This window comes from Martes martes, assembly GCF_963455335.1.
Source record: "Martes martes genome assembly, chromosome: 3".
NCBI classification, from domain to species: Eukaryota; Metazoa; Chordata; class Mammalia; order Carnivora; family Mustelidae; genus Martes; species Martes martes.
Window position 1 is genome coordinate 175195307 of NC_137890.1, and position 72089 is coordinate 175267395.

Genomic DNA, 72089 nt, shown 5'->3' on the forward strand with positions numbered 1-72089 from the left:
TTGCAAAGGGCTCTGGAGACAGAGACACACACAGTTTTTAAAAATTCCTCAAATAGCCAAATGTGTAATGGGAAATCTGGACATTTTCTCCTGTAAATCATAGTGCCTGAGGGAGCAGCAAATACATGGACACTTCTGGTGCATTGGAGGTAACCTGCTGGGTGGAACATTCTGGTAAAAAACCTATAAAAGACACATTCTGGGGCACCTGGGTGGCTCAGTGGGTTAAGCCTCTGCCTTCGGCTCAGGTCATGATCCCAGGGTCCTGGGATCGAGCCCCACATCGGCTCTCTGCTCAGCAGGGAGCCTGCTTCCCTTCCTCTCTCTCCACCTGCCTATTTGCCTGCTTGTGATCTCTGTCTGTCAAATAAACAAATAAAATCTTTAAAAAAAAAAAAAAGACACATTCTAAGAAATACTTGGTGGCAGGGACAAGATATTTTGGTGACAAGGATCTGAATTTTTGAGAAATAATAAGAATGTTTTGGGTTCCCTACCAATTTGTCTTTAGAAGAAAGGAAAGAAAGGGAGGGATGGAGGGAGAGGAAGAAAGAAGGGAACAAGGGAGAGAGAGAAAACCTATGGTACTTTAGTCCTCCATGCAGGGGGGTGTGCCCGCGCGTGTACACACGTGCGTGCGTGCACAAACACACATACACACACACACACACCCCTCAAGTAGTGAATTCTGTGCTCAGTGACAAAAAAAGAGAGATGTGGTAAATCGGGGGCGGGGGGGAGGGGGAATGGAAGTTGCTTGCTAAATACTTTTCTTCATATCTTTTGCTTCCAAAAGTCTAAGGCCATTTTCAGGACAGGGATAAGAGAAAATACTCCTAAGAGATCAAATATGCAAGGCAAATATGAAAACATGAAAGCAAAAGGATTTTTCTTGGATTAAATGAGATTTTCCTCAGCTGGAAGGGACAGGCAGGAAGAAAGTTCACTGTTGCCGTAAGAGACTATTTCCCACAAGGAAAGAGGCTGATGATGGAAGGCAAATTTCTTTAAAATTTTTGCTGTATTCTTCATCATGGATTTTTTTTTGCATTAATTCATATTGTTTAAAATTTCTCATTGGAATATGATTCATGTAATACTGAGTTTTGTGGCTCCCCTTAGTCGTCCTCATCCTGCTATCTGGATGCAGGACACCACAGAGAGATGCCAGTGTCTCAAGCGTGCCACACTGCTAGACCCCTAGTGTCATGCCAGTGTGATGATGGGCACCCAGTGGCAACCTCAGTGGACAGATGACCTACAAATAGAGGCTCCTCTGTTCCCCCCAATTTTGCACTATGTAAGAACTTAAGGTTTCCTTAAGTAAACCTTAAGGAAAAAATGAGGTTAATAACAAAATTGAGATTAGGAGTAAAAAATAATTTAAGTTCTGTTTCTTGCCCATAGAGCTCACAGACTGATGTTCCCAACCATTCTACCAATAATTCTCAACACTGGCTGCACAGGAGAATCACCTAGAGGGTTTATTATACATACCAAAGACACAGCCCACCCGAGGCTCCGATTTAACTGGTATGTTTTAAAAGCTCCCCCAGTTATTCTAACGTGTGGCAGGGGCTGAAAGCCACTGCCTTGTGCTAACAACCATTGATGGTGCACACCATGTGCGCTCTGACAGCTGGGCCTAGCAAAGGTCCAGCAAAATGGCAGCCTCCTGTCCCTGTCTTCCCTTCTGATGTGGCTTCAAAACAAATCTCAGTGCATACTGCGATGAAGCATAACACAAAACCTAACTCATGACAAAAAGTGAGAAAGCTTGAAACCACAATTCAAAAAACAAATTTGAAAAAATCCCTTCACCTAAAGCTCACAGAGTATCAGCTCTTTAAAAAGTATATTTGCAGGGCACCTGGTGGCTCAATTGGTTAAGCGTCCCCTTGATTTCTGCTCAGGTCCTAACCTCAGGGTCTTGATGTTGAGACCCATGCCATAGGGCTCTGCACTCAGTGCAGAGTCTGCTTGAGATTCTCTCTCCCCCTGTCCCTCTGCCCCTCCCCTCTGTGCTCTCTCTCTAAAATAAATAAATAAATCTTTTTATAAAAAATCAAGATAAAAAAATTAGAAGTGTGGACCTTTTTAAAGATCTCATTTATTTATTTATTTGACAGAGAGCGAGAGAGAGAGAGAGAGAGAGAGAGACAGCAAGAAAGGGAATACAAGCAGGGGGAACAGGAGAGGGAGAAGCAGGCCTCCCGCTGAGCGGGGAGCCCAATGTGGGGCTCCATCCCAGAACCCTGAGCTGAAGGCAGACGCTGAACAACTGAGCCACCCAGGCGCCCCTAAAAAGTGTATTTTAATTTACAGGATCATTTCTTTCAAGGTGACAAAGCCATTTTATAGTTAGATAAGTTACGTAATAAAGAAAACACATTTCGAATAAAATAGGAGAACACTGATTTTAGTTCTTTTTTATGAAATCAATTTATTGTCCTAGCTTAAATATTTCCTCTATGCCCCATGCCAGCAACATACACTGCACCACCTTTAATTCTTAAAGCCTAGAGGTAAAGCATATCTCTACTTTGTGTTAATACGAACTTGGTTCAGATGAGGTTTAACCCTGGTTTTCAAGGTGCTTATAATCTAATGGACTATTGGTAGTTCAGCACCCACCATCGTGACATCATGATGGATATCCCCAAAATAGCTTGCGAACCAGGTTACAACTTCAGACAGCTTTATTAACCCATCTGTTCACTCATATGAATGAAATCATTCCTCTACAAACTACAAATGACTATCACTTCAAATGACAGCACTGCAAATGAGATGTTCAACTTGAAAGAGTATTTGCCTGCCCCTAGGGAAATGTTACTGCCAGGATAAGTAGAACCAAGAGCAAACTGAAAAAGAACTACTTCCCCTGTTTGCCAAATAAAACCTACAACTGGCTTATGAGTAGGAGAGAGAAAATAGTCAACCATAAGGTGAATGAAAGGTATCGGTAAATAACAAAAATATCCCTTTAGCCATCTATCCAAGTGCCGAAAAAGAACCCTCAAATTCATGACTGGCAATGGATTCCTTTGGATTTCATAGCACCATCTCCCTGTAGACTCTATGTAAATATACACACTTAGTATCCATGTAAAGTCCAAAGCATTGTCACTAACAATTAAATCTAATTAAACTGTTCATATCACTCAAAAGCACTGAGCCCCGGACTTGGAGGAAGATTATGCAGAAAAAATGGTAAAGGAGAACAAAACAAATAAAATCTTCACTTTATAACTGGATGTAGGATTCACCCTGCCTGTGTTCTTACTACAATCTTCTGGACTCCTCCAATGAAGCCACCAGTTTGGCCACTATTTGAAAACCTATTTGAACACCATTTCAGAGAAGCAAGTGATGGAAGACGACTTGGAAACCCATCAGAGAAGTTCTTCATCTTGAACCCACAGACAGGGGTCTGTGAATAGAATTCAAAGGAATTTACTGATATTTTTAATTTCTTATTGAAGTTTTTACAGATATAGTGAAATAGTGTATATATCATTACCTTCGATTTATGATGATTTTTTTTAAGATTTTATTTATTTATTTATTTATTTGACAGACAGAGATCACAAGTAGGCAGAGAGGCAGGCAGAGAGAGAGGAGGAAGCAGGCTCCCTGCTGAGCAGAGAGCCCCATGCAGGGCTCGATCCCAGGACCCTGGGATCATGACCTGAGCCGAAGGCAGAGGCTTTAACCCACTGAGCCACCCACGTGCCCCTGATTTATGATGATTGTTAAGCCAGCTGCTAGATTCTGTTATTTAATGTGTTAATAAGAAGAATGTATATTACTACATCACAATTTTTTAATTATTTTGATAACTATATCTCAATGTGATTTGTTTTCTTTGAATCCTTTGTATTTTATTTAAAAATATTATTCTGAGAAGGAGTGACAACCAAAGCAGTCAAAACACAAAAAAACTTAGGAACCCCTAAACAGAGAAACTTCTCCTTTCATTATACATATTGGTTATCAGGTTTCCATATTCTCTCACTACTTATCCTGAGCATATAATCCTAAAGTGTGTATCAAGGAAGGCAAGACACAAAATATCCTCTACTAGATTCTTTGCTACCAGTGGCCCTCTGGGCTTTACCTTGGGGTGAAGAAGGCAGACATCCTCTACTCTTCATCCAAATAACACATTAAAAGTTATTTTCTGCAGATGATCAAACTTCAGTATTAGGAAAAACTTTCACTTGCCTTTCTCAAAAAAGAAAAGAAATTTACCTTCACCCATTCATGATAGCTATACTATTTCTGACTTCTATAGTGACTTGCTAGAGGATTATGACAATTAACTTAGCCTTTTGGAACTTCTACTCTACATGTAAGAAAGCATAAAGCTATGGGTCATTAAACTGTACAACCACATCTAAGGGTTCTCTAGTGATCAAATGCTGCTATTGCTTAGAATATATTTTGAGACTTCCAAATGGTGAATGTTATATGATCATAAAATGGTGTAGCACAGAAGGAGAATTCTGGAAGAAAAGTGAAGCCTAACTCTCATCAGTTGGTATATCGGGCTGACCTCAAATTCATCACAGTCAACCGTGTTGGCTTCGGATCTGCCACCAGGTTTTTGATTACCAGCCACTCCCGACCCACAGGGTTGGCTACTGCCAGGGGCTCAGTTTCACTCTTCCCAGCTTTATCACCACCATGCTTAAATCTCCACTGAAGCCCCTGCCAAATTAAGGAGGTAGAACTGAGAGAGTGGAATGGTGGGACTTTTCTTCTGGCTAATGGGCTGTGGGTAAGCTCTGGTCCTCCAACTGGAATATGGCCCCAGAAAAAGGGGAGGCATCCTCAATCCCCAGCGCTGACAGATGTGCTGAAGGTGATCCTCCATTTGTTTTATGGGGGAAATGGTGGAGACTCAGTTCTTTAATGGTGATGGCAGGATGCTAACTGCCCATTGTTGTAGGACACTCAGAACACCAGGAAGAAATGAACAAGTCCACAGACATCAACTGCATACGAGGACAACCAATGCGATTCAGATACATCATCCAACATTTAAATCCTTCCTGCAGGAACTAAACGCAAGCAGTAATTACATCATCTAAAGAAACAAAGCCTTCCCTTAGAACCAATTAAACTCATTCAAGTCAATTATTCAAACAATTCCTGCCAATACACAATTCAAACCTTCAAGTCAAAAGATTTTGTTTATAAACTGACTAATGGCTTCCAGAAATGAGCTCCCTGGAAACATTGTAAAGTCCCAATCCAGAGCATCACAGGCCTCAAGGGGATTTTCCAGCTTTGTCCCCGCAACAGTCTGCATCTTATAGATGGGGAATCCAGAGATCATGGAGTTTTAAGGGACTTCTGAGGTAGAAATAGAATTAGACTCGCAAGCTAGGGCTGTATAGACAATATTCATATTTCAAATATGAAAAGTATAAACTAAGCTTTGTAGGAATTACATTAACAGGCCAACAAATTCATTGTGTACATGTGTACTGTGTAGCTCAAACTGTAGATGATGTTTTGATGGTACAAAAATCCAACAACCCCACTTTCAATTTTCCCAGGAATCCAGCTTTGGGTAATTATGGTCATGGCTCACCACTGAAAGAAGAGAGGCTCTCTTCTAACATTTGATATACCTGTAACCATTAATGAGGACAATAAATGCCCTTCCCAATGTCCCCCTTCCCTCCTGTAAGCATCCTGGAATGATATATTTATCTTTCTCTTTCTCCCTCCTTCCTTCTTTCATTTCCTCCTCCCTTCACCCTTCCTTTCCTTCCTACCTTCCTTCTTTTCATTTTTATGACAGCATGGGGAAAGGCAAGTATAACCAAGGTGGTCCTGTGACTGCTTTATGCCTCTGCCTCCCTATTTTATGATTTTTGGCTAAACCTAGATTTCCCTACTTTTGATTGCTCCCTAACTTATATTTATTTACATGCTCCTATGACCTCCCAAATGGAAAGATCAAAGTGCTAGCAGATAAATATATCAGGGAAGGCTGTTTTGCTCTCATGGACACATGAAAATGGAGCAGCCCTGTTTCTGGGTCTCTCCACTGGTGTGAAGCCAACACGCAATGAGGAAAGCATTCATTCCTGAGACACATCAGGGAGCAAACCAGTGCCAACACACCGCCACCTACACGGTCCCCAAGAGATTCGATCTGTGCTCTTCAAAGTTCACTAGCCAGAAATGCAAAGCAAACTCAGCAGCAGTTAAGCACCTCACTCCTCAAGTCAAACTGACTCTAGGTGCTGGGAGGGAAAAGGGGAAACCCCTTTCCTTTTTAATCCTGGGATATATATTCTTCCGTCCTAAACGGTAATCAAACTAAAGATTTTCCCTCTTTGAGGCTGTTTGCCTTGATCCAGGCCTTAGAGATAAGCTTTCCCATCATCTATAAATTTGCAGTATAGACCAAATAATTTTTCAAATGTTAAAATAGTAATTTTCTTACTAAGCTCTCCAGTGAACAAATTGCAATAATCCCTAATAATCTATTGCAACTTTAATTTCCCAAATGTGCACAAAAGTATACATGAAAAGTATGACTCTTCAGTCCACTAATCTCTTAGATATCCTAGAAAAATCTCAGTAACCTTACTTGGAAAGAAAAGAATTTTACTTTTTTTCTACAGATATAAAAATAAACCTTTCTACCATTTTTTCTGGCTGTGAGATGCAACCATAAATAAAAAGGTAAAAGGGATAGGGGAGTGGGAAAGGTGATACAGGTGCAGTGGTGAACACAAGTTTTTAACCCAGAATTCCCAAAGAGAAACATCACTTTCCCAAGAGAGAATGCTTCAGTTATCGTTTAAAAACTGGGTGGAATTTGTACACGGATACCTCCATTGGTTTAGTTCTGCTCACAAGGCACCCTTAATCTCTCAAGGCAATGGTACCCATACACACAAAACCACTGTGACCACAGCAGGTGCTGCAGGAGTAGATGGAGAGAACAGGCAGCATGTTAATAAGGAGATGGTTAGAAAACCACAATCTGTCGGGCCTTGGAAAAGAAATGTGGTCATGAGCAAACTCAGCCTGCAATCAGAGACCGAGTTCTCATGGTATAGATCTGAATGATAACGATGAGCCCAGACACATGTTGCCATCCTTCCTCACTTTTCAAATAGAAAGGATGTTTTTGCTCTAACTATGGCACTTGAAACATTATAATAATACTTTACACTGACAACTGGCTCACTTCCCCCACTAAATCAGAGGAGGTGTGTCCTTTCCTCTAGCACAAAGGGGAAAGTTATACTCATGATCTAACAAACAGTATAATTCAGTCCTGATCTCTTCTTTTCTTTTTCTTTCTTCTCTTTCAAACTTGGAGAATAGCCAATTTGTGCAACTAAAAACGAATAATGCAAGCAAGCCAAAGAAAAAGGTTGTAGAGCAAATCAGATATTTAATAAAGAAAGGAAAAGGCCATTTCAATGCAGATTCAATTAGTTTCAAGTCCAAAGGTTTCCCACAGGTCCCCAGCAAAGACCTGTGAGTTATACAGAGTGAGGTTCAGATGCCCTTTTTTTAAAAAGAACTGGGACATATCCCTATGGTCCCTGACATAGGCAGGAAAACTGATTTAGTGGCCTAATTCCATTCTCAAAATTTGAAACTCCAGTATTGCATTGGTGCCTTCTGGGCATTTTCCTGACATTTCACTGATGCTAAACTGTTCTCCATTTGGCTTTTTACAAATTGATACATATAGCTGGGAGCACAAACACATGTAAAAGTAAATTTACTATCCAAACTCTTGAATGAAGAAAGACAAACTGTGGAGGAAAGAAAACTGCAAAAGAGAAATCAGACTTAGCTTTAAAGGGGGCAGGGGGGCGTCACAATGTACTAAACAACAGCTAAGACTATCTTAAACACAAAGACAGCGAGTCATTCAAAGAACGCCAGTGCCAAGAGGTGGCTTGGAGGAACAGAGTGTAATTTCCACCAGCTTCCTCAGACCACATAACTCAACATGCACAATTGCCTTTTGTGTTATGTGAAGTGTTTTGCAAATGCAGGTTGAGACAATGCCATTCTGTGTCCCACCCCATGAGACAGCTGCCTGAGCCACTCCCAAGTACAAATCATGGAGCTACCACAAAATGCAGATGACTCAGTTTGAATCTGTTACATAACAGGATCCACCTATCCTTTGTACCAGCTGCTTGTAAGGCACCAGAGCGCAAATCCTCCTGCTGAATATCTAAATGGCTAAGGGCAGAAGGCAAGAAAGAGGTGACCATGAGCTAGCCTGGAAGAAGTGGGGGATGGGCGGGGGTGTCACTACAGCTAGAGCCACATGAAAGACAAGGAGAGTGGCATATTACTTAACAGATCCTTCTGAGAAAGCAATGTATCCATACTTTAAGGAAATGAGAGGGTAGAAGGTGAAGAATATACTTGAAATAGACTTCTTTTCCAGAAATGGTAAATAACTACTTACAGTTACACAAGAGGTGCTTCCAGGTGCTTTTCATGTGTGTGCTTGTATAGCGTAGGATTCCTTTGCCAAGTAAGGATTAAAAGCCTGCAAAGACAGCCATAGGTCCTGCTTTAAGTTTGGTTCCTTGAAACAGACCCTGAGAGAGAGGCTGTGGGTAGGAGGTGATTGCAGGGCCACCCTCTGGAATAAGGCCGGTGGAGGAGAAGGGGAAGACAGAGCACTTGGAGCTGCTGATCACAATGCAGTTGCAACAGAGGACCCCCCCCCCGCCACTGCCTACCCCCTACCCCAAACCCCCACCCCCCAACTCCCCACCTCTCGATGCTCTGCATCTAAGAGACCCCTTCGGAGCGCTCCATGATGGAAGCAAAGGGTCAGGGCACTTGTACTCCTCAAAATGACCAGTCATCGGATGCTCTTCCAAGACACTGTTAAGAAAACGAAAAGGCCACCCTCAGCACTACCCTGGCGCGACGGTCGAGGCTTTACGAAAGAGCTCTCAGTGAGGCCCCTTGATGAGAAGGTGTAAAGTGGAATTATTCTGCCTGAAGAAAATCAAATTAAAGTTTTAAAACATAAAAAGACTTGTCGTGACTAGTTGTTCTCCACTTTACTCAAAACGTGTTTAAACTTCTGGTTGAGAGATATTTAGGTTCAATCCAAGAAAGAACTCCTAGAAGTAGGAGGATATTTAAAAAAAAAAAAAAAAAAAAATCCTAACTGACTGCCAAAAGAAGTAGGAAAGCTCCTTTCCTGGCGGGATCTCAGGTGGAACAGCTACCCATCAGTAGAGATTGTGATAGGTCAGAGCACACAGACATTTCTCTTTCCTTCCTTTTTTTTTTTCCCTCTTGTTTTGTTTTTTGTAGCCCAGGAAATACATTAGGGGCTGTGATGTGTCAAATATAAACTGGAGGCTCTGATAATTCACAGAATTTACTTGTTACCATTTAGCACCATAGTTTTTTATATTCAAGATTCCCTCTCTCTCCACGCCCCACCCCCCCCACCGCCCCCATCTCACCAGTTATTTTTCAAACTTTAGTCAGAAAGACAATCATATTGGAGAAGTTGTTTTCTTTCTTTTTTTTTTTAAGATTTTATTTATTCATTTGACAGAGAGCACAAGTAGGCAGAGAGGCAGGCAGAGAGAGAGAGGAGGAAGCAGGCTCCCCGCTGAGCAGAGAGCCCAATGTGGGGCTCGATCCCAGGACCCTGGGATCATGACCTGAGCCGAAGGCAGAGGCTTTAATTAACACACTGAGCCACCCAGGCGCCCCTGTTTTCTTTTTTTTTGTTTTAATGCAGATTCAACCCAAACCCCCTGACTCAAAATCTCTAGCAGTGAAGTCTGAAAATCTGTATTTTTAATAAGCTCCCAAGATGGCATATAATATATCAGAATGACTACTCTAGAACTTGAAGTCACTTGGGGAAAAAGTTTTATATAGCTCCTTGGACTCCAAGTCCTGTCCCTTGGGGGACAGAAAATTCAGGCTGAGAATTTGAGCTCTGCTTTCTCAGCCTACCCTGAGAGCTGCTCTGGCCCTCAGCTCTGAGGCTCAACCCAGGGTTGGGACCTTGGCAAAGGAGCCAACTCCTCCCTGCAGCTAGAGCCCTTGATCTTGTGGGCCCTTCCGTCAGCACCGGAGCCACCGGCTGACCTGCAGTGTGATGGGTTATAAATGATTCTACGCGGCCGTGACTGAATTCTTGAAGTTATACTGCTAAATTCATACTGCTCTATAGGAACAGCTTCTCCCCTTTCTTATTATAAACTAAACTTCTCACGTAGTTACTCACCTGTGCATTTGAATTCTTGCCTCTCGTGGCAAATAAAGAGAAAAAAAGAAGTACGAAAAACGTGGCTACCAGGCAAGTTAGAAAATTTTGAAGTTTTTCTTTTAAATAATTGAAAAGTACCTGCTGTGAGGCAATTCTGAAGCTTAAAAGAGAGACTATATGGGCCACAGTGTCTCTCTGTTGGTGACTTTCCCCTGCCAGGAGGCAGGACTGCCAGATATGCCAAAAGAAAAAAAAGAAAGAAAAAAAAAAACTCAAAATGGGACGATATTTTATAGGGCTTTGGTAACACATCATCTCCCTTCCATAGGTGAGTTTTATATGGTTGACTGGAGATAGAAGAAAATGTAGTCCTCCTGATTAATGATTCCCGGCTGCAAGAAGTCTATTCTTGTAAGGGACACTTTCCATTTCTACCTTCATTATGCATTTTAAGAATACAGAGAAACGGGGATCTGCATAATTTTAACAATGCGATGTAGGTACATACTTTCGACAATAAAGGGGAGAGCCTCTTTTTCATTTTACTTGTAAAGACACAGGCTACCATGATTGACCAAGATCCCCTCTCAAATATTAAGTGCTGAGAGGAAAAGACAGTTTAAATGTTTGTACATTTTTTACCAACTTTCTGTACTCACCATCTTCAATCTCCAAAGAAAACCCCAGCACATCTGTGTTTCACATGATAGCGGGCTCTCACCCAGCAGGTACACTTACAGAAAAGAATCTGTCAGCACACTAGTAACAGTCCTGACAAGGGAGGGAGGAAATGCTGCCAGCACCATAGGAAATAGTATCTCTGGGAAATTAAAAGTGTACTGTAGTGAGTTAGGGTGTATGTGTGTTTCTGTTCTTGTTTCCTTCACTGGCAGTTGCTCCTGTCAATCCGTGAATTCTCCACTATGAATGAAATAGAAAATTGCTTCAGTATTAAAACGTCCCAGCTGGGGGCACCTGGGTGGCTCAGTGGGTTAAAGCCTCTGCCTTCAGCCCAGGTCCTGATCTCAGGGTCCTGGGATCGAACCATGCATCGGGCTCTCTGCTCAGCAGGGAGCCTGCTTCCCTCTCTCTCTCTGCCTGCCTCTCTGCCTACTAGTGATCTCTCTCTGTCAAATAAATAAATAAAATCTTTAAAAAAAATTAAAAAATAAAATAAAATAAAATGTCCCAGCTGGATGTTAAACCAACAACATGGTGATTTTAAACTCAAGCTTAGATAACTCTTGCTTTATGCTTCTTTGGGTTGGAAAGGAAATGGGGCACTCTCTGCAACAGACATAATACTTAGGAGAAAACTGAAAAAAGTAAGAGCAGTTTGCTTAAGTTCATGTGTGTGTGTTTCGTTTTGTGAAGGCGGACAATTTTCTAGGAAAAAAAAAAGAGAGAGAAAGAGACTATGGAGTCTTCTGATCTACCTTCTACCAAAGGTCAATGACCTAGTTGCCAAGAAAGCTCTGTGGAATTTGTGGGAAGAAAGCGAGAAGGCTTGGTTGCTAGAAGGGCAGAGGCAAAGGGAACACCAAGAACCAAAAGTATGTTGCTCCATTAACAGCGGACACTAGTAGCAGTTACTAGAGCTGCCATTATGAATTGGAGTCATTAACTGGCCACCAAAATTAGTCCTCACTCTTTCATTGTGGCTGGACACTCAGTAACTCAGCAGAAGACTTTCTCGCAGGCTTCTGGACAGCTAGAGGTGGCAATGTGACCGAATCCTCACCAGTGGCATAATGTGGAAGGGATGGTTTCCACTCCATGGTCTAGGGACAAAGGCATGTGCCCCCCTGTGTTTTCCTGACCTTCCCACAAGCTGGAATACAGCTATGCCATGACCAGTTTTGATCTTATAGACAAAGATGCTGAGGGAAGAACAAACAATAGGATGAAATGAAGAGAAAAATAAATGTATTTATTTCACTGATTATGTTTTTGAACTTCTTTGTAACTTAGCTTTCATCCTAACTAGTACACATTATAATATTCTGAAAGTAAGGTCTTAGAATAGAACTAAAGAGCCCTCAGACCATACCCATTTTCTCAGTCTAACAAAGACCTTGCCAGAGTTCTAGAAGTATTCTGTTTCAAAGGCAATAATACAATGATTATTTCCTGAGAGCTTACACAAGGTACTTAAGAAAAGGAACACCATAATATTTTTTCTAAAAAAAATTACTCTAAATTTATAAGAAATGGAATGGGCCTTGAAAAATCAACAATCAAAAGTATATTAACCACAAATGTATTCAACCACTATAGCCACAGATGAACATAGTACTCTTAGGGGCTGAATTGTGCCCCTTCCCCCCACCCCAAATTCATATGTTGGAGTCCTAACTGCCAGTACCTCAGCATGTGGCCATACTTGGAGATATAGTTTCTTTAAGGATGTAATTAAGGTGATATGAGGTCATTAGAGTGGGTACTTATCTACTATGACTGGTGTCCTTCTAAGAACTGATTAGGAAACAGAAACACAGAGTGACCATGTGAAGACACAGGGGGAAGACAGCCACGTGCAAGCTAAAGAGAGAGGCTTCAGAAGAAATCCACCCCACAAGCACTTTTATCTTGGCTATCCAACCTCCAGAACTGTGAGACAATAAACTTCTGTCATTTAAGCCACACAATCTGGTGGTCTTTTGTTATGACAGCCATAGAAAACTAACACACATGTGTCAAGGTCAAGCATTTTTCTTTTGAGCCAGAGCTAAGGAGAAATTCTTTGGGTTGCTTCTCTAACAAAAGAAACAAAACAAACCAAAGAAATGAGTTCTGCGTGATTTCTACTAATTCAAATCGATGGGTTCTTCTGGCTAACAAAGAGAGAACTTGTTCATACTTTGACTATATCTGCACTTTCAAAACAGTTCTATACACTCTCCAAAATAAGTCTGGATCCATGCCTCATGCTATGTTCAAACGTGAACTCCAGATAGACTAAAGACCTAAATGTAAAAAGTAAAAAGATAGGGGTGCCTGGGTGGCTTGGTCGTGATCAGGTCATGATCCTAGTCCCACAGTGGGCTTCCTGCTCAGCAGGAAGCCTGCTTCTCCCTCTCTCTCTCCCCCTGCTTGTGCTCCCTCTCTCGCTCTGTCTCTCTCTCTGTCAAATAAATAAATAAAATCTTTTTAAAAAGTAAAAAGATAATAAAATAAAATGCAGAAAGCCATATTCGCCACTTAGGAGTGGATAAGACTTTTTGGACATGAAGCTAAGTCCTCAAATCACAAGTTGGATGGGTTTAACTTCATTAAAATGAAGAATTCCAGTACAATGAAGGATGCCCTCGAAAAAGCTAACAGACCAACAGAGATTCTGCAACATCTAGAGCCAAAGAAGATTACTATCTATAATAACCTACCTGTCCCCACAAAAAAACAAAAATAAAACAAAAACAACTCCTGCCAATCAACAAGAAAATAATGCAATACCCAATAGAAAAATGAACAAACTATATGAACAGATAAATCTCAGAGAAAGGCCAGACGTCTAATTAGTATGAAACAAAGCTCAACATCCTTAGCAAGAAAAATACTGAAAGCTTAACCATCAATGATCTTTCCACATTGTCCATTAGAATTGCAAAAACTACAACTCTAGATAATAACTAGTGTTGGAGAGGACATGGAAATGACAGAAACTATTAGATACTATTGGAGGGAATACAAACTAGTCCGGTAGTTCTGCAAAGCATTCTAAAGGGACTAGGGAAACCAAGTACAAGATGTCCTTTGATCCAGCAATCTGCTTCTGGGTAGAGTAGTCCCCCGTTATCTGTGGAAGATATGTTCGAAGATCTTTGGTGGACGCCTGAAACCACAGAGAGCACCGAATCCTACGTATACAATGTTTTCTATCCCCTTAGCACACATGCCTATGATAAAGTTTCATTTATAACTTAAGCACAGTAAGAGATTAACAACAATAATAATAGAAAAATTACAAAAATACAATAAAAGTTATGTGAATGTGGTTTCTCTCCATCAAAATATCGTACCGTACTGTACTCACCCCTCCTCTTCTTCTTGTGATGCTGTGAGATGACAAAATGCCAACGTGCTGAGATGAGGTGAGGAGTATGACGTAGGCATCGTAGGTGTTAGGCGTAGCGTTAGGCTTCTGTTGACCTTCTGACGATTCGCCACAAGAAGGATCATCTGTTTCCAGAGCAAGGCTGACCGGGGGGTACGGAAAGTGCGGAAAGCGAAACCGTGGATGAGGGCAGGTGCAGTTTGGGACTCAGGAATACTCACCTCCAGATCCTTCTGAGAACATGTGCCTGGATACACCTGGCTGAATTATTGGTGACGTGGAAGGTAGAAACAGTGCCCATCCCTGGGGGAAAGGATAAGTAAAACAGGGTGGAGACATACTGTGAAAATAGTTCACATTATCTGGAACAACGAGTTATATGTGGAGCGACACAGAGATATAAATCACAAGTTGTTGAGTATGTACAGCACTACTTTACTTATTGAAAGTACATGCTTACAAACCCATGATATATTTTCCAAAAGATATATAAATTAAACATTTTGTGGTGATTGCCTTTTGGGGGAGAAGAATGGATGAGAACCGGGAACTAAGAGAAAAATTACAATAGAATATGGTCTTACATGCATTGATAATGTTATACTAAAAATCAAGGAGTGTAATTAGCTCATTTCTGCACCTGAGATTTAAACACAAGCACACATACAACAAAACCTCCCACCCCAAGTTCCTCCTGAATTTCTTTTCAGCGCATTATCCTCGCAAAGCAAATCTTCCATGAGGACACTGGAATTAACAGTTGCCTAATCTTATTAAACATTTTTGTTTACAATATCTCAGTGTTCACACACCACGGGCAATTTGTTGTCCTACCCCTCCCAGGGATATCTGGCCTTTGGCAATGTCTGCAAACATGTTTGGTTGTCAGCACTTGGGGAGTGCATGCTACTGGCTCCTGGATGGACAGAGGCCAGGGTTGCTGCTAAACAAACTGCAATGAATGGGACAGGGTCCCGCAACAAAGAAGCATCCCTTTCCAAATATCAACAGTGCTGAGATTGAGAACCCCTACACTATCTCACTACATTTTCCTTTTACTTCTTTGGTTTCGGGGAGGCTGTCCTTCAAGCTGACCAAGATGCTCCTTTCCTCCTTCCCTTCTTACTCTTCCATTACTCTCCTTCCAACTTCTCCTCTCCACTCTTACTTCTGCTCAAGTACAATCCACTGTCTTAGGCTGCTCTCTCCCTCTAGTAGTCATTAATCTACTTAAATACCACCCTGATAGTAATTGCTCATAAAGACTGTGAACGAGATAAACTGATGGTAAGCCATTAATCATTTAAGAAAATTAATTGATAAAATAGCCTCTCTTTCCTTTTTCTCTTCTTTCTTATGAGTTGCACTACCACACACCCATCTATTAAAATAGGAAGGGCACAAATTTGAGATTTACCGAGGGCCTCTACTAAATCTTCATGAATTGGGCGAAGGAACTAATGAATGCCTTAGAAGACAACAGTTAAAAAAACAATCTGGGCAGGAGGGGGCCAGAAGGAGACTTGGAGATGGCAGCCACAAAGCAACAATTTTGGGCCAAGGTGGCGGTGAAGTAGGAATTGAGCTTCACCAACTGGATGTTATATGCTCAAGGACTTCACTGAAACAAGAGGAAAGAGCAGAGAGAGTGACTCTGACTTTTTCACTGAATTCCAGAATCCTCTGAGCAACAGAATGGGACTAATGTGTACCAGGTGGGCTTTAAGCGTACATGAAAGGACTGATTTTCAGATAATGGAGACTGTTAAACATGGAATTTCAGTGCTGTGGATATCCTGCTCTGCTGGACTTAGCTGTTTTTTTAAAGGACTGAAGTATACAGTGTTACAGTCCAATTTAGACTAATGAGCAGATCAAAATTCTTAAGAGCTGTGATTTGTGTTTTCATGCATTTTCTCTGAAGTTTCAGTTGCCATTTGATACTCTGAAGTTTCAGTTGCCATTTGATAGTCTGTCCCTTGGGCATTCATATCTCTTCTTTAATGCCATGGAGATTAAATTATCATAAATTATCGCCAAAGGACCCATTATGCATTTCTTCAATATACCCTGTTGTTGTTGGTGGTGGTTTTTTTCCCTTGATGCTGCTAGTGGTGGCTGCGGTGTTTTATTTTCTTTCTTTTTGTTTTTTAAGAAACAAAAGAAAAAGTCTGGAAGGTCTCTGTAGAGACATTATCTTATCCCATTTCATTCAGTCTGAGCAGTAGAAATATGAATATTTCTCAAAGCAGTCTTTTTTCTTCTCCAGATAAATTCCTAACTCTTATGAGTTATCTGGACTTGAATTAATTTTTTTTTAATATTAAAAGAGAAGAAAGGCACGACATACTGGGCACATTTGCACGTTACTCTAAGCTCTGTCCCTACTCCAGCTACCCAGGAATTAAAGCACCCGGTACCATCCTTTAGAAATCACACTCCTGTCTCTTTAACAAACTGTAAATGAGAAGAGGGCGGACCTCCAGAGTGTCGAAGGTTCTGATTGGTCCGGCAGGCAGGAAGTGGGCGGTGAAAGCGTCGCATCTGTTGGTGTCCGAGGCTGCGGGGTGAGAGGCCGAGGCCTGGCCGGGCTTCAGGACCGTGAACCCGCTGCAGCTAAAAATCCTGGGAGTGGGAACGAAGGGTGCAAAACGGGGTCACTTACTCGCGGTGGGCACGGGGCCTTGACAGCCTTTTCGCGGAGGTGCAGCGCCCTAGTAGCTGTGCCGCGGTGGGCCTTGGGTCCACTCAGACCACCAAGACTGCGCAGTGGCCCAGGAGCTGGAAGGAAGGTGTTGCGCGGGCTCTGGCCGCCGACCTCGCAACTCGGCCGAGACCCCTGTCTCAGCCTAGTTTCCTCTTTTCCCGTCTTCTGCAGGCTCGCTTCCGGCGTCATGGCTCAAAGGGCCTTCCCGAATCCTTATGCCGATTTTAACAAATCCCTGGCCGAAGGCTACTTTGATTCTGCCGGGAGGGTGAGTTTGGGATACATCTGCCTGCATCCCTACCTTCAGCCCCTAGTGTTGAGAAGGGAGCTCAGTTTCCCCCTGAAAGAAAGGGATGAGCATCCCCTTTTAAAAATATACGTAATTTCAGGGTAAATATGTAAAATACATGTCAAAATATACCATTTGAGTTCTGATATCTCTATTAAGAAGTCACTGTTGTTAATATTCATAATTGAAATAGCCTCGATCACTGATAATTTAAATTACAAAAATTGACGAATATGTCGTTTTCCTATGTAATTTTGCATTTTTGATCAGTTTTGGTTTGCTTTTTAAAGAGAGGGAAGGAGTCCTAGGGGTATGTCACATGTTCCGTGTTATTGCTTTATATTTGTAAGCAACTACGGGCAAGGTAAATGATGAGCGTAAATGGGGATGTGTGGTAAAGACATCTTTAAACTGAAAGTGCTGAGAAAAATTAAGGACATAGGCCTGAAATTCTTCCTACTATTGCCTCTTTTTTGCAGAACATCCCTATAGCTGGAGGAAATAAACAGTAACTTAATGTTACTCATAAACCCAGAACAAAAGAGAAGTTTGATATAGGATACTTCAGGCCTGTGTTTTTTCATGCCTCTTTGAATGAACATTAGAGGGAATACAGTTCTTAAGAGTGTCTAGCTGAGAAATTCTAAGAGCTTGTTAGGTTGGGAGAATGATTTCTTTAAAGTGGGCACATATATATATTTTTTAATTCTTCTAGTTTATTTCTTCTAAACTCACCATAGGAAAAGCACTTCCCATGAGATATAATGACCTTAGAGATTTCCTATCTGCCAAGTGAACTTTATGTGGCTCTTTTTGGTTCTTCCCTGGAAACATTTGTCACAGTGGATTACTTCAACATCTTTAATGCAAGTAGGAGGAATGAAAGAACTGGAGAAGAGTTGCAGGATAGAAGGGTACCAAAATATATAGGAATCTAGAGTCAATCTGATTTTTTTAAAAGATTTTATTTATTTGTTATTTGAGAGTGGGGGGAAGCGAGAAGGAGAGAGAATCTGTAGCAGACTCTGCACTGAGCACAGAGCCTAACTCTTGGCTCAATCCCACAACCAGGAGAGCATGACCTGAGCTGCAACCAAGAGTTAGATGCTTTACTGACTGAGCCACCCAGGCACCCCTGATTTTTTTTTTTTTTTTTTTTTTTAAAGAACTAAATTGAACCACGCAAGCAAAGCTTCTTATAATGATCGTGACATCATATGGCTTCCCTTTGGCCATTTGGACCTGTGTTCTGTCTACCTCTGCAGATCCTGAAGTTGAAGTATTTTGTCCTATCTTGTTGGAGGAAGACCTGCTGTTTCATGCAGACTTGGCAAAGAGAACACTTAAGGATTTAATAACAGAAGCCTTCAATAAAATACAGCTCACTGTTCAGGCTGTTTATAAATTAAATGTTTTTACAAATTTAACCATTTTAAGAGTGACAAAAAGATATTCATAAATTCAAACTCTGGTCCCAAAATAATAAAGTAATTTATCACCTAACACATGGTTTTGAACAGATTCCAGAAACTAGCATACCAGTTCTAAAATTGTTTAATATTGAGCATCAAGATTCAGACCCTCGAGATCTGTCCTCCTTAATTTGTTAACACAGACGTTTCAATAAGGAATTGGTCTGTTTTCTGGAATCAGAAAAAAGAGGGCTTTTGGAGACTGCAGATTGTTGCTGGAGTTTGAATAATTTTGTGGTCTGCCACAAGCAATTCATATTCTCTGGCAGGTGACCTTTATTAAATGCAGTTATGTGACAAATAGAAAGTCACTTCCCTTCCTGAGACTGAGGTGTTCTTATTCTTGGTCTCAAAGTAAGGCCCGGCAAGATGATGAATTAGCCATGATCTATGAACAGAGGACGACATGTTCTCATATAGATCACTCTTCTGTCTAGTTGAGATTTATAGACCTTTTATATTAATATTGAAGTATATTTTATCTTACTAAATGTATTTTCAAGACCTGTTGAAATCTTAACCTCTTGGCAAAAATTGTTAAATAATGGGAGTGTGTCCGTCAGACAGTGTGGTTTCTTCTTCAGAATGTGAAATAAAGGATTGTGGTGCTTCAGAAAAATTATTCAGATCCGGTTGATAGTTTGATTTGCCTTATCAGAAGTAAAACTTAATATCTTTTATAATAATTCCGATACTGCCTTCTATCTTGTTTCAATGTTAAATCTCATTTTAAAAAATGAGATGATGATGTTAGCAGGTAGTAGGTTTGTTTTTATAATCCTTACATGGGGAAATGAAATGTTTGTGCCCATGTAATATTCCCCAGCATTGTTTTAAAATTTTACTGCTCTGAAAAATCCAAGTCTGGGAATCACAGCGGGTTTCTAAAACTCTGGAGGGGTACATTAAAGTGACCTTTTAAGACCCTTCATGATTCAGTGTATACAGAACTTGCAAAATATTTTTCAGTTGCCTTTAGGATAAATAACAGTGTTTTTGTGGACCTCACAATTTACCCAGCATCTGTGGGGCTTCATGTGGATATCATTACCCCACAGCCACCTCTTTCATGTGCTTTTTAATCCGTACCCCAAGTATTACTTGTTATAGACCCTTGGACTGCTTAAAATTGTAAAAAAATAGCAACAGTTCCATCCTTGAATGCGAGAATTTTGAAATTGGTGGGGCAGGTATTATTATCCTGACTTTATACAGGTAATTGAAGCTTAAAGAAGTTATGAGTAGAGCACAATTACTCAATTAATGTGGATAAAGATGTCGCCAGCCTCATTCATTGGGCAGTATTTATGAAGCCCCTCCTGTGCTAGGCACTGTGCCAGCCATGAGTTTTTTGATGCTAGGTCTGATGTCCTCTCCACTCTGCCTGAGGCTCCTGATTTCTCTGAATTTATTTTGACTTTCTTACACAACTTCTACAGTTTTTAAAAATTGTTTATCCAGTGGGGAAATGGACATTGGGGAGGGTATGTGCTATGATGAGTGCTGTGAAATGTGTAAACCTGGCGATTCACAGACCTGTACCCCTGGGGATAAAAATACATTATATGTTTATTAAAATAAAAAAAATTGTTTATCCATTTTTTACAAGTGGATTTTATAAATGTTTATCCTCATCTTTTAATAACAAAAGTAACGAGAGTGTTTCCTTAGGGAATTAACATTGTTGCTGCTCAAATAGCTGGAAGACAGCAAACATCTTCTGATTTGTGCTTAATTTATTAAGATGACTTTTCTATAATAAAAAATACTGGCTTAAATAACATGTTCCCTATTAGGTGGAAATTACTGCGTGTCAGTTTTTCATCAGCAGTCTACTTTAGTACTTTATTATAAATTTGATATAAGACATTTAAGTTACAAAATATTTGCTGCCTTGAGTAGGAAAATGTCATAGCTCTTTTAAGTTTTATTAATTGGGGTTATTAAGGATAAAACAATTGTCCAGTTCTCCCAGGCAGAAGAAGTGGCCCAAGTGGAAACCAAATACCCTCCTATTTTTGATAGTCTCTAGTCCAGGAAGTTGAGCGGTCCATATTTTTTGATACTTGTTTTCCCTTTAATATCTACAGCTGACTCCTGAGTTCTCACAACGCTTAAACAATAAGATTCGAGAGCTGCTTCAGCAGATGGAGCGGGGCCTAAAGTCGGCAGACCCTCGGGATAGCACTGTTTACACTGGCTGGGCAGGTAAGAGGTGCTGCCGGTGAGCTGGCCTAAGCATTGTAGAGGAGAGCCAAAGCATCACCTTTTGAGTGTGTCTGACCGGACGCCCTCACTTGCTTCCCCGCGTCTGTGGCTGAGTAATTGCTTCCGGGAGAATGCGGTGCTCTCAGCCTAGCCTTGGGATTTGGATCTCGAACAGCGCTCTGAATTTAGGGCAAGGGAAGCACAGTCATGGCATTCATACCTGCCACAAATTTGGATGGCTGCTTGTGGAAAGAAAAATTGATGTTTAGCATTCCATAGTTAATTTGGAAATGGAGTCTCCGTGGGAAGAGTTGGGAATCGTCCCAGAGGACAGTGTATGAAACAGAAGTAAAGAGAATTAATCCACAGAAAATAAAACGTGCCCAGATGTGTCATTTTTTTAAGTTACCACGTAACAGGGATCCAAATGTGAACACAGAGTAAATCAGAGATTCCATGAACTAATCTTCCTGAACAGTCACTGCTGTTGCTTTGCCTTCACTGTTTTGCTGGTCACTGAGAGGTCAACTGAGAGGTTGGAGAAAGATTGGGGAGAGATAGTATATAGGTGTCCAAGAAGTGAGAGAGAGACAAATGAAGGAAGGAACGTTGAAGAACTTCAGTTAGTTTACTAATGTAGAGAGACAGAAAGATAGCTTTATAATCTCAAAGAAGCACAGTTTAGAGACTCAGTGTTTGCCAGTTACTCTGAAAAAGAGATAAGGAGGAACAGATTTTCAGCTTGAGGAATTTAAATTTGATTTTAAGGCAGTGGTGCTTGTCATGAGCATGCAGTTTCCTTGGCCTCACAGTGAAGATAATCAGCGTAATAGGTCTCGAGCGGGGCCCAGGAATATGCATTTTGCAAGCCTCAGTGGGCCTGATGTAGGTAGTCCTCTATGGACTGCACTTTGAGAGGTTTCTCTGGCAGGAATTTACTAAAAGCAAACCTTTTGGTAATGGCAAGTGATTCTCTCTGTCCATACGAAGTCAGGAAAGCAGATAAAAATCAGAATAAAATTATACTCTCGGGGCGCCTGCGTGGCTCAGGGGGTTAAAGCTTCTGCCTTCAGCTCAGGTCATGATCCCAGGGTCCTGGGATCGAGTCCCGCATCGGGCTCTCTGCTCAAGAGGGAGCCTGCTTCCCCCTCTCTCTGCCTGCCTCTCTGCCTACTTGTGATCTCTCCCTCTGTCAAATAAAGAAATAAAATTTAAAAAAAAATTATACTCTCAAGGATGTTTAAGGTCCGTGTTTTATAAAATAAGAGGAATGGACTAGTTAATGGCCCTCCCTCTTAGTTTTAAGGCCCTTAGTTAAAGGCCCACCCTCTTAGTTTTATGATTTGGGGTGATTTTAGAAGCTCAACATAAGATATGTTAAAGATGATGGGGGGCCTGGGTGTCTCAGTGGGTTAAGCCTCTGCCTTCGGCTCCAGTCGTGATCTCAGAATTCTGGGATCAAGCCCCACATTGGGTTCTCTGCTTGGCGGGGAGCCTGCTTCCCCCCTCTCTCTGCCTGCCTCTCTGCCTTCTTGTGATCTCTCTGTCAAATAAATAAATAAAATCTTAAAAAAAAAAAAAGATATGTTAAAGCTGAGAATAAATGTGAAAGTATTTTGCTTCAAGAAGAAAGTTATAACAACAGTTGTCATTTAAATGAACATTGCTATTCTCTACTTAAAATCATGAGAATTTGAACAAAATAGCACAAGCACAATCCATAGTTATTTAGCTTTCCTCTTGATTTCCACATTGTTTAAAGACCAAACTTACAGATCTTTTCCTAATACAATTGGCGTTTCTATTATTTTGTTATTCCTGGCAAAAAAAAAAAAAAAAAATGATACTGAGACAGATGGCTAAATTCAATTCCCTGTCTATAAAAAGAGTGAATTAAACCTCTATCCTATTTACTCATTCAGATGAGTTTATATTATTACATATTATAAGATTATAAGGTACCTTGCTTTAGGGGGAAAGAAGTGGAGATTGACTTCAGTTTTAAATTAATAGTTTGACAATGTTCGGAAAAACCATCAATCAGGCCTCTACTGCCAGGACTATTTGAGAAACTAAAGGTTAAATAGAAATGGAAATAGAAAAGAAATTTGACTCCAGAACAAAATGCAAGTGTGTTTAAATTTTTTGGCAGTGAGTTAACAGTGTCATCTCCTTTGAATGCCAATATCCTTCAACTTTTTATCTTTAAGTATTTATGATACTTATTGCTGGCTCCCAAAAGCAACTTATATGGCAGGCATCTTAGGCCAATTGGCATACTAAGCAGTTTAGATTGTTTTATGATGCAGCATAAAATCTGCCAGATAAATTTGCTAATGGCTTTTGAGGCAGGGGTCCTGATGTCTCTTAATTGAGTACTGTTAAAAAGCCATTATTTCCACATAAAATGGACTGTCTCCTCCAGTGTTTTCACAAGTAAAATGCTTTTCTTCCCCTGCCAGTGTTTAGACAGTCTAAATAGCATGAAACTGAGTTGCATAAGAAACTAAAGCTCATTTGACACATAAAATCATGTCGATACCGTCTCTTCCCATTATTATATCTTACCAAGTATGGTGTCTTTATTATTGCAATTTTATTGCCAGAATATACATTCATAAACATTTTAACACAGTAAAAATACTTGCTGTTGTGTGTCAAGGCAGTGTTTACATAATTATGTGTAGATTTTTATCTTACTGTGTGTGTGTTCCCCATATTATCTTCAAAGAGTGATACCTTTTAGAAAATAAGGATTCCATTTCTTTAACTTTGTTCACCAAAGTTAGCATCATATTTTTATAAATATTAATTTGTTTGCTCTTGTTGCTAGTTTGTCCAAAATTATATTATTTTGGGAAACATTTATTGTAGAAAACCTTTAGAACTTGATCACCTTCTTCAACATGGGTAGTTCTTGGGGCGCCTGGGTGGCTCAGTGGGTTAAACCTCTGCCTTTGGCTCAGGTCATGATCTCAGGGTCCTGGGATCAAGTCCCACATGGGGCTCTCTGCTCAGCAGGGAGCCTGCTTCCTTCTCTCTCTCTCTGCCTGCCTCTCTGCCTGCTTGTGATCTCTCTATGTCACGTGAATAAATAAAATCTTTAAAACAACAACAACAACAACAAAATTTGGTAGTTCTTGAGCATTTATTGTCAGTCTACAATGAAAGCTTTTGCAAGTTATCACTATGTAGTTTGTATAAGAAAACTAAATGATTATTATTAATTAGAACTTTAAATTACCATCCTCTTTTGTTAAGTTTCATTCCCCAATTGAAGTATGATCTGATAGTTAATGCTCATTCAGATATAATTAGAATTTAGGGTAGGGTTAGGTTCTGCTGCATATACCCCAAAAAATCAAAATTACAGTGACATTTAAATAAGATAGAAGTTTATTTTTCTTTTATGTAGAAGAAGGCCGGTGTAGTTCAGGGTTGACACGGTGCCCTCTGGATGTCAGTAGGAACCCAGGTTCCTGTCTTTCTGCTCCATTATCCCTCAGCCACTGACGTCTACCTCCTGGCCAAATAGCTGCTGAAGATTCATACATTACATCAGCTTTTCAGGCTGCAGAAAGGAAAAAGAGGCAAAAAAGAATGCATTCCTCCCCTTTTAAAAGACTTCCTGGAAGGCCCAGTCAACATTTCAATTCTACTTACGTCTCATTGGCTAGAACGTAGTCACATGGTCACACCTGTTAGCAAGGAAGGATAGTAAATGTAGTCTGTTCGCTGGGATTAAGTGGATTTGGGGATAAGACCTGGCAACCTCTGCTGTAAGTCCTGTATAACAGGAGAAGTGATACTTTTTTTTGTTCCTGTGTTTGCACAAGGCATTTGGACAATGAGCCTTAATTCTTCCATCCTTAAATTTTTCCATCTAAATGTCTGTCCATTTGGGGGAACTTTTGTCTATACAATATTTTGAAATTTCCTAAGCAATATTTTGCCTGTTCTGTGTTTCTAGGGAGACTCATGTTACTTAAAACTGAAAAATTGGACTCCCATCATTTTTCCCATTTTCTGTCTTTTCAGGAAAAATTGAAACTAATAGTGACGAGATTTACTAGAATTTCTGTACCTATGATATGTATACCATAATACCATATACCTATGTTATATATACCATAGAAAGTACTGTGTACGTGATGTTTTATTGGTAAGGGGAATGTATATAGGTTTAAATAAAAATTTAGAAGAAGCAACTCACTGCTTTAGAAAGTATTTCACTTTACAAACTATTTTACAGCTGAAATTATCTTGGTTTTTATTGTCAAATGGAAACAGAGGATATAACGGTGATGAGAACAGTTAACACAGGCTTGTAATAGGGTTCAGATGTCATTTTCACTAAAGCCTACATATTCACTCCTGTGGGTTGTCAGTGCAGTTTTACAGCTTCTACCTTTTTTTATTCACAACGGAGAGAGAAAATGCCTTGACCCTAGGAAAGGAAGGAGGGGAGAATTTTTCAAACCTCATAGCCATCTCATATTGGCCAATGAGGCAGTTATGGTAATAAATCGCGCTGGGGTCTCATGCTTATCCAGGAATGAAGTATTGTGAATAATCAATTTTGCAGACAGTAATTGAGAATTAACAAATTATTACTGATGGTCAGAAACAAGAATTCAGTAATTTAATAGTAAAATATATTGAGTAAATTTTGGTTCCCAAGGGAATGAGGATCATCAATATGCAGTTCTTGATCATTTTACTGTTAAAGGACAGGCGTAAAGATTAAAAGTGATCGCTATTAATAAAATGTTGGTAGGATCAGCATTTGAATGACAGGAGCCAGAGTGTATGTGCACGTGCCTCAGTAACTAATGTCATATGCCAGACACCATTCTAAGTGCTTTGCACTTTAATTAACTAACCTAAATCTCAGAACCACTCTATGGCATGGATACTATTTGTATCCCCATTTCACAGATGAGAAAACTGAAGCAAAACAAGGCTGAGTATGTATGGAAGGTTACAGAGCCAGTAAGTGAGAAAGTTAGGAATCAGTGCTACAAGTCTTATCTTTAGAAGCCTGGTCTTTCCCCCATGAGAATGTGTGCCCTCATGTGTATATCTACTCTCCACGTCTACATCTGGGTTCACTCCATACGTTTGATAAGTGAAGAAGGTCTACACATAAGTGTAAGATGGAGTGAGTTGAGCAGTGATAACGTGATGATACTCATGCTGTACATACATTTTAGAAGTGGCTAATGACTAGTCAGTTTTAAGTGTTTCAGGAAAAAATTGGAATAGATGAATTATGAAAGGAATTTGGAAAGAAAGTGGGAAACATGAGTTAGGTAAGAGTAATTACTATTTAAAAGTCTATAGGAAGAAGTTATTTGGGATTGGACATAAAGTAAACCCTGGAAAGATTTATGGGCGTTTGCAGCCAGAAGAATGAAATCTCTAGCATTCTGCTACAGAAGTTGCTTCCGTGCTTCCTAATCCTGAATTAATATATTCAGCATGGTTTCAAGATAGAAAATTAACTGGGCCAAAACAGAAGCTTTTCCTCATAATTGCTTGTATTTGAAAAGGCTTGTTGAGGATCTTCGCGTATGAAGTATCACCCATAGTCTGAAAATAATCAGTAGCTCTTACAGCTGTTAATAAACGATATTGGAAATGAACAGGCCCAGTTCTTTTCACTGAAATCCTCTTTTATAAAATTTAATACATTGAAGTGTAATGCATCACGATACTGATGTATAACATATGACAACAATAAGTACTGAATTATTCATTCTTAGCCATAATCCTTTCCTGGTAGATTTACCAGTTCTTTATAGGATGCACTCCCAGCTTGGAAAGCAAGGCAAACATTTTGGTTCTTCAGATGCTCCATCAAGAAGTGTTCTTTATGTCATGCACATAGCAGCAGACAGTGCAAAAAAAAGAACAGGAGGGGAGGTCTCTTAAGATCAAACCCAATGGCCAGCTACCGAGTAGTCCTAATTGGTGTTTGGGAATCTGTCGGGACTCACCAGAGAGCCTCACAGCCCCTGCCTTTGGGCTGCTCTGGGTTTTGTTCCAGGTAGCTAAAGGTTCCAGGAAGAAAAACATTTTTAAATGGCTTATAAAATAGAAATTACAAAACACTGGTGAGAAATTGTTATTATAAAGAATTAAATCAGTAGATGAAGTATTCTCATGTTAGAAATAAGCGTTTGGGAGGAAAAATTGCTTCCCTTGCAGATAACATAGTAGAAAAGGTAAGTAAACCCAAGGGATAACTGATCTCGCTAGTGTCTTTGAGAGAGAATGAGGGAAAGTGCCGGCCCTCATTTAATTTCATTTTTTCCCACTCTTAACTATGATGATTTCTAAGGGAAATGATCAGCTCACACTCAAAAAAAAAAAAAAATACACACAGGACTCTAGGGGCTTTAGTTCTAAAATCATAACCCAATCTTCTATAACCAACTCACAAAGTTAATGAGGCTAAGATCAGCATATATTTCCTCTTTTCAAGTATTAGATAACATTTTAAATAAGAGGATATGCAGCATAATCCCTGGAGTAATATTAACTTGCGCTCTAAATGCAAGTCATTAAAGTGTTTCAAGATGCTCTTCCTCTGATCTGCCAAATGTATAGCCTTTGAGCTACAGCTTTAGCACGTGGGACTTAGTTTCTGCTGATACCAGACTTATTTGAAAGGAATCACTCTGGCCAGGTATCTTTTCTTTGCAATGTGATCTTTTTATTACGTAGCTCTTCCATCTGGGCCAGCATTTCAGTGTCTAATTTGAGCCCTAGTCACATGTCCTTCACCTTCCTAAGAAGCACATATGCGTTCCAGCCAGAACTGTCAGGGCAAGCGGAAGGGATAAAGGGTGTGGATCTCCACTGGGTTAATTAGAGCCCTTCAGAGTGACCACTAGATAGAGACCTGCCAGAGCGCTTTCTTGCAGACTGCCCTTTCTCTGGGGTTGATGTCATTGTACTGTAGGTTATCTTAAGTGACTTAAATACAGGCTTGAAACAGCTGTAGGGTTTAAATGCTAGCAGGGTGCTTGGGTGAAACACTGAGAGCAGGAAGAAAATGTTGATCAGAAGAAATGATAGGAGGGAAAGAAAGAAGACATATCTAAGCAATTTGCCTTTTACAGACAACAACAAGGAGGCTGGGGCTTTGTCCTTTTTTTATTCCAGTAACTTGAGCATTTAACACAATGCCAGATCCATAGTTGGTGCTTAATACATATTTACTGAATGGATGAATGAATGAATGAACGAACGAAGGGAGAGTGTTCTGCAGTTACTCTTCTATAGTATACCACCTATACAAACTAAAAACAATAAAGCAAACTAGGTGGAATGAGGAAAGAGTGGAATTCAACTCATTTCATATGTCTTAGGATGTAGAAGAGTCAGTCACATCTCTTTCCCTTGACTTCTGATCCAGTTGAAAAATGAACTCAAAAATTAGAGAAGGCTTATAATATCTGCTTTATACTTGATAAAGCTGAATAGAGAGCCTGTTGTTTAGACCTGGTTGTAAAATGGGTTTCTTCTTTTTGGCTGCCTGACTTGAACTTACCTCCTTAGACTCAAACAGAGCATCTAGATAGTACAAATATAGATCACTACATGAGAAAAAGAAGAGAGAAGAGGGAACACCTAAAGTCAGAAGACTCCCAGAAAGCTCAAGAGAAGAGCCAGATGGCACATGTATAGAGAGCATTTTTCTAGTCAAAGGAGCCAACAAGGGTGGAGAGAGGCAGGAACATGGGAAGACTATGCTTCCCTCTCTTCTTTCTGTCCTTTTCAGTCAGGCATCAGAGATGAGACAAAGTGACTGATTCAACACTGGAAAATCATTCTAATGGGGTTGGGTGTTTATTGAGTAGTTACTATGTGCTAGGGACTTGTAATAATCAGCATGATTCACAGTAACTATGGAGTAGCTATTTCATAGGTAAACATGCTTTGGCACGGAGAGGTTTAGTAAATGAGGTAAAAAACACACTGAGTAACTGGTGGCGTCAATCCCAGGCATTGATTCCTGAGACTGAGCCTTTAATGACTACTCTGTTGAACGACTGATCACCTGTGAAAGGCGGTCTGAATAAAAGAGCAATTCCCATTTTGACAGTTATGCTGCAGGGCAGTGAAGGAAGGAGGAGGAAACTATGAGGTCTCCTCTTTTTTAGGTGTTTTTCCTATTGGACAGTCAGCTCTGGAAATACATTAAAAAGAGAAAAGGCACATCTTCTGAGTGCTCGTTTGCCCTCTTTCTTTTCTACTTCTTTGTTTAGGACAATACTATTTAATTATTGGTGCGGAGTCACAGCTGGTTTTCTCCCCATATCACCTGTACTCAGGTATTTGGAGAACAGCAGCTGTCAGTGGACAGCAAGCTGTGCTGCTTGGCTTTAAGCTGACGGCTGAGCAGATACAGTGCTCCAGGCAGTGTTTACGCACAGGCTTTGTGGAGAGAGCTCTGTGCACAGTCACGATAGTGACTGGGAATGGGAATCCTGCCCTAAAGACAACTGGAGTTTGTTTTGTTTCCAGAGAGGGAGGGAGGGAGGGGGAGAGAGAGATGGGGAGGGGCAGAGAGAGAAGGAGAGAGAGAATCCCAAGCAGACTCCCTGCTGAGCACAGAGCCTGATGTGGGAACTCAGTCTCAGGACCCTGAGATCATGACCTGAGCCAAAATCAAGAGTCGGATGTTTAGCCGATTGAGCCACCCAGGTGCCCCTAGACAACCGTAGTTTTGTTGAAAAAATAAAAATGCACTTAATCAGACACAAAATTAAGAAACCATTACAAAGTACAAGAAAGTACCAACCTGATATAGAACGACAGGTGATCATACTGTACGGGGTTAACTAGAGAATTTCTGGTCACTTGTATTTTCATAAATCTGAAAGGGAAAAAAGCATGGTATTGATAAGCTTTCAAAGTTTTGACTAGGGAGCAGTTTATTTGAAACAACCCATCACCTTTTTAGGGAGTTCCTACTTACATATCACTCAAAACTATTGAGACCTGTTCTTGGGTGTTAGCTGGGTACCTCCAGTGACTCCAGTAGTATTTCAGTCTGAGTGTGATTTCCTACCAGAGTACACAAAGAGAATGTTTAAAAGACCCCAACCTGCAAGGAAGTGCTTTGCAGAGAGAAAGTACCATGGCAAAGGTTCCTAAATCAGTGCAGGCTGGTTATAAAAGAAACGAACACTATTAAGGAGTAATCTCTAAAGTGCAGAATTACAGGCAAGTGTTTTTGAGAGTTCATACATCTGTGGGGATTTTTATCATGTCCACATACATTTGAGATGTGTGAAGGTCTTGATTGGTCAAGATGAATAAGACTAATGAACTCGGAAATTCAAAGGCTTAGTATTAATTACTCCTCAACAGCTGGCTATATTTATAGTACTACTGGGGATAAGTAGCTGAGTAAGGAAATTGCAGATTTAGAAGTGTCCCTAAGCAGTTTACCCTCCCTTCCCAGAGTAAGAGCTACAGAAGGAGACAGAACAGAAAAATTTAGTTCATAGCTTTCATGCTAAAAACCAGGACAGATTCCTATTACAGCAAAGTTTTCTTCAGTCCTCATGGTATCGTTTTTTTTTTTTCTTTGAAGTAAATTAGTTGTCAACATTTCAAAAACAGATTTCTAGGATGAACTGTGGGGGCAGTGCCACACTTCCCAAACTTCTTATGCACAATGACATCGATCTCTGGTGTTCAGAGCAGTGCCGGTCTTAGAATGTTCCACTGTGATAGAGACGTTATTTTCTTGTCCGTTACGCCAGCGACTACCCACATGTAGCTGTTGAGCATTGAAATGTGGCTAGTGTGACTGAGAAACTGAATTTTAAATTTTGTTTACTTTTAATTAACTCAAAGTTTTCTGGACACTTATGGTTAGAAACTGTCTTATTGGACACCACAGTGGTAAGCAACCAAACCAGCTCTGGGAGTTGTAAGATCAGAGTAATATATGTCTGGGTTTCTTCTGGCCTCTCAGACCAAAAAGGAGGGGTTTTTTGGCTTTGTTTTTATTAAAAGCAACCCCTACTTACATTGGATTGATGAGCCTTCCAGTCCACTTGCTCCTGAAGTACATCAGAGAATCACTGACTACTCCAGGAGTCACATCACTCCCCACACCTTTGGAGGACATTTGTCCTCTCTTCCCTAAACTCCAGCTGCCTACTTGAGTTCTCTCTCTACTTGGATGTCTGATGAATGTCTCAAACCTCTCTGCCTCTTCCCCACTGCCAGGCCCTGTGTTAGACATGTCTAGTGCTCACCCATGTCTGGTGTCCCTCTCTTTCTGGACTCCTCTCTTTCTAGACTCTGAGAGGTTAAACCTCTCAACTTCAGTGTCATTAGGTGAGGTGACCTCTTCTAGTTCGGGGGCTGCAGGGGTAGTGGCATGTGTCGCTTCCAAGCCAAACCCTGTAGTTGCTGGTATGAGGCCATGTGGCACTCTTCATGTGGTGCCCCTCTAGGATTCCCTAATAAAGGCCCTTCTTGGAAGACCTGGACTAACCCATAGGGTTATCTTTGAAAGATGCTTTTCAGGGCACCTGGATGGCTCCATTGGTTAAGCGTCCAAATCTTGATTTCAGTTCCATCTTAATTTCAGGGTCATGAGTTCAAGTCCCACATTGGGCTCCATGCTGGGTGTGGAGCCTACTTAAAAAAAAAAAAAATGCTTGTTGGGGGGAATACCACTCCTTTACATAAACCAATCCTAGATTAGCATCAAGCCTAAAGTTATGTGTCTGGCTTTTAATAATTTGAGCCTGCAAGGAGTCTATCCTTATTAACCATGTCATCCCCTAGCCTTCCCATCCACATGGACTTGCTCAGATGATTGATTTCACTTCCTGAGAGTACTGTGCACAGGCTCTGTTTCAGCTTCCTCTTTTGGTCTACAGCCCATCCATACCTTCTTCTCCTTGATGGTATATTTTTGCCCCCTGGGAGGGAGAGGATACTCTCTCCACCTCTGTCCATTCTTTCTCCACCAAACCAGTCTCCAAAGCTGTGAATAACTACAGAATGAACATGGCATTTCTAAAATTTACTGACTTAACATGCTTGATTCTAAAAGGTATTTGATCGGTTTTTAACTGATGTTAAATCTGGATTTGGATGTAAAATAGAGGTGGTATCCCTATTACAACTTTCCTGTACCCTTTAGGAAATGAAGTACAGTCAACCAGAGTATGAATAATCTCTTATTCCTGAAGGAGAGTACTCATTACTTAACAGAATTAGTTACCCAAATGCTTTATTGGTCATCTTTAATGAGTTTGGGATTAATGGGCAAATAATGGATTAGATTTTGCTTTACTCATTTCTCAGTATATCTCTCTTCATATGGATTATTTTCCCATTTAGAATATGTCAATAAGTTTAAATCATATATATGAGCAAATCTAACAAGACAGTAAAATTCAGACCAAAAAAGCATTAGTTTTCATAACTTAATCACAGTAGTTATCATAGAGTGAACCACCTAAGAAATAGAATCAATTTTATGTCAATGAAAATGTCAAAATCCCTCCACATTTAAAAGAGGGGAAGAATGGGTTTCTTTTTTCTTTTAATAGAATAATCCTAAGACCTAAAACGATTTGGAGCATGTATTTACAATTAAATGCAATCAAAACTTAAATCTCACTTCAGTCTTTTCTGTTCTGGAAGAAAAGGTGAAAGGGTAGAAGGAGGAAGTGAATCTCCTTTATCTTACCTTTTGCTTAGCAAATAATATAGAAGGACATTTTATCCACTATGCAAATTTAAGCCCAGAATACTCTGTTAAGTAGCATATCCTGTGATTAAAAAAAGGAAGCATTAAAAAGATTAAACTCCATACATCATCGTGTGTTGAGTCTCATGACCAGTTTGATGGTTGTTATCCTGGAAGCCAATACAGTGGTCTTTCTCATTACGTTAAATGTCCTTTAGAGACTGGAATCCTACTTGATAATGAGTTTATGAATGGATACAGCTGTAAGCTTTCCCTCCCAAACCTGGCCCTTCCCTAGAGGCATATGAATATCTTGGTGGAGAAGCATATTAAGCCTTGCAGTACTATTTGACATTTTCCATGAAGAACAAATTTATTTTGATAAAAATTACATTTGAAAAGGGTTGGTTAAATCATTTTTTAAAGATTTTATTTATTTATTTATTTATTTGAGAGAGAAAGAGCATAGATAGGGGGAGCCACAGAGGGAGAGGGAGAAGCTGGCTCCCCACTGAGCAGGGAGCCTGATGTGGGGGTTGATGCCAGGACCCCAGGATCATGACCTGGGGTGAAGGCAGAGGCTTAACTGACTAAGCCACCGAGGCGCCCTGAAAAGAGTTTTTAAAGCATAGCCTGAGGCCAGGGCTGCAAGTATATGTAAGGGGACTAGGGGAGTTTTCGCTGCCGAGCCCTTGAGGTTGTGTCTGTATTTCCCACCTCACCAGTTACCTCTCAGCATTTGGTATTTATGCAAAGGTGATTTTTATGCATGAATATTACTAAAGGTTGGAAGAGCATAAGGATTAGGTTCAAGACTTCTAGCTACACACAATTCCCTCATTTTGCTATTAGGGCATATGGGATATACAGTATTGATGAGGCATTAAATGTCTTTGACTTCCATATTTTGTCTTAAACCCTGGACCTATACTGATTTCTGGTAGGCTTGTCCAGGAAACATTTTCAAATTGGCAGCAGCACTGCTCACTTGAAAACCTTTTCATCATGGGTGTTTTGTGTCCGGAAGTAGAGACCATAAACTGCAAGGTGCAGCAGATTGCTTAATCAAAATATATGGACACTCAGGCCCAAAATGAGACAAAGGAGAGAACCAGAACCTGAGGTTATACAATGCCGGAAGCTGGAAAAATAACTCTCTGCCGATCAAAAAGAGAAAAAAAAAAAAAAAAAGGTTTTCATCTAAATGAAATATTGAGGACTGGAGAAATGACTACCTGTTTGTCATGAGAAATGCATCCAACCCAACAATTGCAAACTTTAATGGGTTTTGTTTGTTAAAGATTTAGGCCAAGAAGAATTGTTGATAATGAGAGACAAAGGTCTGAAAAGGAAAACAATCACTGGGCTTGTATTTAATCACTTTGTATTTTCTCAGACCTCAGTCATGTCATTATCTGGCTGTGGTGCTTACAGAACTTAATTAGGGGAGTTCAGGCAGCAATGGGAATAGGAGGCCAAAATGAAAGGGTAACAATTTAAACAGATCGCCAGCAGATGCCTGGTATGGATGGAGATGAAGCCATTTAAGAACTTAATTGGAGAAGAAGCTCTTGACGTTGATCATTTGTGAAAAGGAGTTTTGTTTTTTTTCTTTTCTTACACACGTGGTTTTGTACACTTATGTCTACAGACCTTCAGCACTGGTAGGTCTGATCATCAGTTTGTAGAATTACTAACACCAAGCCACTTTGAAAGAGCAGACAAGGTTATTAACTTTGGCAGGAAATGAAAATTTGGCCTTAATATACATGTGAAATTGAATTGTCTGTAGCACAAAGCTTTGGAGATTACCCATGCAAAATGAGAAAACTATCTAAATTTAAAACTGTCCTCAGTACAGTGAAAAGTAATTTTGCAGACTGCATTTTTACTGCACTGAAATCCATGAAGAGATGGGCTCTATTAATTTAGATTTAAACAGAGGCTCTGTATCTTCTAAAAATGGTAAATGAGATGGAAAATGTACTTTAAGGGGAAAAATGAGTTTCCGGAAATGCCGCAGGCAGGCAGGTTCCCTACCCCACATCTTTGAGTCTGCCCTGAGACCAGTCAGCTTCAGAGGGAAGGCTCTATCTACTGTGACAGCCATTCGGAATAAGGACATTCAGACAACACCTCAATTATATGTATATAGCAGGCTTCAAGAGCAGGATAAGAAGCAAATCGAGTACAGCCCAAAGCAAAAGTCATTGGCAGTTTTTACAGTATAATTCCTAAAGTGGCTGGGTCCCTGGCAGAGGAAAAAAAAATTAGGGAGGAATTTAATTTATTTTCTCAGATCTCACATAACTTAGTAGTTCTCTTGTAATCTCTGCCTGGAATGATACTGGAGTAGGGAATTTGGTTACTCTACCTACCTTCTCACTCAAAAACTTAACTTCTTTAAAAGGAGAAGTTGAGTTTTTCACTCCCCAGACTTTAAATTTTTTTTAGCTCACAAGAACAAATACTGCTTGTTTATTCATTAAGTAAATGATTATTTGTTAAATAAACAGGTGACTGTTTAGAACCATGGTTTTGATAACCTGTCATGTAACCATCAAGAATAATACATTAACACACAATAGAGTGGGACAAGGATTAATAATAAACTTACGTTAGAGTTCTTCCAGGGTCGCAGAGTGTCTGTTATTTATGGTTGCAATGATGAAGAAACAGAACAAGTGCCTGTGTCGGGTTCTTGGAGCTGCTTGGTAATAAAGCTGTGTCTAGAACTAAAGTCATCTGAACTTCCGGATAGTTTACGTTTGTGTTCCTTATTGTTTATCAACAATCAACACTGCTGAGTTGGCAGCAAACCAGACTAATAGAGTCAACAGCCCATTCCTCATCTTTACGTTATTTTCTTTTTGCTTCTCAGGTATCGCTCTGCTTTACTTACATCTCTATGATGTGTTCGGGGACCCCGCTTATCTCCAGATGGCACATGGCTATGTAAAGCAAAGTCTGAACAGTCTGAGCAAGCGTTCCATCACCTTCCTCTGTGGGGACGCAGGCCCCCTGGCCGTGGGCGCTGTAGTGTACCACAAGATGAACAATGAGAAGCAGGCAGAAGACTGCATCACCCGGTAATCGTGTATCTTTTTGAGGATTATTATCTAGACATCATTTCATATTCATTCTGTTTGTGTTAGCAAAAAGAACATTTTAGTGAAGTTACTTTTCCCTCAGCAATAAGTCTTACTACTATCATTTGCTCATATCACACATCATTCCAATGTAATTGAGGAACAACCATTATAGTCCCTATTACATTTTAAGATGTCATGACACTGACACACATCAGGTCAAACATCAGTTTAATAACAAAAATGAAACCAGAAGCCTAATCTTGGAATTACTAATCCAAGGTGCTGTTATCCAAGCTCAGTAATTTGAAAAATGTGGTTCATTTCCTGTGATGGGCTGGGGGAGACCCCGTCATGGACTACAAATGATTTAAAATTGTTTTTCCCATGGGCAAATAACATGCAAATCCAAAAATTTATTTTAATAGAGATCGGGTCAGCCCACTAGAAGCTTGTGAATTATGAAGAATTACTAAACTTGCGTACTAATAAACTACAATTATTATTTTACTAGAGTTTATTGAGCACGAAGAATTCTGTTAAGAAATCTGGCAGCCATGCAACTCTGCATGCAGGGCTGTTAGGCTCCCACTGAGCGTGTCCATACACAGAGACTTTCAATTCCAACAAAGGTTTCTGGCTGTGTTTTGTTGTTTCATGGACGTTGCTTTTTAGAGAAATTTTCAGTTCGCAGAAAAATTGAGAGGCAGGTATAGAGATTTCTCATATACCCACTACCCTCCACACATGCCTAGCCTCCCCCAATATCAGCATTCCCCACTGGAGTGGTACACTTGTTACAGAGGATGGGCATACACTGACATATCATTATCATCCAAAGTCCGTAGTTTATTATTAGTTACATTAGTTACATCTTGGTGTTGTGCATTCCTTGGATTTGGATAAATGCATAATGACATGTATCCATCATTATATTATCATATGGGATGGTTTCTCTGCCCCAAAAATTCACTGTGCTGCGCCTGTTAATTCCTCTTCCTTGTTCCCTGACCCCTGGCAACTGTTGGTCATTTTACTGTCTCCATAGTTGTCTTTTCCAGGATAGTTGGAAACATTACAATATGTAGTCTTTTCAGATCGGTTTCTTTCACTGAGTAATATGTATTTAAGGCCCCTCCATGTCTTTTCGGGTATAATAGCTCATTCTTTTTAGCACCAAGTAATATTCCATTGTCTGGATGTACCATAGTTTATCCGTTCACCTACTGAAGGACATCTTGGCTTTCAAGTTTTGGCACTTATGAATAAAGCTAATGTAAACATCCAGGTCTGAGGGCTTTGTGCAGACATTAAGTTTACAACTCCTTTGGCTAAGTATCAAGGAGCACAATTGCTGGATCATATTATAAGAGTATGTTTAGTTTTGTAAGAATTGCCAAACTGTCTTCTGAAGTGGTTGTACCATTTTGCATTCCTCCTAGCAATGACTGAAAGTTCCTCATGCTCCACATCCTTGCTAGGGTGGCAGATTTTGGCCATTCTAGTAGATGCGTAGTGGTATCTCGTTGTTTTAATTTGGATTTCCCTGATGACGTATGATTTGGAGCATCTTTTTGTATATTCTTTGCCATTAGTATTGGTTCTTTGGTGAAGTGTCTGTTAAGGTCTTTCACCCATTTTTTAATTGAGTCCAGCAACATTTTAATCAGTGATTGTCTCCATGGTTTTGATTTGACCATGGTTTTTGATTCCCACTACTTTTTCTTACAAATTACTATTAGAATGGCATTTTCATCACTGATTTTGTTTGCGGAGGATCTTTGGTTAATTTTACACCGTGCAATGTTGTGTATTTCATTAACAGATTTTGGTCTAAAATTCTAATAACTAGAGTTTTTTCTCCCCTCAAAATTTTATTATGAAAAATTTCAAACATACAGAAATGTTGAAACAACAGTGAATACCTATATATCTACCCAAATAGATTCTACCACTGTCATTTTCCTATACTTGCTTTATCATGTATCTAATCCATTTATCCATTATTAATCCTTTTGGGGGGAGGGATGCATTTCAGAGTGAATTGCAGACATCGGTACCCTTCCTTCTAAATATTAAAACATGTATGTCATTTACTGGAGTTCAGTATCTGTTTAGTTTTCTTCTTTTGACGTAAAGTTTGCACACAATGAGCTGTCCAAGTTTTATATTTGTTGAGCTTTGGCAAATGCATATACCATCTAAATTTGCAGCACAGAAACTACCTTTCTGTTGCTTTGCAGCCAGTTTAAAACCATTAGCCACACATCTGCTTTAGAGGCTCAGAAGGAAGTCTTATTCATTGAGTCACTCTTAAGTATCGTAAAATAAGCCTGTAGTGGTCCCAATGTTTTATATGTAATGCCAGCCTTTCTCAGCTTGTGTATAGCCAGATAGTAATAGTTAGCTGTGTGAAAAATGAAAACAAGATTTGTGTATTCAGATTGGGGAAATACTACTTAAAGCAGAGTTAAATATACACCTTTACTGGCTGCTCAGAATCTTCACTAGCTTTTGGTACATGGGGAAAAGTCCAGCAACTCTAGGGAGTGGAATTTTCCAGACTTGTCAAGTAGAAAGCCTTTTTCCTCATGACATTTTAGGGCCTACTGTTGTAAGAAACCACTTTCGGGGCATAGTACCATATGTTAATATTGGTTTATTATAAAATACTCTTAAACTAAAATTTTGTTGATACCTTGATAATAAAAGTTTTTGTTATTTATATCTTTTTAAAAACTTTCACAGTGTTTCACCAGTATTTTCTTTATAGCCAGTAGATTTGTTAAGATTAAACATATAGAATACAGATAATGAGAGGAAACTGGGCCATTTATAGCCACAGTTTTGATTTTTCAGATTTCTAGAGTTCATGGCAGAACAGGAAGAATAAAGGAATTATGTGTAAATTGCTTTCTCAACTCCTCCCTTTTAAGGGAAAAATCTCTTTAAGTCTTTGCAACTCAACTGAAATGATTTGATGTCATCAGATAGTTAATAAACCTACTTGGTGGTTTTACTTTTTACTGAACCTTCTCTCTCATATCACATAGGCCTTTGGAGCTATCAGAGACCCTCAATTCTCTTACGTGGCATCTGTGTTGTGCTCCACCACCAACGTCAGTTTTCAGCTTACCTTTCCTATGGTTTCTTAATAGAGTAGTCTTTCAGGTTCCTGATTTCGAGTTTTAGAGATCAAAGAAGTCAATGTTTCCCTAAGTTAGGGATTCTTATCTTTGGGACCCTGAGAATCTTAGGGCTTCCAAAGGTATAAAATCCCCAAGTTGTACTCAGCATGGAGAGAACATTTACACTTTTTGGAGGAGTCTGTGACTCCCCAAAAAGGAGTGTGTGTGCGTGTGTATCTGTTCATGTTCAATATGTCCAGTAGTTGGCTGGGGCAGGGGGCAAGGAAGAGAACGAACAGCACTAATTTTTCCTGCTGTTTGCCTTCTACCGTGTTCGTTTTCACCTTCCTTCTGCACAGAGAGAGTTGGTGCCACTACTCAAAGAGAGTGTGGCCTATTTACAATACCCCGCTAAGTCACCAACCGGGACAGATCTAGTGCTGCGGGGCCACTATTCAGAATGACAAAGAGCTGGCTTTCGGTCAGAAAGTGTGGACTGTCTTCTGTAGTGTGATGAGTAAGAAACCTTACAAACCTTTAGATGATACAAGGTAAAAAGTCCCCTCCACAGTAACACCCTGGGGAATTACTGCTAGGAGTGGAAAAGAACCGTCCTGATTTTATATGTCTCCATTCTTCCTTCAGTGACATTTCAGTGTCATGTCTCTTCTGAAGATTGGTTGCTATTATTATCCGCGTAGCAAAACAAATGGAGCTGCAGCGATGTGCTTCTGGGTTTGAGAGTTTTTGAAAACACATAAAATAACCGTTATGATTTACAAATGCTGTCATTTCTTCACTTTATCTTGAGAATGTAGCATTTAAAACCTGCATTTCGAAGTCCTACCTTTTAGGAATCATCAGACCCAGCTCAGGAGTTTTAATGACTTGAATTCAATTCCAGAAAAAAAGGGAATACTTCCTTTCTTACCTTAAACTGTAAAAATTTTATTTTAACAAGATGCTCTAGGCAATACTTCATTTTCAAGTATTTGAAAAGTATTTGCTATCTACTTGAATCTCCCCAGAAGCAAATGAGTTTGGCTGCAAAATAATTGGAATGCTAATTATATATCGCCACCTAGGGGTAATACGATCCATAAGATTAGCAAGTAAAGGAAATGTGGTTCAAGCACATTTAGGTGAGAACATCTTTGGAGTTCATGCAATAATTGTCCCTTCCTTAGAGCCATTTGTTTAAAAAATTCACAGGAATTTTTCTTTTTGAATAATTCAGTCCCTTTACAAAAGTAAAGCAAAGTGCTTCTTTATATGTAAAATCTATGCAATTTGATAGATTTATGTTTAAACTTGATAATAAATTCTTAAATCAAAACTCTGAACTATTCCTTCTGTTTCCTACAACAGTTGAGTTTGTATCTAGTAAAAAGACTTTCTTAACATCTCAACATTAAGGAGCTGCCATTTCTGGCATGAGACAAAAATAGAATTTTTTTTCATAAATGTTTTGAAGGTCTTTAAAAATGTTAAGGGTGTGTGTATGTGTGTGACCATGTATGATATTGAAGTAGAAAACAAAATGGCCCATAATTCTACCATCCAGACCAGCCTGTTGACATTGGGGAAAAACTCAAAGTATACAAGAAAATGTAAAGTAACCTTTGGCCACCCTGTCCCTATTCCTAAGATAACCACTGTTCCACTGTGAGTTTAATGCTTATATTTATAGAAGAAAAACCTTGTATATTTAATCAATTTGATGAGATGCCTCCATTTGTTGAGGAATAATATAACTTCGTCAGTAACTGCAACCCGCCATGCTCTTTCACACCTCTCTTTTCCTGACAGGAGGTAAATTCCCTTAAGTATACTTTTACAACTTTTTCTCAATCTGTTTCATAACCGTTCGCCCTTCTCAGTCACTGGTTATTAAAACATGGCTTTTTAATTTTAAGTTGTGAGTGTTTCCCTCCCCTCCGCACAGGTTTGTGGAAGTGGAGGGGAGGGTTGGGAGAGGAGAACTGTCTGCTCTTTCACAAGTACCCTTTCTTGGGAGTCCGGACACTCTTCCCTATACCCGTTGGCTATAGGCTGGTGGCAGCACTTGTTAGGTTTTTGTTTGTCTGTTTGTTTTTGGTTTTTTGTAGCTATTAGTGGCCTCCAGAGATTAGCAGTTGGAGCTATCCAACCCATCAGCTCTAACCTTAACACTGAGTATGTTAAAATGAAAACACAAGCAGTGGACCAAATTCTCCCAAATAAACCAAGTGTACAGACATTGATTAAGAAGAAGATATACCCACATAAACACACACAAGTAGTTTCCTGCCCTATTCTTGTGGCTCAGAGAAAACCACACTGTGCCCAGACAATCTCATTAGGTCTTATTCATCAAATAAGTAGTAGAGCCTGTCCCTACTCCCTAACTTTCCACCTATCTTCACCACTCATTCAACCAACAAAAAGCCACCTGCTAACGTTTTTTTTACTCTTCTTATCACCAAATCCTCTGGTGTAGATTTTGATAAAGTTATTTGAAGTGCCAGGTGCCTCTGAATGGTGATTCCTGATAAGAACACTTCAGATAGAACCAGTCGCCCCAGGGGTGTGATTTCGGATACTTCACGCACTTATCATAGGGCTTATATGCTTATAATTCCTAGTGCATAGACTAAAGTTAGATGAAATACATGCACAGGCACTGTTTATACTTAACTACAGTGAAAGTAAGTTACCACATAGACAACAAGAGTATTTTATAGCCAAATAATGGCTTCGTCATCAGGTAGCGTGTTTAGTGTCCTAAGCTACCTGATGAAAAAGCCATTATTTGGTAGGGCTGATGCCCTCTTGTTACTGCTCTTTTCCTGAAATTCTCTGGCTCTTCCCTCATACTTTTCCAGTATGCTAAAGTCATTTTGTCAAGCCTCACCAAAAATTATATTGTTTTAGTAGCTTAAATGGTATCACACTGAATATGTAGGATAATTCAGAGATAATTGGGATGTGCTTTCAAAATTGCATGTGATAGGGCGCCTGGGTGGCTCAGTGGGTTAAAGCCTCTGGCTTCAGCTCGGGTCATGATCCCAGGGTCCTGGGATCGAGTCCCACATCGGGCTCTCTGCTCAGCCACGAGCCTGCTTCCCTTCCTCTCTCTCTGCCTGCCTCTCTGCCTACCTGTGATCTCTGTCTGTCAAATTAAATAAAATCTTTTAAAAAAAAAATAATTGGGGCGCCTGGGTGGCTCAGTGGGTTAAAGCCTCTGCTTTCGGCTCAGGTCATGATCCCAGGGTCCTGGGATCAAGCCCCGCATCGGGCTCTCTGCTCAGCGGGGACCCTGCTTCCTCCTCTGTCTCTGCCTGCCTCTCTGCCTACTTGTGATCTCTGTCTGTCAAATAAATAAATAAAATCTTTTAAAAAAAATTGCATGTGATAAAAATCCAAATAACAAAGTCATTTTCCCTACTTACCGTATTTGCTTTCATACACCCTCCCCATCCCGCCCCCCTCCTCAAAAAAGAAAAGTTCATTCTCTGAGTTTAGACTGCAAATATGGTTGCTTTCCTGACCTCATTTCCCTGTGAACCTCAACCGCTTTGTGGTTTCCTGGGGCTTCCATGTTGGTTCTCTGAGAAGAAATCTGGGGCTTTGGTTACCCCACTCTGCCAAGTATTCCCACAGCTGTGCCTGTATTTCTGGGGCCAAATGATGGGGGAGCAAGAAAGAAGTGAAGCAGTGGGGGTTCACCCTACCCTTCTGGGAACACAGCTCCTCCAATCTGTGAGGAAGGGTCCCTCCCTCAGAGACTGGGCTTCTGTGGGCTCCTCACCTTCATTTCTGCTCCCACCAGGAGATTGCTTGTGGCCCAGGGTGTGAGAAAACAGAGAGAATACAAAGAAACATGAAGAAAACTAAAGGGCTTTACTCACTCTCTCTGACATTAGGAATTCCCTTTCTCATTCTTTCTTGAGACAGAACTAAAGGGCTTCTTCCAGGACTGTCTCTTTTCAACCTTTGGTGCCCACTTCCAGGTTTGGGGCTGTTCTGAATTCAAGCCAGGAGAATACCATAGGTGAAAATATGGTAAACTCACCACTGGTTTGGTGGTGCTTCAAATTCTGGTCATCCCCACTCTGCCTGCTACTGTTCACGGTTTAGAGTCCTTACACAGCTGCTCTGTGCATTCTCTCCAGGTCTTAGAGCTGCACTTGCCAGGAGAGGCAGGCTGGGGTGTGCCTACACCAGCTGACCTGGAGCCAAAACCAAAAACAACTCTTTCTGAAAAGCTGAACTGAGTCTATCAATAGAGAATTCATAAATTATAATATAGCCATTCAATGGAATACTATGCAGCTACGATAAAGAATGAGACTACTCTGGTGTAGAATGTTTGTCAAGATGTATTGTTACACAGCAAGCCACAGAACATCTGGAGAGAGATTTTTATAGATGTGCATATTGTTGCTTACATGTGCATAAAGTAATCCTAGGAGTTTCCAAGAATTTGGTAACCATGGTTATTTCTGAAAAGGAGGACTGGGAGGGGGAGACTAGGCAGACAGGGGAGGCTGACTGATACCTCTGTGCCATTTGCCTGCTTTAGGGTAGGTCAGGCTGCCGTACACACATTTCATGTAGGCCTAAGGGCACATTAAGAAATAAACCAAAGAAGGAGGTAACTGGGGTGCTGCAGGCTTTTCATTTTATGGAACTAGATGAGCCTTTGAGTTGACGGAGTCGTTTCTCCAGACTAAATGCTGTACCGGGCAGCAGTTTTCAGTTCCTCTGACCCCTGCTGCTGGTCTTAGCGTACACCTCCAGAAGGAGCTAGGGAGGAGCCAGGTAACCAGGGCCACACGCGCCTACTCTTTTAGTCTTCGAATTTGTCAGTTCCATTGTGACCTGAAGAAAAATGTGGTTGAGAGTTAATTTACCCTTTGCAGTCTGTCTCAGCCCACTTAATGTATAAGAATATAATTTATAATACAAATGTAGGAAAATATTTGCCTTTTATATATAAATTAATTTTAATATATTTAAAGTGTTTAACTGTAATAGTGGGGAGCCTGGGTGGCTCAGTCAGTTAAGCGTCTGCCTTTGCCTCAGGTCATGATCCTGGGGTTCTGGGATCAAGCCCCACATCGGACTCCCTGCTCAGCAGGGAGTCTGCGTCTCCCTCTCCCTCTGCCACTTACCCCACTCCTGCTCTCTCTCACTATCTCTCTCTCTCTCAAATAAATAAAATCTTTAAAATCTTTAAAAAATAAAATAATTTAATGTATAATACCTAAATATATATTTTTGTGTGTATATATTTTTTAAATGTACCATTTCAAGTATCTCCCACTACCCAGTGCCTTCCAAGTTATCTTAGACATGTATTTTTATTGCAAGGCTAATTCACCTAAATAAGATTGACCTCCATGCTCCAAATGAAGTGCTCTATGGACGAATGGGCTACATCTATGCTCTTCTCTTTGTGAATAAGAACTTCGGCGTGGAAAAGATTCCTCAAAGCCATATTCAGCAGGTACCACATTTTTGTGCTTTTTGGAGTTTCGATAGGAGTTTCGATAGGCAGTTGTTATCTGCCTGAACTGTCAGTTTTGTTTCTCCAGTTAGCTTACCCCAGGTAGAAGGAAGGTGTGTGTTGGCTTCTAAAGGTCAGGTGGGATCAGAGAGCTGACAGCGTCATGCTAAAAAACAGCTGAGTGCTACTGGAAACACTTAGAGAGTGACTGGGAGCAAGAGGTCCAGCCTTCTCCGTTTGAGGATGTCACGGCCCTTCGGAAGATGAGGGCCGGGTTTCACCTCCCAGGTGCAGCTGTCTCCTTTCGTGCCTGAAGGAATTCATGCTTTCCTCTGTCAAGTGAATTCTCACGAGCTCTAGTAAAGAGTTCAGCATTTCCCCGTTTCCCTCTTTTAAGCAGAATACAGGCACCCCTGCTTTCTGAGTGCGGAATTAACCTGTGCCCGTCCGTGGCCAGAAGATCCCGTCTGATTCACCATATTCTCCATACCTCTTAGCAAAAATTCCTTACCTCCACCGGGAAGATTTTTATTTTGATTCTCATTATTCGATTTGTTTTCTCCCTATAGATTTGTGAAACAGTCTTAACCTCTGGAGAAACCCTAGCCAGAAAGAGAAACTTCACAGCAAAGACTCCACTGATGTATGAGTGGTACCAAGAATATTACGTGGGGGCCGCTCATGGCCTGGCAGGAATTTATTACTACCTGATGCAGGTAAGAGGTGAAGATGGTAAAACTGAGAAATGCGCTTGGTGACTCTCCTGGCCAGGGGGAGAACATCGGGGCTCCCCCTCTGGTTTTCCATTCTGTCTGCAATTTTCTGGCCTCGACAAACAAGGGCAATGTTTGCCAGAGTGCATTTTTAAGTGTATAAACATAAAAGGCACTGTGCCGTGGGATGATGTCTGATTTGTAGGTGACCGTACTTGTCTGCCTCGTGCCACTTTGCAGACTGAAGTGTTTTGACCTCTCCTTCTACATGAAGTGCCTTCTGCTCTGCTCTGCTCTGCTCTTTTAGCAAATGCCTTGAATTAATATTGCTGCATATTATTAGACACCACCCAGTGAAACAAGTTCCAAAAGTAAGAACAAAATCAATAGAAAACAAATGAGCATATGTTGCCTACGGCTCACTTGGAGAGCAAAGTCACAGAGCCTTTTCAATGGATTTTGTGTAACTTACCTGAAAAATAGCTGAATGTGCTATACCCAGCCATTCTTTGGATCTAATACTCTTGGGAGACATCAGCCAAAGTCACACAGACTAAGGACAGTAGTAGGATTTACTGCAGCAAGCATAACCTGGTAGGGGAGGTCAGAAGAGGACTTCTCATGAGAGTATCATTTCCATTGGCTTATTTAGCTCTCTTTAAAGAGAAATTGGCACTCGTGAATAAGAATTCATAGCAAAAGAAAATTGATTTTTAATGGCAGCAGAGGTGCCCCCCTCACCTTCCCAAAGTACAATGCAGCATAAAGAAAAGTGTTTCATTAATATGTTCAACATGAGTGCTCAGATATACATACTATTAGCTGGTTGAGTAGCCGGCTGCAATAATGCAAAATCAATGTCAGACCTCCGTCTCCCTATAACTAAACAATGACAACGAAGCTGAAAAACTCAAGGTTATTATTGCTTTTGAATGCAAAGTCACACTTTGAGTGTTAGTGGCAGTAAGAGACCAACTTTTGTATTTGTTCTGCACTTCTCAATTAGGAGTTTTATAATGAAGGGTTTTGACAATTCAGACATAGACTCCTTTATTTCTCTGGCATAAACCTCCACTGGCTCTGTATTTCCAGAAGTAAATATATATTCTTGAGTTTTCAGGAAAGGGGAGTTCATGTATTCTGCAGTTTCAGGGTGGCTGGACAGCCTCATGACCTTGCATAGAAACAGGTCATGAGGAGTCATCTCTTACTTCCAGCTGCCTCCTTTTGGTGGCAGTGAGAAATCTGGAAACCTACGTTCTGAGTTTTCCATTGGCAGATTGTTGTCTATTTGAAATGATTTAACCATAAAAATTAAATAATTAAATTAATTATTACATTAAATTAAATAATTAAAATTAAATAGTCCATTCCGGTATGTACTTACATATCATAAACATAAATAAAAATATTAAACCTAAAACATCGTATTATGTTTTATCATAATATCTTAAACATAAAATATTATTTGTAGCCTATTTTGGATAATTCCTGCAAATTTGAGGAAAATCCACTCATTCTACTCTAGCATTTTAAACTGAGCTGAAACAGTACTCTCTGGGTAAAGTAGAATCTGTATATGCCCTATAGAATTCAGTGCCCATTCAGTCCCTGTGCATCACACCACGGGCTACCCCCTTACCCAACGTGCTCACTGCCCCCCCCACCTGACAAGGCCAATACTTTGAATTTGTTATTTGAAGAAGTAAGCTGTGCATTGAATTAAATACTGGACCGAGAGGAGAAACTAAACCATTATATCAAAAATGGAGGCTTGGGGCGCCTGGGGGGTTCAGTTGGCTGAGTGTCCAGCTCTTGCTTTTGGCTCAGGTCATGATCTCATGTCGGGCTCTGCGCTCAGGCGGGAGTCTGCTTGAGATTCTCCCTCTGCCTCTGCCCCTACCCCTGTGCTTGCTTGCTCGCTGTCTCTCTCTCTTTCTCAAATAAATAAATAAATCTTAAAAAAAAAAAAAAAGAGGACCAAATTCTTTAAAAAATAAAAAAAATTGGCTCAAATGCCCTATGTAAGTGCATCCTGTAAATCTGTACATCATTGCATAAAAATAATCCTGCACAAATGTCAGTCCCAAGTCCTCTGCAGAAAGGCTGAACCTAGAATCACACAGTTTGGGATCTAGATCCCAGGTCTCCTGACTTATTAGCTTCCCGTTTTATTGGAAACATCTACCGCTTCTCTAAACGTAAAAATGAAAGTTGTACTTATATTGTTTAATGCATCTCTTTGTGGCTTTTAAAGTATGATTGAGGTATTGGGGTATTTAAAGTATGATCTGGGGGCGGCTGGGTGGCTCAGTGGGTTAAAGCCTCTGCCTTCGGCTCAGGTCATGATCCCAGGGTCCTGGGATCGAGCCCCACATCGGGCTCTCTGCTCAGCAGGGAGCCCGTTTCCTCCTCTCTCCGCCTGCCTCTCTGCCTACTTGTGATCTGTCTGTCAAATAAATAAATAAATAATCTTTTAAGTATGATCTGGTGGTTCAGTTGGTTAAGCATCGGACTCTTGATCTCAGCTCAGGTCTTGATCATGAGTTCAAGCCCTGCATTAGGCTCCATACTGGGAGTGGAGCCTACTGAAAATAAAAATTAAATAAAGTATGCCTAAGGTAGTAAAACATTAGGAAACATCTCTTGTGCTCATGCATTGACTCAGGGAAATTATTTGTATATATGTATACAGTACTAAATACTGAAAAATAGTATGTACATAAAGTCCCAAGAATTAATGCATAGCCTAATTTTAGTATGTTCCAATAGGTAAAAAAAAAAAAAAAAAAAAAAAAGGAATGGAATGGAATCCAAAACCTTTTAATGACTTCTAGTTCCTTTTGATCATGTTTCCTTTCTGGCTTAACACTAATCCTAGAGGACACCTGGGTGGCTCAGTTGGTTAAGCATCCAGTTCTTGATTTCAGCTGAGATCATGATCTCAGGGTCGTGCGATCAAGCCCTGTGTGGGGGTCCGTGCTGGGTTGAAGTCTGCTTAGGATTAATTTTCTCTCTCCCTCTGTCTCTCCCACCCCCTCTCTTTAAAACACACACACACACACACACACACACACACACACACACAACTTATCCCTGAGGTTTAGGAAGATCTCTTTGCTTTAGCAGAACTAATAATTCCCTTTCTCGTTTTTAGCCCAGCCTTCAAGTGAACCATGTGAAGTTACAAAATTTGGTCAAGCCCAGTGTAGATTATGTCTGCCAGCTGAAATTTCCTTCTGGCAATTATCCTCCTTGTGTGGATGACAATCGAGATCTTCTAGTCCATTGGTGTCACGGTTCACCTGGAGTGATCTACATGCTCATCCAGGCCTATAAGGTACTGTGAATTTTCTCATTTTCAAAATAAATTGGAAAATGTAACCTAAAATTCTATAACTTACAATTGTTTTTTATGTATAATCTTTAAAGGAGCAATAGATAAATTACTTGTTGGACCTACAATCACTTTGCTAAATGGATTATAATTCATTCTCATTGTCTCCATCTGTATGAGGGCAGACACTACTTCATAGATCAGGAGACTGCTTCACTAACAGTGGAATAGCCCAGATTATAGCTTCACTGGCAGAGCCAAGATAAGTATCCCAGTTCAATTAAAAATAGAACCTTTCAGGGTACCTGGGTAGCTCAGTGGGTTAAAGCCTCTGCATTCGGCTCAGGTCATGATCTCAGGGTCCTGGGATCGAGCCCCACATCCGGCTCTCTGCTCAGCAGGGAGCCTGCTTCCCTTCCTCTCTCTGCCTCCTTCTGTGTCTACTTGTGATCTCTCTCCCTGTCAAATAAGTAAATAAAATCTAAAAAAAAAAATAGAATCTTTCTTGGGCACATGGGTGCCTTAGGTTGGTCAAATGTCTCTTGATCTCTGTTTAGGTCATAATCTCAGGGTTGTGAGATGGAGCCTGCTTAAGATTCTACCCCCCTCCCTAAAAAACAAACAAACAAACAAAAAATACTGTATTGGGGCACCTGGGTGGTACAGTTGATTAAGTGTCCAACTCTCGGTTTCAGCTCAGGTCATGATCTCAGGGTCATGAGATCGAGCCCCCCATCAGGCTCCATACTCGGCACAGAGTCTGCTAAAGTTCCTGTCTTTCTCTCCCTCTGCTGCTCCCCACCACACTTTCTCTCCTGCTGTCGCTCTCACAAATAAATAAATACTTATTTAAAACAAATAAAATCTTTCTTGTGCATTGCTGATAGGATTGTAAAATGATGTGGCTGCCATAGAAGAGAGTTTGGTAGTTCCTCGAAAAATAAACATAGAATTAATATGTGATTCAGCAATTCAACTCCAAGGTATATATACCCAAAAAATTAAAACACAAGGATTTGTATAGATGTTACACAGATGTTCCATAGCAGCATTGTTCACAGTGGCCAAAAGGTGGAAACAGTTCAAGTGTCCATGCACAGATGAATGGATAGACAAAATGTGGTGTGTGTCCATATACATATCTACAGTGGAATGTTATTGAGCCACAGGAAAGAAGGAACTTCTGATCCATACTGCAACATGCATGAACCTTGGAAATATTATGTTAAGTGACATAAGCCAGATGCTAAAGGACAAATAATGTATGATTCCATTTATATGGTGTGATGGTTAGTATGAGGTATGTAGAGTAGGCAAATTCATACAGAACATAGAAGAGAAGTTACCAGGGATTGGTGCTGGGGTGGGAATGCATTATCATTTAATGGGTAATTAAATTTCATCACTTCAAATAGGGGTGATGAAAGTGTTCTGGAAATAGTGGTAATGATTATACAAAATTGTGAAGGTAATGAATGCCACTGAATTATACACGTAAAGTGATTAAAATTATAATTTTTATATTTTCTTTATTTTACTATAACAAGAGAAATGCAAATATTGTTTCTAAAAAACATGCTATGGCAGAGCCATAATCTGAGGAGAAAAAGGTTTTATTTGAAAGACAAAAAAATAATAGAAGTAAACCAAGATATCTGTGTCCGTTAGTGCCAGATCTACAAATTACAAATCTATGAACTATAAACAAGCATTGGCATGTCATATTCTAAATAAGCTTCTGGTATATCAAATTTTACTTGCAGTAAGTTGGATATAATGGAAAAACTTTTTAAACTGCCCCATTCTCCTTTTAAGAACACTTAGTTTGCAGTGAGATACTAGAAATATCTACTCAGAATATTTCTTGAGTCTTTGATCAATATATAGAAGATTATAAAGGTATAGCTCTATTTTTCTGACAAAGTATAGTATGTTATAATCAAATTCAATTTTGTAATCAATTTTCTAAACAGTTTCTTCTCCAGTTTGTAAAGAAACGTCCTAATGGTGAAGGGCATTATTGTTAACCAGAGAAGATAACATGTGGTCCTTTGGAAAGTAACTAATGATAATAGCAAGTCACAAGTAAAATAATGCTACTTCTCCAGTAACACCTATATCTGTAAACACAGACCGCACATAAAATGTAGATGGCACAGGCAAGGTCGTGTGCAGTTATTTAAAAGCAAAAAAAGCAAAGCTAGTAAAGTTTTGTAATTCATCCCCACTGACAGGACCCATCTCTCTGGCTCTAAATGCCTTGTTCTTTCTTGCCAAGCTACCTCCATCTCACCTCCCTTCCGCCCTCACCCTCCTTTCCCATCAGGAAGGAATGTCGAGAGGAACTTCTTTCGTACCACTTGTAATAAGACTTGCCCTTGGCTCTGCAGGCGTTCCGAGAGGAACGGTATCTCAACGACGCCTACCAGTGCGGTGACCTGATCTGGCAGTACGGGCTGCTGAGGAAGGGGTACGGGCTGTGCCATGGCACTGCGGGGAACGCCTACGCCTTTCTCACGCTCTATAACCTCACGCAGGACAAGAAGTACCTGTACAGGGCCTGTAAGGTAGGCATCAGCACTGTCGGAAAGAAAACACCTTCCCCTGGGAGGCTGTAGAAGGGGCTCTAGTTCAGTCTGATATGATTCATTCCTCCTTTAAACCATCACGAGTCTGTGGAACACATAAGAGAAGCCTTCCAAAATCATTCCATTGAATTCACCTTCTTGTCTAAGGACACAGTTCTACTCAACAGCATTTATGAGGGGACAAAAGAAACAAGTTCTGCTTTCATGACCTGGGAGACAGGGGCTCAGGTAGCATGTAACATTCCTCTCTACTGCGCTTCATCCTCTTTCAGACCATCTGTTTCTCTGTATCAACCCCTTTTTTCTGCCTTGAAGATACTTTTCAAAGTAATTCTTAGGGATAATCTCTATCCACGTTTGGGGGTCTCTGGAAGGAGTCACTACAGTAACTTACCTTGGTCTCACTTTCAGTTTGCTGAGTGGTGCTTAGATTATGGAGAACACGGTTGCAGGACGCCGGACACCCCCTTCTCCCTCTTCGAAGGTATTTTCCACACGTTTACTTAGTTGCCTTGTAATGTCAGCATCTCCTTCTCTGCTTGGTAATCAATGAATTTGAATTTGAGCTTTATCAACAAATGAATTTTATAATCATTTCTTGAACTACGTACGTCTTTCCTTCTTAATATGAAAACTCAGTATTAAAAGTCAGGTAGTACATGGACTCTCAGACCTAATACCGGTGGTCGTAATGATGACTACATCTGTGGAGCCAAGCACACGCTTGGCATTTTGCAGGTGCCATCGTAAATCATGTCAGCAAAAACATACACACATCATTGTCCTTATGTCACAAATGAGGACACTGAAGCTCTGACAGGTAAGTGGGCCATGGTGCCATGTGAAGGAGCTGACCTACGATAAATGGCAGGGCTGTGCCTTGAACTTCTGTGGTTCAACTCTCCTTCCTGTCTTCCGCCCGGACGGAGAGACTGAGCACACTAGTGATCTAGTGTTGACCTGCGACATATATAAATCCAGGCAGACGGCCCTTGCGTTGAAACCCTTGCCATTAGTATCATAATGCTGCTGATGCTACAGGACGAAGCCACGGTATAAAATGGACTCATTGGTGTAATAACTTCTGCCTCTTTTTCTTCCTTCAGGAATGGCTGGAACAATCTATTTCCTGGCTGACCTCCTCGTGCCCACAAAAGCCAGGTTCCCTGCGTTTGAACTATAAAAGGAAAGCCTGCCCCCTGCAACTCACTGCATGACCCTTTCTGTATATCAAACCTGGCCTGAGTGCTTCCGTTGCTTTTCAAGGAAACAGAGTCAAACCGTGTGCTGCATTTACTTGAGTTGTCTTTTTTTCAGAACTTGTCTTCAGTTCCTTTTGTCTGTCATTTACTTTTACTTAAAAGTATCCAAGGAAATGTTTTAACGTTAACCTCAATTTCTACCTAAAGGTAGGATGAGTGGTATGTATAGTGTTTTGAGGGCATGGGGATATATATTTTTCGGAACTTAGAGGAAATCTCTTACTTAAGCTTATGAATGTAACTATCTGTTGCTGTTCAAAAAATGTTTAAAGGAAACTAAATGTAGATAAAGATAAATATATGGTTATTGGTGGGTATTGCCCTCTACCTTTATAGTATTTTTCCTCCAGTAGTGCAGACAGTTTTGTGACTGTTTTTCCTTAGGTGGTTCATTGTGAAGGGGAACAAAAATATTAACTGTATGCTTCTGAGACAAAAGTTGCAAGAGTTGCAGACTGGTTTAAGGACCTAAATACTGTTTTTCAAATTCACAGTACTGGTTTAATAGAGATAAAGATACTTTCAGATCTGCTTCCTCTTGGTAGTAAAGCATCCAGGTTCTGTAAGTCAACATTTTTATCAAAAAGTTCTAAAATGCTATGGTGGTTTTGAAAATGCTGATTTGAAGGTTAGTTTCAAGATAAGCTAACAAAGTTTATTAATAGTTTTTTCTAAAATAAGCGAGTGTATTTTTGAACTGTTTATTTAAATTTGTTTGTTCTTTGGAATTAGTGTAAGATCAGGAGACAAGTTTCCTGTTCGTGAATTTGTTATGACTTGGGGTTTCAGTCCACCCAACCTTCTAAACTTTGACTCGTGCTTTACTTCCTTGGCAATGACTGTGCTTTCAGTGCTCGCTGTTTGGTACAAGCCATAAGATATTTTCCTCCCTTTCAGTCTATCTGGATGTTTGTTTTTTCACTAAATAGTATAGTGCTCTACATCTCTTTTAAAGGGGGAAGGAGGGCTATGTAGCCAATAACTTGAGCCAAAACACTAAGCTTTCCGTAGAAATGCTGTTTACTTAGGAGATATTAGCCAGTGAAAATGTTTAGAACAAATAGATCCTATCTCTCTGCGTATCCTAGGCTTAACTTCCCTCAGATTCTGAGCCCTCGGGCTCCGGTCTTTATGTGGTAGTTGAAGGACCCCTGGTGCTTCACATTCTGTATAGATGTCCGACTCTTCAGCTTCCCCTCGCCTTCCTTCCTTCGCTCCCTTTCCCAGGCTGCTTTCATCCTTTCTGTCTATTTCAGCTGATTTTAGAACATTTTGCGGCTTTACAAAACAGGGTCTAAGAATTTTAAATGTGCCTATTTCATGGCTTTCTCAGTCTCAAAAGCATGCTATTTTTATTTTAACTTTGAACCAAATCCCACTGGGTATATGTTGGTTCCTATGGATAATAGTCCCCTATTATTTCACAATCAGCACCAAAATAGTTTATATTATTGGAAATTGTCTGACCTTTTTAAGGCTACCAACAGAAGGATCTGAAAAAAAACAGCCCACTGCTCGGTTCCTAGGATTAGCTTATTCCTCTGTGACTCGCACCAGTTGGGCAAACCTTGTGCCTCTCAGATGTCGGAAGTGCTGGTCAGCTGTGCCTTTCTTCCAGACATTTCCGATGAGCAGTGGTGGCATTTATAGTAAAGCTAATTTGCCTTGGGCTGGGTGTCCAACATGAAAGAATAAAACCCATGTAGTTTAGTTAAATGTCTTACTATGCTGTGCCTGTACTTTTAGCTACTATAATTACTAACCAAGGGAAAGAGGCAAAACACACTTTCTGTTAGCCAGAGGAAACTTAATCACAGTGCATCTCCAAACATCGTGATTAATTGAACCCAGGGAAGACTTCAAGGCAGCAAGAAGAACATTTTGAATAAGATTCTTGTTAATACTTACATTGCAATTTAACTACTGCCACCCATCCATTAACAAACTCATCAATACAAACACAATTCAGTTTCATTTTTTTATTTAGCTTTTTAGGACTTATTAAACTGGCAGGATTTTCTGTTCATGCCATTGTTTTTCTTTATAGTTAAGAGGTAAGAAAATTTGATAGGCTTTTAAACTCAAGCAAAAGCTATAAAATTAAGACCAATTCCCTAACACCATGGTAGAAACTGAGAAACTTTTATGCCAGCTTTCTTAGTTTTAAAAGGAAGTGGCATCATTGCAGTTATATTTCTGTTATATCATTTTCCCTCAGCTATTTTCATCTTTTTTTTTTTTTTGATTAAAAAAACCTTTGCAAAAGTTGCTTCCCCAAAAAACTCCATAGTATCTCTTCTCTCCCCACCCAAAGACTAGGAGTAAAACCTTAGAAGTTTGTGAGCCGTGTTCATCTATCCCGCCATGTGTTTCTGTTCCCATAGTGAGGACGCATTACAGAAGTTAACGTTTCATCATGTAAAAAGTGTGAATGTTACCTCAGCCATTTCCATCTATCCCATTGGGCTTTGGTCTTTCATCCTTAGAGTCACTGGTTTCCTTTTCATCTTTGATGTCAGTTCTGATTATTTGACATCAAAAGCCTTCGTGGTAGGAAGAGTTTGAGGTACAAGTGGGTCCGCGACCACTTTATCTTCTCACTGCCACTTCCCTACATAACAGAATCGAGAGACATACTCTGCTCCTATGGCCCCAGGTTCACTTATGTCTGATCTTACGGTGCCCTGCCTTCTGCTAGCTGATCTGAAATACAGAATGTGAAGAGTGAACATTTATTCATCTACTCCTTTGGCTGCTGGAACTGATCTGCAGTCCTCTGTTACTCATACTGATTTCTGATTCCACTTCTGCTTCCCCTAAATAGGTCAGAGCCTCCCATTTGCCTATTGCTGAGCTGTAGAAAGAACTGTTTCCCTCCTGTAGGTATAAACTGAGTATTGGGGATATTCAGGGAACCCACCCCCACATTATATTGCCATTTACTGGGAAGGGTTGGGATCATAAGTATTTCTATGTTCTGCAAAGGAGTTCACTTAGTGGTTCTCAATAAAATTTTATTAGGACTCTTATGTGTCATGTTCTTTCTGTTTGCTTTGTTTTAAACTTAAGAAATGTTTTCCTTTTATGGTAGATGGGGGCTCTTTCTCTATACTCTCATTCCCTGGGGTTTGTTCCCGACTTATTCTTCATTGTTTTGTCAAATAAGATTTGCATTACTTTCTGGAAAGTTTTTAGAGGGAAATATTTTTAAATCTGATTGTGATGGAAATCAGGAGGAATCTACTAGGATCCAAACAAAGCAGTATATTAACCATCTCATACCTATGAGAATCCACCCTGTGGTTCATAACTATAGGCCTACTTCTAGAAATTTCCCTGCTGACCAATTCTGAAAGGAACTTTGAATAGAAGAAGACATTAAATAAGGCATAATTATAAAATGTATATTCAGAGGTTGGAGAGTTCTGCTGAATCACCTGACAGGACTTTGTACAACCGTGTCCATGCCACAGCTATGTGGTGTCACTTAGCACAACAGAGATTTGCCAAATTATAAAATACTTCTTTTCATCCCTGAATTAGATTTTGTCCTCTGGTACGTAGGATGAAAATGCCCTTCGTTACCCCTAGTCTGCTGTTTGAATGACTCATAATAGTAAGGATAAATGCACAGTTATGTTTATTTCTCTCCTTTGAATGAACAAATGTATAGATGGTGGTAATCACAACTTTAGATGCGGGCAATGAGGCATGGAGAGGACAGTGCCTCACCGAGGCGTCCCAGAGCCTGCAAAGTGATGCCTGGCGCGTTCGCACTAACTTGCCACAGGATTGCATTGCAGTGCAGAAGGCCAGCCAGCGCTGTTGGCTTTACCACTCCCTGGCTCATCCTCCAAATAGGAGGAAAACACTGACAAGCACATTAAATTGCACACTTGTGAGCTCATGCACAAATAAACTTGAAGAACTAATTCGTCCCTTGTGACTTACCTCACTATAGTTTGATTTATTTTTTCCTAACTTTACATTAGAAAAGAATTTGTCTCTCTCCTCTTTATACTCTCTGAAGAGAGTAAGAATTTTTTTCTGTCATTTCTTTTTCCCTAGATCGTTCCCACTGTGGACTCAGTGTCATTAAAAGTTTCGTGTATTCTCTGTAAGCATCACTGAAACTGAGAAAAACCTGCAAGTCAGTCCCCTAATAATTTGCTTTCTTATTCTGTTTCCCATCCACACTCGCCCTTTTCCTTCCAAAGTTGAGGGTCAATTAACAAAGCAAGAGAACTCTGGCTTTTTTTTACAACTGAGGACATATTGGCTTCATCGGTCCCATTATGTAAACTATTGAAACACCATTTTCCAGAAACCCGGTGCTTGTGCATCCTCAGGGACTTACCTGACAATTTCCTGAGTAATGGGAGAAAGCAGCAAACACAATAAACCGAGAGGTGAAATAATGAGGATAGAAAAATGGATCTTAGCAGGACCACTGCCCATAGTCCCCCAGTTTAATTTCACATTTCGACATTATGTTAACTTCTCAGGCACATGCAAATGACAACCATGGTGACATTAAATCTGCAGCTAATGTTCTATCTACAAATACATGTTCGAGAAAGCATTTGTGAGGCATTTAGTTGTTACGCAGGGAAAGGCGGAACTCGTGACATCATTTTATAAAGTAGTGTCACAGTTGCCCAATTTCTCTTCTCTGATGGAGCTGGGATATTAAGAAAGGCATCTGTAACCCCAAAAATACTGATGGGACTAGCTGTGAAAGTTGATGGTTAATACCAATCTCTTAGGATTTAGCACTGAGGGATTAGCGTGGGTACCTCCTTGCTGGCATAATTCAAACTGGTAGCACTGTTGATACACTACAAACATGCCATTTCATTTAAACTTGCAATGAGCAATGCTTTAAAACCATCTTACCCCCAGATTCATTAAATGCCTCTGTCTGCATGCAAGGTCCCTGACAGGGGCATTCTGTGTGCATAGGAGATACCCCTACTCTGATGACTCAGTCTGGTTAGAAAGACCAGTAAGGAGTCAAGCAATTAAAAGGAAATGTATTCGAGTATTCCTGTTCATCCCTGACTACTCTTTCCTCTTTCTTATTCCACCAATTTCAAGAATAACCAGGTCTTTCATGCGAACCACGTGTCTGGTTATTTGGAGATACTGGAGTTGATAATCCTGCAGGGGAGAAGACACTTTAAAAGCCACTCAGGCAGTCCAGAAGCACTCAAGAGTTCTTTCATTTGGATCGCCCTGATGGTGGGTGGAGTGGAGGGAAATTTGAGGACATACAGTCATCTGCCCCCAAAATTACTTTCACTCAGCTGACTTCTCAAAAACTCCCAGCACCAGCATTGTTAATGACTTAGATTAGATCTATGTCCTTCCAGAATCCAGTTAAAATGCAAAAACGTTCAAAAAGGAAGTTCTTCAACGTGCTATTAGTCATTAGTACCTTAGTACTAGTTTCATGACCTGTGCAGCGATTAAATTGAGGAACTTCAAACAATATTAATTATGCTGCTAACATGTGCTAGGTCCAGCGTCTAGCTAGGATTCGAAAGCTAAGATGATACCGCTCACAAAAGACAGCTTAAACCTGGAGATAAATATAAAAAGGTAATTTCAACATGATAAGGAAGCTCACCAGGATTACCTTTCCATGAGTGATTGGTGGGGCGGCCGGGGGGGGGGGGGGAGGGGGGTAGAGGGGGGCGGCGGTGCCGATAGGGAAGTAGAAGTATAGGAGAGTCAGGAACTTGTTAAAAATAAATAAATAAATTGAGGTCAGGGCTTTTTAACCACATAGGCATATAAATCACCCGGGGATCTTTTAAAAATGATTCCAAAATGCCCATCTGATGGGGCCAGAGATCCTGCAGTTTTAACAAGTTCGGACACAACACCCGTACAGCTGTCCACAAAGCTGTCCACTTTGAGTACAACAGACCCAGATAGTCCAGCATGGAATCCAGCTCAGTAAAGAAGGAAGGTCAAGAGCTGGCTGCAGAGTTGAAGAACTAACATGTGTCAACCAAAGAGCCCAAGTAAGTACCAGTAGCAGGATTGCGAAAGGGCTGGAATGATTGGAATCTGATTTCTGATGTGACGAAACTCCACATAACGTCCAGGCAATAAGGTCTGGGGGTGATTAGTTTTCTGTGCCGGTTATCATAGCAGATGAAAGAAGCAGACTTAGAACGAATATGTGTTTATAATTTTATTGGGAAAATTGCCAAAAATTTGGTGTCTTTCCAATCTAAAGAGAGTCATAGGCTTCTAACGGAATCGTATGGAAGACATCTATACTAAACAATTAATTTGAGTCATCTGGAACCATCAAGGCTTGTATGAGGAAAATTGAGACCCCTCTGCCCTTTGTTTAGAACTTATAAGGAGCCATAATTGCCAACATTTTGAAAGTGTTTGAAAAGCAAAAGAGGATCTTCACATTCCTTTTTCCATTTTTTTTTTTTTCTGAGCCTGTTCTGAGTAGTTAATGTACACTAGAGGCATTGTTTGCCTTTATTTGCCATCATCTGTCATTTGCCATGTTTCCTAAATGAGAATTTCATAAAATGATACGGGTCTATAGTGCCTCAGGGGCCTTTTACCGAGGGACACTTCAGAGCAAAAGAACAGGGCTGATCTAGGAAGCTTAGAAACATCATTAGAAATGAGAAATACACATTAGTTCTCAACTTCTAAGCTGAAAGTTTGATATGAGTGGCTATGGTCATATACTCCTGCTTTCTGGGTAGTTCCTGGGTGTTCTGTACTAGAAACGGATCCAAGCTTAGGTAACTCACATTACCAGTGTATTTTCTACCACTTATCACAGAGAATGTTTATTTTATCTTTTACAAGTTCTCACCTGCGCAGGTAAAGCTGAGTTCCATTCTTTTGAAATGTACTAAGAGTCTCTGTAGGTCTGGCTTTGGGGGCCTTTTCGTTTCCTTGAAAAGGCCAATTTATCAGCTTTTCACCCTCTCCCTCCTTCAAGTCGCCCCTTCAGTTGAATATCTTAATTCAGTTAATGATGTAAACTGGCTACTTAAGCCAAAAAAGGTGAATTAACATTCTCAGATTGTTGGTTCTCAAAATGCAGTCTCCAGATTAGCAACAAAGCAGTGTTACCCCAAATTTGTTGGAAATGCACATTCTAGGGCCCAACCAAGACCTAAGTCAGGACCTCTTGTGATGGGACCCAGCCATCTGCTTTAATAGCCCCCAGTAATTCTGGACGCAGTCAAGTTTGAGAACCATTAAATTTTAAAACAGGTTAACATTACAAGTTCCATAGACATTTAATTTACAATTTAGAGTTTTGGATTTGCTGTGTTCTTGTTGTATTTTAGCACACACACACACATATTTGTAAGCCCATGAAATACTCCTAGGCCCAAGGCACTATGTATTTCCTAGTGGACAAAATGATGCCATTCTGGTTTATTACTGCCATAAAGATGTTCTGGGAACAATAGGTACAGTGCAATCATCTTGCAGCTAGGAGAGGAGGCACTGTGGTTAAAATATTTCCTGAAATAATGTGTTTAGATATATGTCTTCCCCCACCAGACCCTCAACTTCTTCTTGCAAGAAGGCGCCCTATCCAGGTTCTGGATCCACTGTGTATATACAGTGTGTAGCGTACACAGAGCGTTCAGAAAATGTGTGTTCAATGCAAAACTGAAATATGGTTTGACCAGCTAAAGAAGTGGACTTAGAAACCTTTACTTAGATTTATTAATGCTGATTAATAAGTTCTGGTTCATTAAATGCAGATTAATTACATTTATTAATGCTGATTAACTTTATGTTTAGCTTAGTTCTATTTTCTGTTTGTTGAGTACAGCTTTGCTTGGTTGGTTTAATTAACAGTAACCATCTAGTTAGTAAAACCTGAGCATTACTGAGTTGGGAACAATGGTAACAAGTTGATGACAATGAAAAACAGGTTTTGTCCAGCAGATGTCAGTAGAGCTCGGTTTAATAATTCCAATTGTTAATGAACTTGAAAAATTAATGAGAGGAAAACACTCGGAGCCAGCACTTCTTTGATGACATTTAAGAAATGGCGTCTACTTCAAAAACTTCTTACAACAACTCAGCCATATTGGAAATGTTGCAAGTACTGACTTCAAAACAACTGTGACTCCAAAACGAACATGGCCTTAATGGTAAATTTCTTCCACTTCAAAGTTCCAAGTATTTTTAGCTGGGTATCAGGTTATTGCTAACTAGAGCCAAAATCGTGAGAGATGAGAGGAGTGCAAGTTTGAATAAGATTATTCAAACATAGATTATGATGCTGGGTGAGCCTGTTTTCTGAAGACCAGAACTCTATTTCACTGCACCAAATACTTGGACTTCTTTTGGGAGAGTAATACTTAACGATACTTTTACACTTTTAGAAATAGAAAGACCTTTCCAAGTCTGTACATTTAAAAGCACAGGGGGGCAAGGTAAAACAGAGCCCAAGGTGGGTGGGTGGGTGGGTATGTGTGTGTGTGTGTGTGTTATTAAAGGAAAATTCAGTTCAAATTCACCAAACCCCGAGTGTTTTGAAAGAGACTGATGCAGGGTGCCTGGGTGGCTCAGTTGGCTGAGCCTCTGCCTTCAGCTCAGGTCATGATCCCAGGGTCCTGGGATCAAGTCTCCCTGGGATCAAAGCCAGTGGGGAGCCTGCTTCTCCCTCTGCCCCTCCCCGCCATTCCTGGTCTTTCTCTTTCCCTCCCTTCCTCTCAATCTCTCTCTCTCTCTTGCAAAAATAATTAAAAGAGAAAAGAAAGAGACTGATGAAGCCATCACACTGGAAATATTACAATGATCATTTGTATCATTAGGCTTTTCCTAGCTCTGAATGTCTAATTTGTTTATGCGTAAGAAAAGTCTCCTCTTTCTGGTAAGCCTTAAAAGGCACATCCTCACTAACGTGGTCCTGGAATCAAGCCCAGTGACCTTTTGCCTGGGATCCTCCCCTCCGGGCTCCAGTGTTCTCTACACCACAGCCACACCATCCTTTCATTGCCTAGAGCACAGATTTGTGAAATCTGACCCAAGGACCTCAGAGGTCACAGATTCAAGGCTCTCACATGCCCCAGGGTAGAGAGGGAGATGTGCAGAGCAGTGGGTTGAGTGGCCTTCAGCGAGCAGCCAGGGCGGTCCTTGCACCTGAGAGTACATGTTCCCCCTTTATTGGCGTAAACTCAGCCAGAAGTAAAATGAAATGGCTCCTTTGAAGCTCGGTCCCCCTCCCATGCACACACACATACGCACACACACAATCCCAACCTCAGGGCTCTGCCGCAATCTTCTTCATTATCCCCCTTTCCTGCTCCCACCCACAGTCCTAGGGGGCCTCACACCACACTGAGTCCCTGGGGTACCATTCACGAGGGATAGGTATTTTATAAAATCACTTTCCTCTGCAGCAGCCCATTTACTGTACTTTTAAAATTACCATATCTTAATGGGGAGAAAGGAAGTTTATATTCTCAGCAACATTACAGGATAAAAAAAGACAAGAAGCAAGTGACTTTTATTAATAACTTCGCTGCAAAGTAGCAAGGCAACATCTGGAATACTTATTACCCATTTGGCATGCTGTTCATCTCCATGGATAAGATTCAACATGACAAGCTCTGTCAAAAGGAAATGGGCTCCATCTAGTTAAATTAGAATGATTAGGGTCATTTAGACAGAGGAAGTTTAATTTGTATGGATCTAGAAATTTTATACAAACTGGAATACCTAAGTATTTAATCTTCCCTGAAGCTCAATTTAAAATTGAAAGAGACTATTGCATAGATCTATAATGAGACGAGACATATTAGAAATTAATTTAACTATTACTGCCCTGTGAGCATGTAGTCCAAGAAATCAAAGAATGTTTCACTTGCAGTTTGTACACAATAATAGAAGAAAACGTTCTGCTACAACTCATTGTCTGTTCTATTGTTTTATCAACTCTTCAACAGGAAACTTGAGCACCCGGAGTGAACTTGAATTTTCTGTACTGCTTTTTTAAAAATTCTCCTGCCAAATTTACGCTACAAAGTAAATGTCAACAAAATTCAATCCTAACTTAACCTTCTACAATGAGGGTGCTTAACCCTTCCGGTCCCTTGGACTCTTTTAACAACTGTTGCAGGCTATGGATCTCTTCTCAGAATAATGTTTTAAATATATAAAATAAAATACTTGGGATTTTTGTTTTCAGTATGCATTAAATAACATTTCAATATGTAAGATGACAAAGGAAATCCACTGTATTGAAATACAGACACCAAAGTAGTTCTAAATGTGATAGAGTATATGTGACTCATTATCAACACATCTTATAAAATCTCGTGCTATATCTATTATTAGTTTGAAGTAATGATGAATAGAAAAACTGCTAGCATGTGAAATAAAAATATGGGTGATTCCCAGTAATGATAAAGTCTCAGGTAGTGCAAATACAGCTGTGTTCATTGCCTACCTTAATAACTGAGGGAAATGTTTCAGTTAAACCTGGTAAAAATTAATACGTGATTGCTTTCCATCCATGTTTGTCGACCACCAAATCAAAGGGTTGGTTAAGAATTCTGATTCTATGGTTAAGCAGATGTGTAGAGTGCCATTAGGACTAAGGCGGGGCAGGGATCACTAATACCTGGCAAGCACTGATGGCAAAAACAGAATGCAAAGGGGGTGGCAATTCCTTAGGTAGCTAATTCACAGCCTAGCAGATATGAGGGCTGAACTACCCATCTCTATCATAGCAGAATCGCCGAATCTCCACTTTACGCCATGTTTCCAGACCACATAGGCCCAACCCAGACTCAAGAGAGGACACTAATTATAATTCCCTGGTTTAAAGAACTGATCGGAGCCCCAACTCATTTGGCTAATTCTGTAACAGGTGTACTCTCTTAGTTAAAATACCCTTTTCCCCTGCAGTGTAACAGCAAGAAGTCTTGAAGTGTTCTCGTAAACTCTGTACTACCTTCTTTGTGTAAAGAGCTCAATGCCTTCCTTGAAAAGGTCAACAATATTTATTCAGTGCCCATCTGATGCTCAAGGGCGGGGTGCTGAGGAGCCAAAATTGACTGAAATGTTGGCACTGCCCTGACTTTAGAAAATTCATAAACTACTGGGCGAATCAAATGAGTAAACCAAATCCCATACCGAGTTGTAGTTCTCTTGGTCCGTGCTACCAAGTGGTACTGGACCACAGAAGCGAGACATTGCTTCTGAGTCTGGAGGAAAATGAGGGCCACAGAAGGGGAGTCAGGCTGGTTGTCTGCAACATGTACAAAAACAAGGAGAAATGGGAAGACGGGTCACAGGGATTAGTCTATCCCGGGGTCTCACAGACTTGCGTAAAGGGAAGGCACGTTTGAGGACAGGGTGTAGAGAAGTGGGGGTTAAGGTCATAACTGCAAAGACATAATTGTCACAGGGTCTTGGGTGTCTTGTTAAGCAGTCTGGACTCTACCTTGTGGTTTGGTGTTATCTGAACCAGCCTCATCAGCATCGCTTGGGAGCCTGTTGGAAATACACACTCTCCAACCCCATCCCAGACCTACTGCCTCTGAAATCTGAGGGTAGAACCTACTCTTCCATATTTTAACAAGCCCTCCAGCCAATTCTGATTCACACAAAAGTTTGAGAACCACTGCGGTCCGCATTAGGGAGCCATGTCACTAACAATAAGTTAAACACACACACACACACACACACACAAATGTAGGGAAAAATGAAACAAGATGGGACTGGGGAGGGAGACAAACCATAAGAGACTCTTAATCTCAGGAAACAAACTGAGGGTTGCTGGTGGGTGGGGGCAGGGGGTACAGGGTGGCTAAGTCATGGACACTGGGGAGGGTATGTACTATGGTGAGTGCTGTTCATTGTGTAAGACTGATGATTCACAGACCTGTACCCCTGAAGCAAATAATACATTATATGTTAATTTTTAAAAATGTAGGGGAAAAAAGCAATCCTCTTCTATCATCAGAGTAAATGATACAGCAAGATTTGCAAGTGAAAGATTCCTTATTGATTCACATGGAAGATGAATTGGAAGAAAGAAAAGACTGGGGGCAGGCAGGCCATTCAGAAGCCTGTCCCAGGGAAGCCCAGGAAAGATCAGAACCCAAGCAGTGAAGATGAACAGAGGAAATAGCCTTGTGTGATTGACAGGTGGGGGCCAGGTGGACGTGGGTGAGGAGGAGAGGAAAATGTCAACGGCGACCTGTTTCTTTAGCAGCTTCCTGGGAAGGCTTGCTTGGAAGTCCTCGAAGTGCAGCTGGCCTTTGAGAGCGTGGCCAGAACTCACTGGCCGGGTTCTTTGACCACTGCTGTTAGAAAGGGAACATACAGTCCTACTCGTCATGATGGATAATGTATGCATTTGAGTTGTTTTAGGAAAGAACCTGTCCAAGAGCCAGAATGTTAGGAACAAAGAGAAGAACACAGGAATCTAAAAGACCTGCTGTTGGATTTCTTGTGGAAGCGATCGATTCCGGGGCTGGGGAAAGGGAAATATGAGATGAACTTGAAATATCTTGTGGTGCCACAACCTAAAGAAATACTCGCTGAAAGGTGGAAGGAAGGTGGAAATGACACAGAAGCCAATCTAAGAAGCTCCTAAGGGCCACTATGAAAATAATTTGGCAAGAAAATAAATAATAGGACTGGATCATGGCCCAGGAACACACCACTTCTATAGTATACTTGGAAAAAGTTCATAGCCTCAATCTAATCATGAGGAAACATCAGAAAATTATCATATTGAAAAATATTCTTCAAAATGCCTGTGCAGAGTTCTTCAGAAGTGTAAAGGTCAGGACAGAGCCAGAGCGACTGTCACAAATGAGGAGGGGCTAAGGAGACAGACGGGACACGTGAGAGCCAGAAATGGATCCTAAAACAGAATAAACCCAGGGGTGAAAACCTGGTAGAATCTAAAAGAAGTCTGTGTTTTAGTTAATAGTACTATAAGAATTCCCTGGTGTCAATAACTATGCATTGTAAGGTGTTAACATGAAGGGTGGGTAGGTGAGGAATACAGGGCGCTCTATGTACTATTTTTGTGATCTTTCTGGAAGTCTAAATTTACTTCAAAATTAAATTTATTATTTTTTTCAAAATTAAATTTTAAAATAAAGTAGGTAACGGTCATCGTTTGAATCCTCTTGCTGGCCTGTGGAACTGTTCCATGTAAATGACCACTACCAGGTAGCTCTTTTTGGGGGGATTTCTAATGGCTACAATCCACTGTAGTTTTCTTGAAACTGGGAACGTTACCTTATGTGTCTTGATTCCCTCAAGAACTTGGGGAATTTAGAAACAGATATCCCCTGAAGTTTCATGAAGCTTAAACTTTGGGGATATTTACTTTCATATGGTCCATTGAACACTAGAAGTTGCTGGGAGCTGTGGAACGTTCTAGTTAGGTAAGGAAATCAGACGCATTTCTATGTCAGCAATTCTGATAAATTGCCTAAAGGGAGCTCGAAGAAAAAGTACTAAATCTGTAAGCCTCAGTACCTTGTTACGATTGCTTTTCTCATTCCAAATAAATACTCTCTTCTGCATCTAAGGTTGTATTTGTAATTGCGTTTTTGTAAAAATGGTCTCCCAAATAATGCAAGATTCGGTACCAACGAACCTGGATACACTTCTGTAAATAGCACAGGTGCTCAATAAACATTTCAATTAAATTATCAGAAAAATCATCCCCACTTCTGTAAAATAGAATTAATAATACTGATCAGCCAACAGTGTTGGAAAGGGATAATAATGGGAAGATTCTTATATAATAATTCCCTCTACAGCACCTTTAATCTTTTCAAAAGCTACTTTCACATTTATAGTCACAACATTTACATGTTAGCACTTTCAAAATCCAAAGAGATCTTCAAACAGTTCCTTTTGTAAATGAGTGAACAGTCAGTCCCAAAGCGGTTAAGGAATTCAAGGACACACAGCTGGCCCCAGATCGATGGAGGGAAGAGGAAAGGGGACAGGCACAGGCCTACTGATTTGGGGGCACGTCAGGGGGGGTTGGTGGGATTTCTATACACTGCGCTAAATCAAAGTCTTCTAATTTTTTTTCTTACTGGTAACTACAACAAAAGACAGTTTTGCCCCGTTTTTGTAACTTCTACAGTCACACTGCAATTTTAGTAGACAATGAACTACTGTACTAAGCTAGGTACACTAAGCTAGCCTTGTACACATTAACAAGCTCTACTCAAAACTCTTAAGTCTAAGCGACCATGTGCCTGTATGAAAAGAATAAAGCGAAGAAATATAAGGCAAGAGCTGGAGTTGGGCTGGGCTGGGGTCAGAGGACTATTTCTTAGGAGCAGGGAAATCTCTTCCAGGCAGTATGTGCTCTTGGGAACACTTGATGCCTACAGACTTTTGCAGTGACTGCACTCTGTCACCATTTCACAGTGACTCCAAGCTGAAACCAAATCCACTGTTAGTTCATCCCTCATCAATCTGGAGCCAAGCCTAGAAATAGTTCACCGCTTCTTAATGGCACTTGGGGTGGGAGCAAATGTTCTACACCACGGCGCCTGTTGGCTCTAATCAGATAAATTAAGGAGTTGAGCATGTTTCCACCATTTGGTTTAGTTTTATTTTAGTCCCCAAGTCCCTTTGCTCTCATTTTAAGGCCTGGCACGATCTCACTGGTGAAGCTCAAGCTGCCATACCACTGAGAGAAGCTTCCTCAAGTGGCAACGCCACATATCATACCCGTCCAGCAAACCAGTTGTCCGACTGTCCCATAACATCGCAGAGGCCGTCTCCTGGTCTTGACGGGCTTAAAATCTTCTCCCTTCAAAAATAAATTAATGAAGCCTTTCAGAAATTCCACTAGGTGATTTTGTAGAGTTAAAAGGGTCTTTTTCAAGATCAAGATTGAAAACTGAGCACATAGACGCTGTTTCTAGAGACAGCCTAGGGTGTAGAGTTAGAGAATGAGACTTCATCGCGTCTTTGAAGAGAGCTAGTATTCAAATCACAAATTTTCTTCCACCGTGGTAGTAGCTGAATCATAACCTCGCTGATATTCCGCTGTTTTTTGACCTACAAAACCACAGTTTCCTAGGGTTCACATAAATATTTATTTATATCTCCAGCTAATTGGTTCCGCTCTCTCCTTTTACTTCTCTGTGTAGATATCTCTTGGAATTCCTAACAGCAAAAGAAATTCTATAGCCACAATAACCTGCAAACGGCATTGTTCTGGCATCAGTAAGACTCTTCTACAGTTACAGCGACAGGAAACGGCTCCTCTCTGCAAGCTCATATATTACCCACAAAAACATAACTAACATATAAGCAGGTGAATAAGGAGTAAAAGGAGGCAATTCCAATAACTGTTGGCTTTCTCCTCCCCACTGCCTGTCTGCCTAATTAGCTATAAATTGCAAATGAGTGCTGTTGACTGGAGAAAATCCAGGCCAACCAAGGTTTTTGACCAATGATATGTCCATCTTTTATTGTGTAGATGAGAAGTTTGCATTGGAATAGTGTTTCCGTTTCTGGCAGAAGATTTGAACCCTGGTTCTTATGCTTATAAATTGTGTGACTTGGGGCAAGTTACTGGGACTTTCTGGGACTTTCGATTCCCCAAGGGTAAAATGGAGCCCGTGATCCTGCTCTGCACTTATTACAGAGTGGTTGTGAGGGTTCCATAGGATAACATACGTAAAGAACAGGAAAAAAAAAAAAAAAAAAAAAAAAAAAAGATCTAGCAAGACACCTGACTCCCAGGCACCTAAGTAAGTACTCGGTAAATTATACTTTTTTTTTTTTTTTTTTTTTGACAGCTGGGTGTTACAGATGTAACCGGTTATTTATCACCTCTGGAAGAAAGGAGGAAGAAGGATAGCTGGGCTGGGCTTGTTCTTTTATATGGTATTATCCTACTACCTTGCAGTTTGCTCCTTTACCCCCACTAATGTTCTCACTTTCCTTGGAGTCCTAGCAAGAAATCACCAATCCCTGCTGCTAGAGCAGTTTCCTGAGCCTTTGAATTCAACCTGGAAATCTTCAAAAATGGCTTCCCAAGAAGGCATAAGGTGACCTTCTGCGCTGTGGAGGGTGTTTTCTATCTTGATTAAAGTGGTAGCAAAAATTCGTTTTGTACTTTATATAAGTTACACCTCAATAAAAAAGAAAATTAGGAAACCAACTTTTCTTATTACAAACCTATCTTCTCCCTTTTTAATTACTGAAGAAATGGATTTGTTTTAGAAACTCTAGATTCTAAGTCTTGTTGCTGTTTATTAATGAAGTTAATATTTTTAAATGAATTGGAACACAGATTTCAAAGATTAATAAAGACTTCGTTGGGATGAAAATGGGGCAGGCCCCAGGAAAACAGCGCTTCTCAGCTCTTCTATTTAGATACTAAACTATCTAGTAGAGAAAATGGGAATTTTGAAGGTGAATGCAGTGGATATAGGAATTACACTCTGCTGGTCATTTTCACCCAGGACTCTCACCAGCCCCTGTCCACTATAAAGGCAAACACATTCAGTTTTCATCCTTAGGACTTAGCACAGTGGCAGGTGTATCGGGTCTCAAGAAGTTGGATGAACACACATGTTGGGAGTGTCCTGATATATGCGTCTTGTATCTGGCTTAATTTTTAAAAAATATTTTACTCATTTATTTGACGGAGAGAGAGAGAGAAGTAGGAACACAAGAGTGGGAGAGGGAGAAGCAGGTTTCCCGCGGAGCAGGGAGCCTGATGTGGGGCTCGATCCCAGGACCCTGGGATCACAACCTGAGTCGAAGCCAGGCGCTTCACGACAGAGCCAGCCAGGCGCCCCACCCCCACCCCTGTATCCGGCTAAATTATTAATCATGCCCTTTTCACTACCAAAAGTGTCTCAGTTTGGAAAATTAGTTACAGCCGTGCCATCGAAAAAAGGCAGTGTTTGTTGAGCCTTATTTTTATCAACATTCTTTTTGGTATTGCAAAGTGACCCAAGCCAATTTGATCTTCACAGTCATTCGACCCTTTTGGCAGGTATTAGTAGCCTCTAACAATAAGAGCCATATCTCCTTGTAACCTGGCTGCCACGTTGGCATATTATCTAGAAAAGGAAATCCGAAGATAGAGTTCTGTCATTTATACAGACAAACGTGACCAGCAGTCACAAAAGCATCTATCCAGGCATACAGCCTATTCTGGGAGGCTCTGTGAAGTCCAGCTCGTGGTCCATCAGGCACCGGAACAAGCACCTTACACAAAACGGTGACCTGGGGCAGAGACGACGGTGCTCTAATGGCAGGATCATCAGCTTTCTGGTCAGGGAAACCCGCTGAATTCCTGGTTAAGTTGTGGGGACCAGAAACAAATGAGTCCTGGGAATAGAACACCTTTCTTTCTTTCTTTCTTTCTTTCTTTCTTTCTTTCTTTCTTTTTTTAAAGATTTTATTTATTTATTTGAGAGAGAATGAGTGAGAGAGAGCATGAGAGAGGAGAAGGTCAGACGGAGAAGCAGACTCCCCAAGGAGCTGGGAGCCTGACGCGGGACTTGATCCTGTAAGTCCGGGATCATGACCTGAGCCGAAGGCAGTCGCTCAACCAACTGAGCCACACAGGCGCCCAGTAGAACACCTTTCAAAGGGTGTTTTTGATTTCCCCATATTTATAAATCCTTTTGTAGAGGCACCTGTTCTGTATTTCTAGACAGACCGTACATCTTCAGCCCCACTCAATTCAACACGGAAGCATTTCTAACTTCCCTCATGCTGGGTAAGGAACTCTCTAATGTAGGTTCCGAGAGCTTCATTTGACGTGCTTGTCATCTCTGGAGTACAAACTCCAGAAGAGGGTCTTTCAAACACTGAAGAACAGTGATGTGCGCCTGCTCCTTGAGTCTATGCTACATTAAAACATATACATATACATCATACTCATGTTTTCAAGTATTCGAGTATTTAGCATTAAATTACAGCAGCGTTCGGGTGGCTCCGTTGGTTAATCATCCACCTCCTGATCTTAGCTCAGGTCTCAATCTCAGGGCCATGAATTCAAGCTCCACACTGGGACCCACACTGGGCATGGAGCCTACTTAAAAAATAATAATAAATAAGGAGAACCTCATTGTTAAGTTAAATTACAGACAATATACTTGATACGTGTTCTGCATTACATATTCAAATACTCAGCATGGACCCTTGAAACAGCAATAAAGGTGACGCTCGAAGGGTCAACACTGACCTCCCACTGTCCTGTCCACTCTCCTGCATTTTTCTCAAGGAGCAGAAGCTCAGAGTTACAAGCCTTGGGCAAAATGGAGTCTTAAGAGACACACATGAACTGTGTGTGCTAGGTCATAAAGATAGAGTGGAAAGGGACTAGGGCAAATACTTTCTAGAACTCTGTTCCTCCCAGAATTCTCCCTTACATGGTGTTCTCTCTACAATCCTCCCCTCTCCCCCTTGCAGCCGCTTGGTGTAGTAAATGGGACACAGACATATTTCCCACTCCCTTTCGGATGTCAGACAGAATCTGAATGGAACCAGATGAAGGGAAACAGAGGGTCAGGCCGGTGCTTTCGGAGGGAATTAAGGATGCTTCTCTGTTTTTTTTCTGTACTTTTCCTTACCTCTTTCTTTAGAAATTAAAAATAAGCTTGGGAGCCTCATAAGGACCTTCGCAAAAGAGAAAGAGGCGCAGGCTCTTTCCAGCTGCATTAAATCTAGACCTTAAGGTAAAAGAGAAAAACAAGGCACCAAAATTCACGTTGATTTGAGAATGGAAAGTAAGATAAAAGGTCAGGAGGGGTTCAGAATCAGATGTCTGGAGTGTAGGAAGTTTTATATATGTCTGGAAAATTCTTCAGAATTCTAGCAAGGAGGGCCACACAGAGGTTGTCAAATCCAAGTCTGCACCTATAATCCGGTGTTGCACCACACACACTTTAGACACTAGTGACACTCATTCCTGTCAATGATTAATCATTCTTGTCATTTAAAATTTGAGCAAGAGTTATGACAAAGCAGAAAGGAAAAATATAAGTTGGTATAACTGCTGATGAATCTCAAGTACAAAATGATACAAATGCTGCGATTATAGCACCATTGTATTTGTTAAAACAATGATGAGATGGGTAATATCAGCTTCCAGAAGATACCGCTCTAATCATGCGTTAATAGCCTCCACACTCAAGTGTACTTAAGAGATAAAGCACTATATTGTCGAGTCATCTAGATTTCTAGTAGAAAAGTCTTCCTGATCCCAGATGTCATTGTGCTGAGCATGCCCCAGAATCATTTTCTTGGACTGTTCCCTTCATTCATTTTATTCTGCGCTGCTTAGGAAAAAAGAATATTGTCCACATGATCTCTGAGAACAGAGAATAGGTTCAGAAAGAGAGTTCAGAAATATTCTGCTGGCGTTCGTTTTAATACCATAGCTGAAGCCTTGTTCCTTTTCCCTTTGAATCTCTCACACAATCAACAAGATGCATTTAGAACTAATTATACAAATACCACTTTAAGCCCCATTGTATTCTCCAATAGCCTTCAATTAAGTGCAATGGCACTATGTTTGAAAGAGAGCTTTGCACTGCCTCAAAATCTCCAGTTGGAAAGAGAATGTGCCTGCCCAGAGAGTCCATGCTACACACTAAGTACTAATGCTTTCAAAGAGAATTTTGCAAACACTTGTCATTAAATTTAGTAATTAAAAGCACTTTCTGGGTATTTTAGAAATATTTGATGATGACAGGTGCATATTGATTCTTATTATATG

At 40.5% G+C, this 72089-nt stretch overlaps 1 protein-coding gene across 3 annotated transcripts; it reads left to right on the plus strand.

The window, feature by feature from the left end:
• Positions 1-16819: 16819 nt before the first annotated feature.
• On the plus strand, positions 16820-55355 carry LANCL1 (LanC like glutathione S-transferase 1). Of its 3 annotated transcripts, none has more exons than XM_080798102.1 (10): positions 16833-16876; positions 17188-17284; positions 20868-20985; positions 35601-35808; positions 44292-44427; positions 44997-45143; positions 48298-48480; positions 50868-51044; positions 51477-51549; positions 52172-55355. In XM_080798102.1, exons 2-10 carry the CDS (start codon positions 17204-17206, stop codon positions 52246-52248), a joined length of 1200 nt encoding a protein of 399 aa, XP_080654228.1. In that variant the 5' UTR covers positions 16833-16876; positions 17188-17203; the 3' UTR covers positions 52249-55355. The 3 variants fall into 3 exon arrangements, with proteins under 3 accessions (XP_080654230.1, XP_080654228.1, XP_080654229.1); XM_080798103.1 differs by lacking the exon at positions 16833-16876 and adding an exon at positions 16889-16953; XM_080798104.1 differs by having other exon boundaries at positions 16820-17284.
• The last annotated feature ends 16734 nt before the right edge of the window (positions 55356-72089 follow it).

Excerpts from the sequence above, each read along its gene's own strand:
- LANCL1 (XM_080798104.1), top strand. The coding sequence starts at position 17,204 with ATGGCTCAAAGGGCCTTCCCGAATCCTTATGCCGATTTTAACAAATCC. Across the intron at positions 44,428-44,996 it reads CTCAAAGCCATATTCAGCAG|ATTTGTGAAACAGTCTTAAC; the intron begins GTACCACATTTT and ends TTCTCCCTATAG. Across the intron at positions 51,045-51,476 it reads ACCTGTACAGGGCCTGTAAG|TTTGCTGAGTGGTGCTTAGA; the intron begins GTAGGCATCAGC and ends TCTCACTTTCAG.